The sequence below is a fragment of the Eurosta solidaginis genome, chromosome 1 (assembly GCF_040869045.1).
Source record: "Eurosta solidaginis isolate ZX-2024a chromosome 1, ASM4086904v1, whole genome shotgun sequence".
Taxonomy (NCBI): domain Eukaryota; kingdom Metazoa; phylum Arthropoda; class Insecta; order Diptera; family Tephritidae; genus Eurosta; species Eurosta solidaginis.
In genome coordinates, this window is record NC_090319.1 from 298,328,945 (window position 1) to 298,401,033 (window position 72,089).

Here is a 72,089-nt window from a genome sequence, read left to right on the forward strand (position 1 = left end):
CTTATATATAATTTCAGGGCCGCCAAAAATTTTGCTCAAGCAATTTACCAACCTTCCTCCTTTTTTTTTCTTGCCGGAAACTCATGGCAATTTTCCGCTAGTGATGGCCGGTCTGTTTTTTTTCTTGTTTTTCGATACTTTTTATCGCAACTTTCGCCCCATCACCAGTCACTAGGTGTGTTCGCGCGAACACGCTCCCTAGTCAACCGTAACCGTAGACAATAACAGCAGACCGCAACAAACCTGCTTCGCTTCGAAGACCTGACGATGAAGCGAACAGGAAACCGGATCCGCTGTGGGAAGCCACTGCCAGGGGCCTCCGATGCCAATCAACATGGGGCACGACTCACACCTGAGATAAGAGTCTCAAAGTCCTACTACGAAGCTAGCCGGGCAACATAGGTCTATCAAAAAAAAAGGTTAAGTCAAGTTGGGAATTATTTCTGTTTCCTAGTTAAAAAGGGCTTTGCGGCAATTAGGCATTTGTTATGGAGAACTCGTCAAAACTCCGAAAGATCATTTCTAGTTGTTATCGCCCCCACAGAAAGGCAAAACAAAAAAAAGAAGGTGTAGACATTTTGATATGGAGAACTCGTCCAAACTCCGAAAGGCTAGTGGTTATCGCCCCCACAGAAGGCAAAAAAAAAAAAATTTGGGTAGACACTTTGATAAAGGAGAAATCGTCCAAACTCCGAAAGGCTAGTGGTCATCGCCCCCACAGAAGGCAAAAAAAAAAATTTGGATACTCGATGGGAACGCTGACATCTCCTGTTCCCCGAAGGCACTCGGGCTCCAAAAAAAAAATAAAAAAAGACAAACTCATTCATTCTTGTCCCTAGTGCTCCCAACCGCAACGCATAAGGGGGTCTTAAGGACCGGCCTCTGGGACTGGTTGGGGCCACTAGGGTCAATTTCCTACACACAGGTTGGTCCCAACCCACCCAGCCGCAACGCAGAGGCGGTCTCCTAGGAGGCGCTAGTGGGACTGGCTGGGGGTGTTGAGGCCTCTCGTCATTCACCCTGGACACCCCTCCTGCCTCCACCGCTATGGGTGGAGCGGCTTCAATGCCCGCTCCTCAGACTGGTGGGACAGGTAAGGGTGCCGCTTGGGATCCCAGCTCAACCCGTCACAATCCAGGAGGTATTCTGTGGTACCACCTGAGACGTGGGCTGAGCTGGGGTCCTACCATTCGCTCACACGCTCACACTAACATCACAAATTCGGCTAAACTAAATTTAAAAAAAAACTATTAACTTTAAAAAAAATTCAAAACCCAGTTAGCGGACATATATATACCAAACCGACTAACGGACAACTTCCGGTAACAAAAATCCCAATTACTAAAAATAATAAAGTGCGTTCAGCACTGCCTCATCGGGTGAAATAAAAAAATTCCGAATAACTTGACGTGAAGTCACATGGCTCCATCAGCTACTGCCCCCGATTACCAGCCCGGACAACCTGATGCATCCAACCATCCCACCGCAACGTAGGTGGCAGCTCCTGTGGCTGCTCACTCGGACTGGTGGGATGGTCAACTTCACAGGTTGACCCGACTGACCTTCGCAGCCAGCGCCTCAGGTGCCACGTTGGGCGCCATCTGTTATGGCGCCCTCAGCAACTGTCATCGATGATCATTCTGGACAACTTGATCCGCCCAACCATCCCACCGCAACGCAGGTGGCTGCTCCTGCGGCTGCACACCTCGGACTGATGGGATGGTCAACTTCACAAGTTGACCAAAATGACCAGCGCGACAGCGCCTCGTGCCCCACGTTGGGCGCCATCTGTTATGGATACGCATCTTTGGTGGAAGCAGTAAGGAAGGTGGTCGGCATGATGTGGTGGTGCACAGTGGCTAGTCATTGTCGGCTGGGGCGGGCCCTTGCCAACCTTACTGTTCCTGCGCCATAAACAGAAAAAAAAGTCATATCATGCCTTTAAAAAAACTGACAAAAGCGCAGAACTAATTCAAAACGCTCAAATGGACTAAAACAACATCCGGTCTAACCGGATGTCACGGACAGACCGTTAAAACATTCAAAATTTAAATTCAAAAAAAAAACCGCAAAAAAAATTACCGAACCGGACATGGCCGGTTACCAACGCTGAAAATCAAAATAAAAAAAAATTGCTGAAAAGTAATGAAAAAGAAGAAAGGCCGAATATAGCTTGGGGGCGCCGCGGGTGTTGTTGCGACGCCCGGTGCTTAACCCACCCTCAAAATCCATGGCCACCGACGCACCTAAATTTTCGGTGGCCCCTTACCGGATTTACCTAAGTGCCTTCTAAAAGAATGTAGACGCCAGCATTCCCATTCTAATTACAAGTTTATTCAAATATCATTATTACTAAAGTATGTATGCTATGAGAGAAATATTTAAAGCTATACCTATATTTATGTCACCTCCTTTTTTTTTTTTGACAAGGGTTATAAGCGCTTGGTGCAAAAAAAATTGTAAATAAATGTGCTTATGAATAGTAGATAGATTACATACAAAGTAGAAATTTGGTTAAATGCCCTTTCTCTTTTCATTCACAAACCTATCTTAGGGCTGTACAGTTTGGATACAAATTCCGATAATTGGGGCCCCCTTACAAAATTATTATGTTGTTGTAGTAGAACTTATTTTGAGTTTAACAAAATATCAAATTGGTATAACGCATAGTATAATGATACTTATATGTAATATGTACTAAGAAAATTTGTTATAAAAGCAATTAAGATTAAATTTGGGGTAAATCATACTCCTCGAAGAAATCGTTTCACATATTCAAGTAAAACGTAAACCTTTAAATTCATAGTAAATCATACTCGTCAACGAAATCGTTTTACATATTCGAGTAAAACGTAAACTTTTAAATTTATAGTAAAATTAACGGAATCGTTTTACATGCTCAGGTAAAACGTGAACTTTTAAATTTATAGTAAAATTAACGAAATCGTTTTACATGTTCAAGTAAAACGTGAACTTTTAAATTTATAGTAAAATTAACGAAATCGTTTTACATGTTCAAGTAAAACGTAAACTGTTTTGCATTTAGCAGTCAGTGCTGGTATTGTTTTGTGTTTTTTTTTTTCTTGCTTCTAATTAAAAATGCTTAATTAAACCTCTTTAACTTAACATTACGTTACGTCTACTTTTTTTAACTTTACTACAAGTGGATGCTGCTTGCTCTCTTTAACTTAGGTATATGCATGTATGTATGTATTACATGTTAAGATTCTATACTAGGGTTATAGCCTTAAATTTGAATATGTTTGTATATTAATACTATATGTTGTTGCAGAGTCAAAAGAAAATGAAAGAACAAGGTTGAGGCTACAAATACCTATATTTAGTCAGTATCGGAACGAACTCACCGCTTTAACCGCTGATATTCGTTGTCGTAATCGGGATGGCCGCAGGCCTAGGTTCGCTGCCCTGCGGTTGTTGTTGTAGCTGGTATTGTTACGCTGGTATCGTTGTAGCCTGAATGGTCGTGGCTGATAAGGTTGCGGCTAGTATTGTTGTAGCCGGTATGGTCGTAGCTGATAATGTTACGGCTAGTATTGTTGTAGCCGGTATGGTCGTAGCTGATAAGGTTGCGGCTAGTATTGTTATAGCCGGTATGGTCGTAGCTGATAAGGTTGCGGCTAGTATTGTTGTAGCCGGTATGGTCGTAGCTGATAGTGTTGCGGCTAGTATTGTTGTAGCCGGTATGGTCGTAGCTGATAAGGTTGCGGCTAGTATTGTTGTAACCGGTATGGTCGTAGCTGAAAAGGTTGCGGCTAGTATTGTTGTCGGTGGTACCGCCTGCTGTTGGTGTTAACATTAGTGGCCGCAGGCCTATGGTCGCGGCCCCGCTACGTGCGTTGCAACTGGTGGTGGCGGTACGTCTGGTTGTTGTTGCGCCCGTGGCTGGCGCTAATGAAGGGGTTGGGGGAGGTACTACCGATGGTGATGCCCGTGGTAATAGTAGGCGCCGTTGGTGGTGGTTGGCGCTTTGGTCCGAGGTCGAAAGACCCGGGCGGCGATAAAGCTTCGTGCTGGCCTTTACGAGCCGGATGACTTGGCCATTTTGACGTTAGTTGTATTACGCGGCAGCGTACTGCTGGCCCTGGAGCCGGAGGTGGTATCGGACGCTTTTCCGCAGGTGGTAGTGTTCTTCGTAAACGTAGAGGAAGGGGTTTATCTCACTAGGTGTGACTGTGAACGCCGACCAACTCCAACTGGATCTTGGGTCAACACAACACAACCGGTGTAAGGTTTGTTACCACCCAAAATTAGACGCGTAGAAGCGAGGTTTGTCGGAATGAACGGTTTCGGTACTTTGCGCTATCGACTCCTTCCTAGTTTCTGGGCATTTACCTGTTTACGCGCACAGCCGGCGAGGGTGTTTTGTGATTAGTTGAGTATCGTTGGGGAGGCGCAGTTGAAGTGAGCGATAAAGTTACTGAAGCAGTATATTAACTGAGCTTGACGCCTTTGCTGTTGAAGTTGTGTCCCTAGGTGTTATATGATCCCTTATATATAATTGCAGGGCCGCCAAAAATTTTACACAAGCAATTTACCAACCTTCCTCCTTTTTTTTCTTGCCGGAAACTCATGGCAATTTTCCGCTAGTGATGGCCGGTCTGTTTTTTTCCTTGTTTTTCGATACTTTTTATCGCAACTTTCGCCCCATCACCAGTCACTAGGTGTGTTCGCGCGAACACGCTCCCAAGTCAACCGTAACCGTAGACAATAACAGCAGACCGCAACAACATGAAAATTGCCAACTTCAACAACAAACATCTCAGGACAGAGTTATCTCCGCCTTCGGGTTATTGTTGTTGAGGTTCGCTTTCTGCTACTAAATGTCCTCATCTTCGCATAAAAATACTCCCTTCTTGCATTAAAATGAAGCTATTACAGCTTCGACCTCGATGTCGCCCATTTTGTAAAAAAAAATAATGGTAACATCTTACAAGACGGTGCACCACCTACTTTTATTAAAAATTATCGAAGCTGGTATCAAAACACGCGTCCCGACCTCCGTTTTAAGAATCCGAAAGCGGAAATCAAAAGTTTTATTTCTGTTGAAAGTTTTTTACAAAAAACTGTAAAATGACCTCGAGAGTGTCCGAAATATGAAGCCCGATCCACAGTTTTTGTTTTTTTTTTTTTTGCATAGATCGCCTTTGTGCGTTAGCGGCCTTCGGCCGCGCTTTTAAAAAGTTACCCTGGGTGGGTCCGAAACTTGTTTGGGGATCAAAACTAAATGCGCGCAGAACATCTTTCTGCATTAGTGTGTGTGTGTACAACACATCTGGGAAAAACCAACAACCGCATGAAAATTTGAACCGATTTTTTGCTTATATCTTATGACGGAAATAAAAATTTAAATTTTCGCTTTCGGACTCTAAAAACGAAAGTCGAGGCGCTTCTTTTGATAATACCTTTGAAAATTTTTATAAAAATTAGGTGGTGTACCATCTTGTGAAACGTTACCAAAATAAACACAAACATTTGCCGCAATGTAACGCTCGATTGTCGCTTAATGTGCTTTACCAAAATATGTCGTACTGTAAAGAGCCTGCGCAGCGTAATGTGCGCGCACCTTTAATTTAGGAAAACAAATTGCTTCGAGTATGGCAAGGCCATATGTTGACTTTTCTTATTGGAGTTTCACGTTTTCTTCCACCGATCTGTCAGATGTTTTTTTCGACAGCAGGTTGGAATTACGTTAGCGGGCGGTACGCGCTAAAAATATTTTATTTTACAGTCATAATTATACAACTAATAAAAAATTAATTGGGTTTTATTTCAGTTTAACGACTAATCGAACAAAAAATTTCAGTGCGAAAAAATTACGATAATGCAGCCAGTGAAAGTGATGCTCTCAAGCGTGGCACGACGTGCCTTCTCAACATCACAAAAAAGCCTTGCGGCGAAGCAACTCACAGTACGTGAAGCCCTAAACACCGCTATGGATGAGGAAATGGCACGAGATGATCGTGTATTTTTAATGGGTGAAGAGGTTGCTCAATACGATGGCGCCTACAAAGTAAGTTAGATCTAACATACCATTTTCCGATGGTAATCTTAATCACAGCCTTGCATGATTACGTAAAAGGTTAAAAACGCTGACCGAATTAATTGGTGTATGTAGCATGTGTGTGCTTTCGTTGACAATTGTGGAATAGCTAATGGCATGATAAAAACAGGCGCAGTGAAAAACATGCGTCAGGGTAAAATATAGCTTTGAATAGCCAGTTTTTAAATTTCTAATGTAAGGTCGAATAACGAATAGCGTGCCTAAAGCAAAATCATGCAAACTTATCAGATAACCGCGTGCGGGCTGCACCTCTGCTTGCGACATCAATTGATAACCACTAATCGTCGGTTGTCTTAATACTTTTTTGTTTGACTAATCTTTAGTATGCTAAAGCTATTTGTATATGTATGCTGGGTCTAGCCATTTTCATTTGTATGACTATTTTGATTTCCTATTTTCCAACTGTAGGTCTCGAGAGGACTTTGGAAGAAATACGGCGATCATCGTGTAGTTGACACTCCAATTACTGAAATGGGTTTCACTGGCATTGCTGTTGGGGCTGCAATGGCGGGTCTAAGACCAATTTGCGAGTTCATGACCTTTAACTTTTCAATGCAGGCCATTGATCACGTAAGTAAATAGATCGTTTACCTACATATTCATATTTGTTATAATGATGTCGTTGTTCTTCAAATTGAGATTAATAAGCTTTATATCTGGTGTGTTAAGAACCGTCTTTTCCTTAATATAAGAAAGTGCCACACTGTGACGTATGGTAAACTGCTGAGGCCACTTCATACCTCCCTATCATATTACAGAAACCTTTCTTCGAACGACTCTTGAAGTTAAAGACTTGGGGGTATACTTCGACTCAAAGTTTAATTTTAACACTCACGTCAGCTTCACAATTTCTAAGGCGCTTTCAATGCTTGCTTTTGTCAGACGCCATTCCGCAAACTTCTCGACCCCTACACACAAAGTTTTATATACGTCCTTTGTGCGGTCCAAACTTGAGTATGCGGCTTTCATTTGGCGGCCCTACCACGCAGTTCACATCAACGGCCTGGAGCGGGTTCAAAAAATCTTTATGCGCTTCGTGCTTATTTCATTACGTTTCTCTGAACCGATCCCGTCTTATGAGTCTCGATGCCAACTAATATCCTTACTATCCCTAAACAATCGTAGAATTCTTTTGGCCTCGTTGTTCATTTTCGATCTTTTCACGGGCAAAATTGACTGCGCGCTGCTTCTTGAAAGACTATGCTTAAATACTCCCTGTAGAAACCTCCGCCACTTTGAAATCTTTTTCATAGGGCTGAGTAGAACTGTTTATAACTCAAAAGCGCCTATTAACAGAGCCCGATCAGAAATTAATTGCTTCTCAAATGTTTTGGATATTGATTTCTGCGACTCAAAATACGCTTTTCGACTTGAAACTAAAAAATTACTTAATATGAAATAATATAAATTCTTTTTGCTAGTGTTCTCCATAGCTTAATATAAGCTGGTCTCTGTAATTTAGTCATAAGTGTCTGTACTAAACATTTGTTACTAGACTAAATAAATAAATAAATAAATTTTTCCTATTCTTCACATAGTCGAATATTTATTTAAGAAAAGCTAGAATGTGAAAAACACTATATACAATTTTGCCTTAATAGTTCATGTATCGTTCAAGAAAATATTAGGAAACCTGAAAGTGTGATTAATAAGTTATAAATGTTTTATAACTACGTTTGCCATCTTGCTATCCTAATTTTTGCTACCTAGAACCCATGTTGGCGGCAACTCAGGAAGGACAATCATTAGTCCTGCGTTAGTCACGCATAACTCAACGAATTATACTCCATTGAATGCTTACATGTGTTATCGATGTTGATTGTTCTTTATGGATCTATATAGATCCGGTACGTTCTGGTAAGATGCACAATTAGGGTAATAGCCTGACAATCTCAGGAACGATTTCACATTACCACAATGAACGTTATAGGCCAAAGGTTACTAACATAACAGCAATACATCGCATGTTTCATTGTAAACAGAGGTAATCCAAAATTTTATATGTTTTGAGAAAACGCAGTTCTATTTTTTTTTTTATAGAGATCCATTATAAAGTGAGATTCAAAGGCAACTATGTCCGAGATTTTGGTCTTTTTGAGTATTCTATAAAAGTCAGCATAATCTTGTCAGTGGATTATCTTGGTATGTCGTAATATTTAAAACAAAACAAAAATTTTGAGTTGAATCAGTTTACTATGAAACGTGCGATAATGCAAGTTATCTGTCTGGACGACAGGCATCGGTGCAATTCAGGAACGCTACATCTAAACCCAGATAAATTAAAGAAGAGGTGCCGCAGGCGTCTGACATTATCACCGACCAAATTTACATTAAACAAATGTCGACCATATTGGACATCCTTGTTGACGCTACCGACTGTCTTACACCCAAAAGTACTAGGAGTGAAGTTCGATCAGGATCTACATTTTGGCGAGCATGCATCCCCAATTGTACCTAAAATCCAGATCCGTAATAAAGTCCTCAAATATCCTGCCGGCAGCACTTAGGGTTAAGAAAAATGTACGCTGTTGTTGATGTTGTATCGATAAGGACACTCCCCGAAGGCCTGCCTAAACACCGCTCTCAGAACCGCTACGGGCAGTCTTCTCCTGTCCCCAGAACACCATCTACAGAGTGGGGCGACAGTACTCCCCATTAGGGAGGGGGAGATATGAATACCCAGAAACCTGGTTATCCCAACAAACATCTGATGGAAGATGTCCCGCTTCCCGGGACATAAGTCATCTCTGCAAGCATTATGAGGAAATACTGCACCTAAGCACTAAGTATTTAGAAGAAAAGCACAAAGAGAAGAAGTCCTCAGGGATATCCAAAAAAGGCGTCGGACATCTGCCGTTCTTAAAGATATTTGTATTTGTATTTGTGTTTATTAGGCAATTCATCCCAGCACAACAATTTGCAAAAATTATTTTACAGTGCTAGTCGGTAAAAGGGAACAATTAGGTAAATAGGAACAATTTAGAATTGAAACTTAAAGCTAATGACTATGGCTAAGAAAAGGTTACAATAAATAATATATTTAATAAATAGTAAATAAATAAAATAAACGAATGATAGAGTACATTTGTTAGAAGAAATCAGTATTTTAATTGTCTAGGTTATTATAGAAACTTGTTAATTCTTTATTGAAGAGCAGAGCATTGCTTATAAGCCTAAGTCTAGAAGGGAGCGAGTTCCAAAGACGTATGGAAGTAATGAAGAACTGGCGATCAGATATTAGCATACGATGTCTGAAGTGGGTAAGGAGAACAGATCTAGATGACTGGAGAAAATTTAGCCTCCGATACAAATAGTCAGGTTCCTTCATATATATTAATTTATGTAGCGCAGTGAGCGTTTTAAGTTTAATAAGGTTATCGAAAGAAATGTTTAGCAACCTGTAAGCATGATGAGAGACGTGGTCAAGTCTTTTCAACCCATAGACGTATCTAGCAATGTTGTTATAAACAACATTAAGTTTCCTATTACATACATAGTCACAATTAGAGTAAACCTCACAACCATAAAGCAGCGTAGGTATTAAGTACGCTTTTGCTATTAGTAGACGAATATGTAACGGAGTAAAATATTGTGTAAGCCAGAGTGTACGAAGCATCCCATACACTTTTCCCACTATGCGGAAGATGTGATCTTTCCATGTCAAGGTTTTGTTAAAAACTACACCTAGATTTTTTGCCGTGTCAACTTATTCTATAATAGTGTTGTCTAAAATTAAATTTTCCATTCCACTTTTATCTAGTGACCTTCTATGAATGACTATACATTTCGACTTCTTAGGGTTAAGACATAAGCCGTTCATAGAAGCCCACATACCAATTTGACATAAATCGTAATTTAAGCTATTAATACATGAACTGGTACGATCACTAGGACAGCACATATACAATTGTACGTCGTCAGCATAAAAGTGAATATTACAATACTTGAGAACACCAGGCAAATCGTTTATATACAAAGCAAATAACAGGGGTCCAAGGATTGAGCCTTGTGGGACTCCTCTTAAAACAGGACGTCAGCACAGAGTTAACCAAGTAGGTTAAGTGAGGAAGGATTTTAGGAAGAATTATTTTTAAAAATTTCGGACATATACCATCGAACCCCATATCATTAGACTTTACTGAAAGAATGGCTTGAACGACATCACAATCATCGACACTAGCAAACTCAAGAGGACCACAATCAATATTAGCGCGAATACAATAATTGTCAGCACATATATTGTCAGTTGAGATTGGCAGATTTACAAAATTTATATTTATCTCGTTAATGTCTACATCAGGGAGGACAGAAATATCGCATTTGGATTTTCCGATACCAATATGATTAATCGACTTCCAGGTTTCCTTCGAACTCAAAGCAGCACTAAACTTGTTATTATAAAATTTCTGCTTTGCTGACCTAATGTTTAATTGTTTGCAGCGATCCTAGCTGCTTTGAAGCAGTTGTGAGCCTCCAGGGTTTTGTATCTTTTCCATCGTGAGTAAGCAAGGTTACGCTGGTGAATTAAGTGTTTTAGATTGGCACTGTACTCAGTGTTTGGAGATAGTAGAAATGCGAATGGCATTGCGAATAATAGCCTAGCTTTGCTTAATGTCCTATGCAGGCACCATAAAGGTTTCAACGTGGTGCACTTTAATGCTCGTAGTTTAAATGGTGAAAAGATGGATGTAGTCAGAGCGATATTTGAACAATCTAGTGTTGATATCATTTGTGTTTCCGAGACTTGGTTTAAACCTGAAATACTTGATGACCATTTTGGCATAAAGGGATACGTACTCTATAGGATGGATAGAAAGGTAAAGCAAGGTGGTGGTGTTGCTATGTATTGTAAAAAACATCTCAAGTCGAGAATCATATCAAGTATAGCTGTTGGCGTCACTGAGAACTTGCTAGTTGAAGTGTCTAGTTCAATGTCCAAAGTCCTTTTTTCGTGCGTCTATAACCCTAAAAATTGTGCAACGTGAAGGAATATTTTACAATGTTGTCCTCGGTCGCAGTTGATTACACTGATATAATTATCTGCGGAGATTTTAATGTTAATCTCTTATGTAGTGACCCGTATACCTGCCGTTTGTTAGACGATGTTTCAAGTGTTGGTCTTGAAGTGGTTAATGTGTGCGTACCAACAAGGTATGGACAGAACTGCTGCCCCAGCCTTCTTGACTATTTCATTGTGTCCGATACGTCTAAAGTCTTAAAGTTTGATCAATTATCCTTTATCTCAGACCATGATCTAATTTTCTGTTCATTTGATGTAGTGCTCGATAACCACAGTGCAGTAGCTAGACCATCCATTTCACCAGATTATCGACGACTGGACGTAAATAACCTTCTTGGAGACATATCCAGCATAAATTGGTCTACTTGTTGGAGCTTGAGTTCGGTGCATGAAAAGCTGAGATTTTTAAATGAAATTATTTTATACCTCTATACAACTCACGTTCCATCTCGGGTATATAGCAACAAATCTTCCTCTTGCCCTTGGTTTAATAGATCCGTCCGTGCTATGATTATCAAGCGCAATAAGCTTTATTCCCTTTGGAAGAAAAACCGAAGCGACGCAAATTGGCGTGCATACAAACTTACACGAAATGAGACCACAGCCTATATTAGGAGTAAAAAATGCAGATACTACAGTAAAATGTTGAACATATCGTTGCCTAATCATGTTTTGTGGCGTAATCTGAAAAAACTTCGTGTACATGTGAGTGAGAGTTCTGACTGTTCCCTTAATCCTGAAGATCTTAATGCAGCTTTTGTGAGCCAAGCTAACCCGTCTTGTCTTAATACCAGTTTCTCAACCCCTCCCTTATATGTGGTTCCTGTTTGTCAAGTATTTTAGTTTACAGCTGTTTCGGAACTTGATGTGGCGAGATGCATAAATAAAATAAGGTCCAACGCAATCGGTCAGGACAATATACCGCTCAAATTTGTTAAAATAATTGCCCCGTACATTCTTCCTACATTGACGCATATTATCAACCACAGTATTACTACCTCCTGCTTCCCTGATATGTGGAAGATTGCCACGGTTATACCTATTGCAAAAACTAAGTTTGCAGATTGTCCTAGTGACTTTCGGCCTATCAGCATTTTGCCAGCACTCTCGAAAGTCTTTGAGATATTGTTGTCGGAACAAATTCAAGACCATGTTTGCAAACATAGTCTGCTATCACCATTCCAATCAGGCTTCCGTTCAAAGCACAGTTGCTCCACGGCTATCATAAAAATTTTAGACGACGTTAGGGCATCCTTTGACAAAACCAGTTGACTTTATTATGCCTGCTTGACTTCTCAAAAGCCTTCGACTCTGTGAACCATGACCTGCTGTGCTCAAAATTAAAAAATTATTTTGGTTTTGATGACTCCGCAGTGCGGCTCATGCGAAGTTATCTGACGGGTAGATCCCAGCTTGTCAAAGTCGGCTCCGAAACTTCAGGTCTAAAACCACTATTGGCAGGGGTACCCCAAGGCTCTATCTTGGGTACACTACTTTTTAGTATTTTTATTAATGACATATTTAATGCATGCCAGCATGCTCATATGCATGCATATGCTGATGATGTCCAACTATATTTGTCGGGAAATCATGAGGGGACAAACGATTTATGCTCAAGATTGAATAATGACTTAACATCCATATTTGAATGGGCTAAGAAAAATGACTTATGCATGAACAGTGAGAAATCATACGTGTTGCCCATATCTAAAAAACAAATAAGTTTCTCAAGTATTCCGCCCTTGCGCGTTGCCAGTAATGTCTCAAACTCGTTTCAAAAGTGACTAATCTTGGTTTTGTTATTAACACGACGTTGTCCTGTGATGATCATGTAAATTCAGTGGTTAAGAAAGTATACTATATCTTAAGAAACTTACGAATGTCTGCTATTTATACTCCGGTCAATGTTAGAAGAAAACTTGCAATTCAATTGATTATGCCGATCATTTGCTACTCTGAGCTAGTGTACAGTAAACTGAGCTCCCAGTCTGCTCATAAAATTAATGTAGCATTTAATCATGTTACACGTTATGTATTCGGCTTAGCCAGATTTGATCATATATCCAGCTGGAGAGCGCGTCTACTGGGCTGCGAAATCTTCGAATATATGAAAGCTAGGAACAGCATTTTCCTTTGTCAACTTATCATGTATAAGGAGCCTAGTTACCTATATGATAAGCTAATATTCCCCAGGTCTGCTCGAATCAACGACCTAATAGTACCAACTTATAACTATCTAACATCTGGACGGCTATTCTTTGTCAATGCCATTCGCCTATGGAACTCTATTCCAGTATCCGTACGTAGTAGTTTAAATAAAAGCAACTTTAAAAATGTTCTTTATGCTCATTTTAGTTGAAACCATTATACTTCTTGTGTTTTCGCCATCAATATGTATGAGTGTATACAATGTTTTGTTATTGAATTTAATTATTTGTTTATTTTAGATACTAGTAAATTACGATAATTCTCTATGTTTGATGTGATTATTTAACCTACATAATCCTCTGTTATGACTTTTGTTCTTTTTTACATTGCGATTTATTTTTTTGTTGTACTATAAAAGATCCTAGATCTTATTGTACTAATACTATTTTTGCAATAAATGATGATGAAATGATGATGATTAAACCAAGGGGTATTATTGTGTGCAGCAGCCTTGAGTTTCACTGGCACATGGTTGTCGAAAAGCCTAATAATATGGTTCTGTAGGAATAATGCCTGATCATCGACCGATGTCAGCGTACGAATCAAGCTCCATTCGACCGACTCCACTGCTGCATTAAGGGAACTGTAATCTATGCTTCTAAAATCACGATACGTAAAGGAACATTGGATGTGTGACGTTTGAAAGTTGTAACTAAGAAATATCAGATCGTGTTTTGAAAAGCAAGATGCCGACAATTGATCGTAGTGGAGCAATTTCAGGAGATCATTCACAAAAAATAAATCCAGCAAAGAAGAATTTGAGTCAGTAAAGTGTGTAGGTGAAGTTACATTGGTGGGAAAAAGTCCAAGAGACTCCATACTTAGCTTTAGGGTGTCATTCTGTATTGCGAACGATTGCTCAGACGAACGATTCGCCTCTAAACGATTTCGTCTAGCAATGGTATTCTCGATTATTTTCGTTCGAACTTTACGTTTCTAACTTTATGTCAAACAGGAAGGCGAAAACAATTGTCAAATTATACGCTACCATAGTTTAACATAGTGCATATACACTAGCGATTCTTCTCTGAGGCGAAGCGAACGTTCGTTTCGTAATAGAGAATGAGGCCCTTAGAGTTGAGTCGACAATAAGGTTGGAGTTGAAATCCCCAGCAATGATTATATTATCATAGCTTATAAGTAGAGGCTCGATAAATTCAATAAAGCCAGAGAAGTCAACTCCACGATTAGGTCTGTATGCACAGCCGATAAGAAGCCTTTCATTATTTACAGAGAACACGTCTACGAACACATATTCGACAGAATCACTTGGACTAGCACTGCAGCAAAGTTTACAGGATAAACTACTTTTGACATATATAGCAACACCACCACCATGACCACGTCTATCAGCCCTGAAAAGTTGATATCCATTTAGTTGCACCAAATCATTTTTGTGACATGAAGAAAACCAGGTTTCGGAAATACATATAACATCTATATCAGAACCCTCAGATATGAATCTCAATTCATCCAGCTTTTTATATAGGCTTTGCGCATTGAGATGGATGACTTTGAGCCCTTTAGTACGTTTGCTGAATACGCGCAACAGTGTATGTAAGCAGTCTTTGGAACTAGACAACCTATAGTCTAGGACCATCACTATCTATGGGATATAAAGAATGCTCTGCGATGCGTAACAATAAAGACAACATAAATGATTGTTTACAAGTATGATAGGGAGAGATAAAGACGGAAACGAAGAGACTCAAGAACTTAAGTAATATACCATACATAGAAATTTATTTATTGATCATTATTCGTTGGCGCATCTTCAACTCGAAAGGAACTCGCGCTTTCTTCACCGGTATTCTCAAGACGCTCTACAAAATTCAAGCTATGTATTGCTTCAGGGCTGGCGTTGGCAGTTCGTCTGATATGTACCAGACCCTTCTTAGAAAAAACCGCTACTACCTTCCTTTTCTTCTTTAGACGGATCGCTGCCTTGAAGATCGCATAGTTTTGCTTGGGCAGCGAAGCATTTACATAAATCGGAGCATTTGAATTTATGCCCACATGAACTAATGTTTGGATTGTTTTGGCGCCTAAAGGTGCCTATACTTTTTAGCAATTTGTTTCTGTCTGTCGGCGACTGAAATTTGATTATTACGGCCGGATCTGTCACGCTGTTGTCTAGTTTCCGTAGCCGAAAAATGCTCATTATAGGAATTGGTTGCAATCTTAGAGTGGAACAGAGGTGATGAAAGACACTTGTTAAGTTTTCTCCTTCCCTAAAGGGCAATATGGCTCTCTTGCTTTGACGCATTGTTTTTGAGTGTTTTTACTTCCTCTTCGAGATAACCAACGCGCTCGAACACGCTCTCCAGCTGAGTAACTCTTGCATTAAGCTACTGACCTCTTTCTTCAGCACCACAAATTTGTCTTCTAGTTTTTTGAATACGAATTCAATGAGCCTTTTTTCCGAGTCCAAAATTTGCTTAGCAATCAGATCGTTGAACTTAGCAAATCGCTGATCCATGCTTTGCATTAAACTAGGAGAGAAGCCGCTGATCCGTTGCACCTTTTTGGCGCTATCAACCTCGTTATTAAGGTCGTCACCACGACGCTTACCATTGACTTGATCCATGGTGTTCGGAAAAAACGGCCCAAAAATAATGCTCGAAGAAACTGGGTGGCAGCTCTAACGCAGCTTAGATTATTATGACGCAACCAAGTATGCAATGAGAAATCAAAAAGTATAAAAGGCGAGACAGAGGAATTTAACAGCATTCTTTTTTTGGCATTGGCTTAGACGCAAACCACAAAATAAAGCTTGAAACACAAACAAACTTCAGTGACTATAAAACTTTTGGCGGGAAGATACACAGTTGATGAAGGTGTCAAGAAAAACAAGTTGACTGACAACAACAAAGCAGGATAATACCCTGAAATTGCAGAAGAAGAAAGCAATCTACTTAGGGAGACTCGCGTCACTCTAGCTCAACTTCAATCTGGATACTGTAACAGGTCAAACCTATCCAGAATCAACCACGACATGCATAATGTATGTCCTGCTTGCAACGTGTCCCCAGATGATACCAACCACCAAGCACTACTACAACAACAAAAACAACATAACATCAACCATATTTTCAACTGCAATGTGGAACCAACGCCTCTAACAACCCTTTCTCTCTGGTCCACCCCTTTTGATGGTGGAAGCTTTCTTTGACTCTCGTTAGAGGGTGTTGTGAAGTGTTATCGATGATGATGGTCCTTTTACTGGATATTGATCAAGGTAACCGACGATATAGGGAACGATTTGATATGATCACGTCGAACATTCTAGGTCCGTGGTATTTAATTACTTACTACTTACGATAGGCATGCCTCCCGCCGGCATATACTAAGTCCCTTAACCCTTCAAAGCTGTTGTTTCCGTTCGAAGGCAGTCCAATCACATATATATTTTTTCCTTTGGATTGGATTAAAATAATAATGCCTCTGACCCCAAATCCATGATGGGAGATGGGCCCCAAGCTGAATTTAATATTTCTACAACATGTCGGACACCAAATTTGAAACTGCGTGCCATGCTTGACTTACTAAGAGAAGAGCAGTTAGGTGCGCTTAAGCGAAGATATGAGGGCACAATTGATCTACATAATAATTTAATGGAAGTTTTGAGATCATTATTCTGTTATAAATCATTAACTCATATTATCTGTCAGCAAATACATATGTCTTTACGTTTGCATATCATAACGTATTAAAAATGTGAAAACATTTTAAACTCAAAATACTATGTACCAGCTATCAATCTTGTACAAGCTTCGATAAAGGGCCTATCATACAAACTTTCCATATTATATTGAAATAAGTTAAATATGAAATACCAACATATTATTTTTACGCTTCTTCAAAGTCTTCTATAAACAAATTGTAATCGGATAATATGGGTTAAATTAGAACTGCAGTAGTCTTAAATTCCTTGTAAGTTAACATCTTAAGATTATAACTTAAAAAAAATACTTAAAAAGGTTTCAAAGTAATTATTTAATTAACCCATGTTATCCAATTACCACAGGTCAATTTATTGTCACGCCATCCATACGCTGACTCTGTTACACGCGTATACAATAAAAAGAGCGTCGGTACCCATTTCAAAACTAGACGCCTAGCATTGCTTCAAACAACAATGACGAGGACACCAACAAGTAGTATCGGTGATTTACCAATTAAGCGGGAAATTATCGAAAGTCCACGTAATAAGTGGTTGAGTGAAATTAATGATATACTCGACGATATCGCAACACCGCAAGAAATTCACGCACCTACTTCAAGTACCATAAGCCATGGCAAAATAGAAGCTCACCGTCTTATTGTTATCCGTCGACGCAAAATGAAAAAACACAAGCTGAAAAAATTGCGTAAGAAGATGAAGTTCGAATGGGCAAGATTGCGTCAACGACGTGAAATGCGTAAAGAGAAGGCTTTCCAGGCCAAATTGATAGCTCAAATAAAAGCGGGTGAAGCCTTCAATGCAGAAAAATATGTGGCGGAGCAATTAAGGCAAGCAAATGAAGTTCCATTGCCGAAATTATGGAAAGGACGACGGTTGCCTGCATTCATCATCAAAGAGAAGTTGGGCATAAAGTGAATAGTTTTTAGTAACATAATTAATAAGCTTTGATTAAATGTTAATTTATTTTTAAAACGAACGTTTTGGTATTTCAGGTATTTCATCAGTATGTATGCATTATAACAGTAAATACAATTTAATTGCATTTGTTTGTGCGTAATGTTTTTGGATAATTTTTATGACCTGGGGTTGTGCTAGTATTTTCATTTTCATGTTGTTGTTGTTGTTGTATTAACGACAAATACACTCCCAAAAGGTTTTGGTACATTGCGGTATCAAAGCACTATTAAGGTACTAGCCCGACCATTACGGGAACGTTTACATAGTACGTCTTATAAACGTAAAAAATCAAATCTAATTCGTATCAGTTTAAATTTTAGTTTAAGTTTTACTTCAGGCTTACTAATTGGAGAAGCGGAATTGGTGGCAATACACAGGGCTGTGAATCATCTCGGGTGTTTATTTTCTCATACAGTCAGGCCGCATTAAAGGCCCTGGACTCATTCGTCGACAACGCAAAGTCTGTCACTGAATGCCGCAGATCTCTTAACGAGATGGCTCAGCACTTCAGTATCAGCCTTATATGGGTACCTGGGCACAGGGATATTGAAGGCAACTGCAGAGCAGACGAGCTGGCCAGAAGAAGCACCACCGACCGTATCCTTCCGGGAAATGATTCGGTAGATATACCCATAGCCACTTTCAGGCTTCGTGTGAACACAAGCACTATAAGAATTGCAAATGGACTATGGCCAGCCATATCATCGTGTAATACATCCAGGCTAACCTGACCCTCATATGACAAGGGGCGCACAGGAGCGCTGATAAGTCCCTGATAAGGGTTCTAACAGGGCATTGTTTAATATGCACGCATGGTGCTAGAATGGGGGCAACGACCTTCGACTATTGTCGCAGCTGCAAATGTACAGAAGAGGAGGAGAGTGTCCAGCACCTTCTCTGTCATGTCCAGCGCTCAGTAGGCGTAGGTTGGCCATCCTTGGTAAACCTTTTCTACATGACCTTGCTGAGGTCTCTAGCTATGAAGTCAAGGCTCAAGCAAAATATATAAATTCCACAAAGTGGTTTGACCCGCTTTAGGCAGGGTAGGGGTCCTCTGTTACCATAGTGTCCAGCTCAGCCCTTGCAACCTAACCTACTAATGGGAAGTTATCGCCTCCCCCTTGCCAAAAACATATAAGGTTTATAAATAAAAATGTTGGGAAATCAAGTTTGTTATTTTCGAAAAATACATAGATTTTACTCATTTACATTAATTATATTTAAAAAAGTATTTTTGTCCCCAAAACAACAAAGGTCATCAACTCAGCAGCTAAAACATTTTATATGTCTGCCGGTATGGTCAATGTGCCAATCGTTTTTCGTGGTCCCAATGGCGCTGCGGCGGGTGTGGGCGCTCAACATTCACAATGCTTTGCTGCTTGGTATGCACATTGTCCTGGCTTAAAAGTTATTTCACCTTATGACAGCGAGGATGCTCGTGGTTTGATGAAGTCTGCCATACGCGACCCCGATCCCGTGGTATGCCTCGAAAATGAGATGTTATATGGCAATGCATATCCAGTGGATGATAAAGTATTAGACAAAGATTTTGTATTACCCATTGGTAAGGCAAAAGTTATGAAACCTGGCAATCACATTACATTGGTAGCACATTCGAGAGCAGTAGAAACTTCCCTAGCAGCTGCAGCCGAACTAGCAAAGAAGGGTAAGTGGAGTAATTTGGAATAACAAAAAAAATTGTCCCTCCATAACATTAGTATCATGCCCTCAGAAAATAACTGTGTTTTTATTGAAATATAATATGCGAGCTCCTTAGCCGTTGCTTTGCACCTCGATTTCCAAAAAAAAACTGCGCTATTCTAAGGCTTTAGTTCAGCAATGGCTTAGATACTGCTCTGATTTTATTGTTATTATAATTTTTTGTTTTTAATATTTTTGCAGGTATTGAAGCTGAGGTTATAAACTTGCGTTCCATACGCCCACTTGACATGGATACCATTTACAAATCAGTAAAAAAGACGCATCATCTTGTCACTGTGGAACAGGGGTGGCCACAACATGGTAAGAGGGAAACAAAAATCAGTTAATGAAATAAATAAAAACATTTAATTTTATTGACAGGTGTTGGCGCTGAAATTTGTGCGCGTATTATGGAGGACGAAACTTTCTTCCATTTGGATGCACCCGTATGGCGTGTATGTGGCGTTGATGTACCCATGCCATATGCCAAAACACTCGAAGCTAATGCATTGCCACAGGCACATAATGTTGTCGAAGCTGTAACCAAAATTATTGGACCTAAAAAGTAGAAAAATTAATTTATCATCATCTAAATACACCTTAGTAACATTTAAGTTGCTAGATAACACTCTAATTCTCAAACAAAAAACATAAAACACGACTTAATTGCTTTCAATGGATAGTGACATTTAAGTAAACTTGTCAGGCATAACCAAAAAAAAAAAGGAAATTTTATATAGAAAAATAGTTAAACTTTTGCATATCGTTAGCTTAATGTGAAAATGTGCTAAGTCACTTTTTTTGAAAAATTGTATTTTAATGCAGTTTTAAAACTGAATTCAAAATACATCGATCACAAGAAAAAAATATTTTAATTTTTACGTGCTGTTTGCAATGATGTGTAAATGTACTAAGTCGTCAGCTGTTAAAAAAATGTGCTAAGTCAACCAGTCAATAATATCAATCTGAATTACTAGTCATTTCTTTGTGCGCGCATTTTATTTACTTATTTAATTCATTCAGTCTAAAAGTACATGCTTTGTTGTTGTTGTTGTATTAACGATAAAGACACTACCCGAAAGCTTTGGGTTGATGGTCTTTTGTCGCATATATATCCGGTACGTTCCGGTAACAAAGCACTATTAAGGTACTAGTCCGACCATCTCGGGAACGATTTAAATGACCACATTAAACCTTCTGAGCAAACCCGCCCTCCCCACGATAAGAAACTTGGGGTCGTCAGAGCCTCGGCTGTCAATGAAACAGGATTCGCCACGGTTAGGTGTGGTTGACAATTGGGTTTGAGAATCTATATATTGCGCTGCGAACCCCTTGAGAGGGTTGCCTACACAACCCCTTGAAATTGGATTCACCCAATTGAGACACACCTTTGGTGTTTGAAAAATGTTTTGCGCTGATCTAGTTCAATTCTTACATGTCGATAACTACATGCTTTACTAGTCTGTAGTTAAAAATAGAAAACAATTCAAGCTTAAACTTATATAAGCTGTTATTAAAATTAAGAACAATACTGAATCGATTTGCTAGGTGTATAGTCCTAGTTATAGGTTCATTCATAGCATAATTCATTTTATTAGTTATTTATAAATAATCTATTATGCCGAACATCACGCATTGGAATATATGGAATGAACAAATTAGATAAATCAGAGCAATTCGTGCTAACGTTTATTACATTATAGGCAAGCATGAGTGAGATTCAAGTTGTTCTGTCATGCAGAGCCTGAAGACCAAGCAATTTGCACCTGTTGGTATATGATGGGAGCCCTTCTGGCCAGTGAAGCATACGTAAAGCAATTTTTGTAAAAAAATTTTGAACTCTCTCAATTCTATAGGTGTTATATTCATAGAAAGGATTCCATATTATTGAGCAATATTCAAGACGACTTCTGACCAAGGATATACATATAAAGTGCCTTCAACGTCATAGGGTCCTTAAAGTCACTGGTGCTACGTCTACTGAACCCAACCATTGCAACAAATTTTGAAAGAACGAAGTCAATGTGACTAGAAAAAGAGAGTTTGGAGTAAAAAATTACACCCAAGTCTTTACTCTCTTGACAACACTATTAAGAGATTCAGCATTTAGTTTGTAGATAAAGTATGTAGCAGTTGTCGTTTTGCAATAAGACAAAACACAGCATTTTTTTTGAATCTAAAAATAAATTATTGTCTGCGCACCATCCGGCAAAAGAGTCCACATCAGAACCGTAAGAAATAGTTTGACAAATAAATAGGATTTTTGGTGAAATATATAGTTTTAGTGTTTTATTTCAATCATTAAAGGTGAGGAGAGATGGGGAAACATATTGAGTAAAAAGTGCTAAGTCGGGTGAAAAAATTTGTTATGAGTGCGGAAATTGTGCTAATAAGATAGCTGCTGGGTTGGCATACATGATTTTTATTTATCTTTTTTAAAGCTTCTACACTCAAAAGCATTGCAAGTAAGGTATCTTCATTCACAGTTTTGAAAAAAGGTTATTTCAAAAGTTATTCATTTTTTTCGTCTCCTGTAAAATTCGTAAGAGTTGACTTAGCACATTTTCGCATTAAGCTAACAAGATATGTATATGCACATGAAACAGTTATGATTTAAAGTATTTAAAAACCCGTTTATTCAAAATTTTAAAATTCATATTTACTGCTAATACTGTTGATACCCTACATTTGGATCAGGTATCAGTTTGGCTCTATTTGATAGTTTAGCAAAATATAAATAATACTATTTTTTAAATTGATACGGCTAAATTAAAACAGGTTTCTTTTTGTTCTGAGTAATCAAAAGTGAAATTACAAGACAGCACTAAAAAGGCTTAAAGCATATTCATATATTTGATACCTTTCGCGATGCAAAAGAAAATACGATACGAAAGCTGTCAAATCACATAAATTTTTTATTGGCGAATTTAGTTTATTATGGCCTGGCTTAAAAAGCTATACATGTACATATGTATATACTTTCTCATAAATTTTACATACGTTAAACGTATGCGAATTGTTGCTATATACCTGTCATTGTATATATTAGACTGGGTCGATTTATTAACCGATATCGCGCCATCGATTTTTCGATACGATTTAGGTTCAGGAAAAAAACGCATACCCAAAAAAATATTTTTCGAGCCTGCGAAATTTCAATTTTTATATGAATTATTTCAGGCTTGGCTGATCCATTTATTTTGGTGCAAATGAAAGAATTCAATTCACCATTCTGCCCAACGTTTCGCTGACAAATTTCAGCATCATCAGGGGCAACTCTGTTTATTTTTAAAAAACAAAAGACATATATCAATTATACATTCGCACAAACAGAAGAAATAAATGCACTTGCATTTTCGCAATACTCACTACAATATTAAACAATTATATTAGAGCTTAAAACTAGTACCATCAGTACCACTTCTTGTGGTAGTCTTGTCTAAACTAAATTGCTGTTCATTTTCTTATGCATAACAAATAAGCTGAAGCTATATTATCGGTGTCCTCTTTTTTGTTTATCGTCTCCTTCCTTCTTTGTAATATTCTTAGACTCTCTAATGTGTATCGCGTTATTTCTCTCTTTTCTTTGTCGATGATTCTGGTGTTGGTAAAGTCAGCTGCGTGGCCACTACTTAAAATGTGTTGAGCTAAGGCTGTGCTTTGTTTTTGCTTCTTTATATCCGATTCATGTTCGGCTAAGCGGACGCCTAATGCTCTTTTTGTTGTTCCGATATACACTTTATCACAGCGTTCGTCGTCGTTGCCTTTGCATTTTATTTCATAAACAACGTTGCTTTGTTGTTGTTTTTCTATTGGGCTTTTCATTTTCGTATAAATGCTGGATATTGTTGCATTCGATTTGTATGCAAGCGTAATATTTTGTTGCTTTAATATTTTCTGATCAAAGTTCTCGCTGAGTTTTGGTATGTATGTGACGCTATAATATTTTTTTGACACATTAGATGTTTCTGGGTTTTGTTGCTTCGTTTTCTGTTCTCCTGTTATTATTTTCTCTTGTGTGATCAGTTCGCGTATCAATTGCACTGGGTAGTTGTTGCTTTTTAATATGTTGTATATTTTTTCTATGTTAGTTTCGTGGAATTTTCTATGGCTTATTGTCAATATTTTACTAATTAAATTTTTCGCTGTGTTGATTTTATATTTCCTAGGTTGGGAAGAGAAATAGTTGATCAGACGTCCAGAGGAGGTGGGTTTAGAGTACCAGTTCAGAATTATATTGTTTTTGTCTCTATGTATACGGACATCAATAAAGGGGATGCTTTCGTTTTCCTCCATTTCTATTGTAAACTTGAGTTTTGGATGATATTTGTTAAGTGTCTCTAGAATCTTGTTCGTGTCGCTTCGTTTTGTTATTGCAAAAATGTCGTCTACATATTTGTTGATAAATTTGATGTCAATATTGTAGTGTTGTTTCAGCTCCGAGATGGTGTTGTCAAGTAGTTCGTCCATAACAATGGCTAAAGCGTACTTAATACCTACGCTACTCCATGGTTGTGTGATTTACTCAAACTGTGACTATCTGTGCAAGAACAAACTAAATGTTGTTTACAACAACATTGCTAGATATGTTTATGGGTTGAAAAGATTTGACCACGTATCTCAACATGCTGAAAGGTTGCTAAACATTTCTTTCGAAAATCTTTTAAAAGTCAAAACACTGTCCTTCCTCCATAAATTGATACACACGAAGGAACCTGACTATCTATATCGTAAGCTTATTTTTCTGCAATCATCAAGATCGGTGCTTCTTCTTAAGCACATCAGATACCGCTCGCTAACCTCTGAGCGCCAATTCTTTGTTACTGCAATACGTCTTTGGAACTCGCTACCTACTAGTCTTCGACTCTTAAGTAATGCTCTGCACTTCAGAAAAGAGCTAACATCATTTTTTAACGACTCTTAAACTGGATCTCAAATTGTTGTTGTTAAAATGTTCATTTCTAAGTCCTTTTCCTTTCTCTGTGTCTTCTTTCTTTGTTTGTTAAATACTATTCAATCTATAACCAGCCAAAGGTTATCATCACTACTGCTGTCTTTTAATATTTATTAACTACTTTTCTTTAGTTTTAAGATTTACATTTACATACATAAATATTTCACTATTGTCCGCTATATTTAATTTAATTTGATTAATCTAATATTATTATAAATGTTCAATTTTTATAGCTCATGCTATTCATGACTAGCACTGTTAAATAATTTGTCAAAATTGTTGTGCTAGGAACAAATTTTCAAATAAATACATACATACATACAATGTCCGCAATGGTTGGGGAGAGGGGATTGCCCATTGGCATTCCAAATGTTTGGAAGTATAATTTGTTATTGCACTTAAAATAATTGTTGTCTTTGAGACAAAAGTCCAGGATTTCTTGAAATCTTTTCTTTGGAATTTTTGTTGTTTCTTGTATTCTGTCCCATTTGTTCATTATAATCTTGGTTGCAAGCATTGTCGGTATATTTGTGAACAGGGAAATGACATCGAATGAGACAAACACTTCATCATCGGACAAACATATATTAGTTAGTCTATCTTTCAATTCATATGCATTTTTCACATTAAATCTTTCTGAAATAAGTTGGCTTGAGAATTTCTCCAACATATTTTGACAAATTGTAACAGGGGACCAGGACAGACGAGGCAATGGGACGTAAAGGAACTTGAGGTTTATGAACTTTTGGTAGTCCATAAAGCCTTGGCGCGATGGCTGCTGTGCATGTGAGAAGTTGTTTTTCTCTTCTCGTTATGTGTTGTGCTTTGTAAAGCTCATCTACTATTTTATTGTTTTTTCTCTGTAGAGTGTTCGTTGGGTCTACCCGTATGGTTTTGTATGTGTTTTTGTCTTCTAGTAATTCGTTCATCTTGTTTGTGTATTCCGATTCGTACATTGCTACCGTTTTGTTGCCTTTATCAGCATCTGTTATGACAATGTTTTTGTGGGATTTCAAAAACTCCTTTGTGTGGGCGAATGATGCTAAAATGAATTTTTCCGCAGCGTTGTGTTTTATGTTTCTTTTAAAGAGTGTTATTCTGTTACTTAGCATATTTCTTGCCGATTCTTTCTCTTTTTCGTCTTTTATACCTGTGATAACTTGCTCCATTTCAGCTATAGTATGTATTGGTGAGAAACTTGTTTTTGTTGTTGGTAGTGTGAATTTTCTACCAAGAGAGAGTACCCACCTGACTTCATCGGGAAAGTCGACGGTTGTTTTGTTAACAAACCAATTGTTGTTCTTGTGTATCCCTAACTTCTGCATCTGTTCGTATTTAAGTCTCTCTATTTTTGTCATAAGTGTTGATCGTTTTTCGTTGGCTTTGTTTTGACTTTGGAGGTTCTGTTGATTGGTGAACGCGTCTACCTCGGAGTTTGTTAAAGATGCTTTCAGTTGTTGTAGTGCGTGGTGCAAGTAGTGTTTGGTTGTTTTGATGTTAATGTTTGTCTGACTTATTTCGATGTTTAGAATTTTTGTGAGAAAAACCCGTTTTGAATTTTCCAGTTGCTGTTTGATTTTTCCAGATGTTGTTGCTGCCTTTACATTCTTTATGGAATTTGATAAGTAATTTGGGATTAACCCGTATTGCTTGCATTGCAGTAAAAACTTTAACTGTTCGATCTGTTTTGCTAGTTTGTGTTTTTGTTTGCTATAGTGTTTCAGTGTAATGCATGTATTTTGTCCATATTTGTATTTCATGTGTTTGTAGTATTGCTTCATCTTGTTTTCCCTTGTGTTTTTGTTTTTCCTTTTAATTTTGAATTTTAAAAATAAACCGTGTGTAGTGTCGGCAGGCCTTCCGAGAGTAAATTCTTGTAATTTTTTCGATCAGTTCGAATTAAGATTTATATGAATTATTTCAGGCTTGGCTGATCCATTTATTTTGGTGCAAATGAAAGAATTCAATTCACCATTCTGCCCAACGTTTCGCTGACAAATTTCAGCATCATCAGGGGCAACTCTGTTTATTTTTAAAAAACAAAAGACATATATCAATTATACATTCGCACAAACAGAAGAAATAAATGCACTTGCATTTTCGCAATACTCACTACAATATTAAACAATTATATTAGAGCTTAAAACTAGTACCATCAGTACCACTTCTTGTGGTAGTCTTGTCTAAACTAAATTGCTGTTCATTTTCTTATGCATAACAAATAAGCTGAAGCTATATTATCGGTGTCCTCTTTTTTGTTTATCGTCTCCTTCCTTCTTTGTAATATTCTTAGACTCTCTAATGTGTATCGCGTTATTTCTCTCTTTTCTTTGTCGATGATTCTGGTGTTGGTAATTTCATTTTTTTACTTTTTTCGACTTTGATTTTTAAGGGTTTTTTCATGACCTACTAAAAAAAATTTCATTTGATTGTAAAATTTTCATGTATACCCTGTCCGACCCAAAAATGTCTGCTAAAAACGTTGTCGATAACAGTTTTTTGAAAAAAAAAAATGATATATAAAAAATAATAAAAATTTTTTTTTTTTCAAGAAACTGTTATTACCAACGTTTTTAGCGGACATTTTTGGGTCGGACAGGGTATAATAAAGGGTATATTAAAATGTTTTTAGTAGATCATGAAAAAAAAAGTAAAAAAAAAATAAAATTTCGCAGGCTCGAAAATTATTTTTTTGGGTAAGCGTAGTGGAACTTTTTTCCTGAGCCCAAATCCTACCGAAAAATCGATGGCTCGATATCGGTTAACTTTCGTCCATACAAATCGACCCACCCTAGTGTATATATTTCTTAAAATACCACATATATGTACGAGTATATATGATCATTTTGCGTGGATTTATGCGCATGTCACTTGTGATTATTATTTAGAATATCTACTATTTAGTATCAAATTTAAAACTAAACATCGATTCTCATGAATAAGAAAACATGCAGTTCAAATAAAATGCTGTAATAGAAATTTTAAAAATTTTTCTTCAATTACTCTTAAGTTACTCAAAACTGCCAATCCCAGAGATCTGAATTTCGGTTGTTGTTGTTGTTGTTGTAGCGAGAAGCTTATTCCCCGAAGGCTTTGGGGGTGTTATCCTTTGCCGGATACACATCTGGTACGCTCCGGTAACACAGCACCATTAAGGTGCTAGCCAGACCATCTCGGGAACGATTTGCATGGCCACATTAACTTTTACGCCATCCCTCCCTCACCACCCCAAGTTCCATGAGGAGATCCTCTGAATTTCGGTAATAGCCAAGTGTGAAAATCGAGATAAGGGGTTTTAACTTAAGTTGAAAGGTGTTTCAGACTTAATTTTTTTATTTCCCAAATTAAAAGCAGAAACTAATTTACCGACAGATTCGAAAAAAATATTAGTCTCAATTTGATTTGAATATAAGACCTAACGTTTTCTCAAACCACACGCATGAGTATATTTCCCCATCCTAGAATTACCGAAAATTTCACATTAAAAATGTACACCCATTTAAACATAATCCCGATTTGCAAAATCCCGACCATTCATAATCTTTGCCCAACAACACCTTCCCGAGCCAATACCGGTAACGCGGGTTTCAGTATTTCTGCACAGAGCGCCCTTCTGGGTAGGCGGTATTCGGCTGTGTGCCTCAAAAACATTTAGTCGATCCAATACCGGCTACGCGATCCACAATTATTCTGAGCAGAACACCTTTCTGCGGAAGCGTTGTTGTATTAACTATAAAGACACTCCCCCAGGTTTTGGGGAGTGTTATCGATGTTCATAGTCCTTTTCCGGATATAGATCCGGAACGTTCCTATAACAAGCACCATTGAGGTACTAGCCTGTCCATCTCGGGAAGCCATACCGCCTCTCCACCCCTGGTTCCATGAAGAACTTGGGGTAGCCAGAGCGTCGCCTGCTAAATATGTGTACGATACATTCAATGTCATCCATAGTTGTAACAGGATTCCCCTCGCGTAGGTGAGGTTGACAATTGGGTTGCGGAAGCTCTAAAGCTAATAATGCTTTGTATTGCGCTATTCAACTCTTTGAATGTAAGTAGGCGTAATGTGTAATGAGGAAATTTAATAAATTTGTCTGGATTGTTTGTGGTCGTGATTTTTCAGTTGTCTGGATTTTGCCTAATCGGGACATTATGTTGCCGGGATATTGTCTTGCCGTTTTTTTTTTTTTGAGGTTATAGCCAAACAACTATGAGTTAGGTAAATTAAAAATGCATGCATGGTGTTGCCAGAGCCAACACCAACCCAATTTTAATCTAACAAAGTACAAGTTATAGATGTCTCAAAATTCGCATTGACTTTTGACAGTTTTTTCCGAAGGTATTTCAAATTTCCTCCATACAAAGTGTGAAAAAATTATTTTATAAGGAAGAAATTATGATAAATCAGTGAGAACTTCAAATAAAATGTTCGACATTTTTCGAAAACGTTTTCAACATTGGTTTGCATAGTTTCAGGTAGAAGATTCATAGAACTTTTTTTCTTAAAATATTAATAATAAAAAAGAGCTTATTTGACAAAATTAGAAAAAAAAACCTGCAAAATTTTGGTATGCCAAGGATCGTGAACATCGATAACACTCCCCAAAACTTTTCGGGCATATGTTTTTCGCTAATCAATCACTCAAATACAAATACAATCCAGAAAATCTAAGAATATGCGGATACTAAGCAGGTTAGTTGAGCGCTCTCGATTATTTTTATTTGAAAGCGTGATGTCATGTCTCTTCTGTAGTTTTACTCATAAATTCATAATTTTTTTCGACATTTAACATTCAGGAGAAATAAAATGTACTCGGCTACCGGATCGTCATTATTTTAATATAGGAATTTTCGGTGTTGAAGCCATTTGGTAACTGAATTTACGTAAGGCTTGACGGCATATCATTATTTTTTTTTAGTAAGCGTTTCTTGTCACTCGACCTCAGGCAAAATGGTCCTGTATACAGTGTTGTTGTTGTAGCAATGCTCGCCCCACCTAATAGCCGCGACCGATCACAAATTGTCATCAATATCCTCTAACGGGAGTCCAAGGAAACTTGCCGTTTCAACAGGGGTGGACCATAAGGAAAGGGGTGTTAGAGGCGTTGGTTCCACATTACAATTAAAGAGATGGTTGGTGTCATGTGGGGACACATTGCAAGCGGGGCATACATTTTGTATGTCGGGGTTGATTCTGGATAGGTAAGAGTTTAACCTGTTACAGTATCCAGAACGAAGTTGAGCAAGAGTGACACGCGTTTCCCTGGGGAGTATGCGTTCCTCTTCCGCGAGTTCTGGATATTTTTCTTCAAGTACTGGATTCACCGGGCAATTCCCGACATAAAGGTCCGACGCCTGTCTATGGAGTTCACCAAGGACCTGCTTGTGTTTTTTCGCTTCATACGGCTGGGTTCTCAGGTGCCGTATTTCCTCAAAATGCTTACGGAGATGACTCCTTAGGCCCCTAGGCGGTGCTGGTTCGTCAATCAGATCTCTGTTGGCATGCCCAGGTTTCTGGGTGTTCAACAGAAACTGTTTGGTCAGCATCTCATTTCTCTCCCTGATGGGGAGTATTCTCGCCTCATTATGCAGATGGTGTTCTGGGGACATAAGAAGACAGCCCGTGGCGATTCTGAGAGCAGTATTTTGGCAGGCCTGTAGTTTCTTCCAGTGGGTAGTTTTTAGGCTTGGCGACCATATGGGTGACGCGTAGCACGTAATCGGCTGGCTAATTGCTTTGTATGTGGTCATGAGCGTTTTTTTTATCTTTTCCCCAGGTACTGCCAGCAAGGGATTTGAGGATTTTATTACGGCTCTGAATTCTCGGAAAAATTGCGGTTGCGTGCGCACCAAAATGTAGATCCTGATCAAACGTCACACCCAAGATTTTGGGGTGTAGGATAGTCGGTAGCGTAGTGCCATCGACGTGGATGTTCAATATGGTCGACATTTGGGGCGTCCATGTTGTAAATAAGGTCGCGGGAGATTTAGTCGGTGATAATGCCAGGTTTCGCGAGGCGAAAAAACTGGAGAGATCAGGGAGATAGCCGTTTATTTTATTGCATAGCTCATCGATCTCTGGGCCTGGGCCTGTGGCCATTATTGTGCAGTCATCGGCGTAGGAAACGATTGTGACTCCTTCCGGTGGTGAAGGTAGCTTAGATATGTAGAAATTAAACAAAAGTGGGGATAGGACACCACCCTGTGGCACCCCTTGTTTAATTCTCCTTGGTTTTGATGTTTCGTTTCTGAATTGCACCGATGCCTGCCGACCACACAGATAATTTGCGGTCCACCTTTTAAGACATGGGGGAAGGGTAGACCCTTCCAGGTCTTGCAGTAATGAGCCATGGTTGACCGTATCAAAGGCTTTTGATAGGTCTAGCGCTACGAGTACTGTTCTATGGTGGGGGTATTGATTCAAACCGCAATTTATCTGGGTGCTAATGACATTTAGCGCGGAGGTAGTGCTATAGAGTTTTCTGAAGCCATGCTGATGAGGGGCTAGCTGCAAATGTGCTTGGAAATAAGGGAGCAAAATGGCTTCAAGCGTCTTTGCCACTGGCGATAGGAGAGATATCGGACGATATGACTCACCTACGTTAGCTGGTTTCCCAGGCTTTAGTAGCGGGACCACCTTGGCCATTTTCCATTTCTCGGGTATGGCAAAGGTGGAGAGAGACAGGTTGAAGACATGCGCTAAATATTTGAAACCCTCTTTCCCTAGGTTTTTAAGCATCGGAATGGCTATGCCGTCTGGGCCCACTGCTTTGGATGGTTTAGCGCGACCAATGGCGTCCTCAACCTCTCTAGCGGTGATGGTGATTGGTGACGCGCTGAATTTGTGTTTATGTGCGTGTCTATTGGCTCTCCGTCTATCTTTGTCGACCGTAGGATGCATTATATATTGTCGGCAGAAAGCGCTCGCGCATTTTTCCGCATCCGACAGCACCTTATCGCCAAAGGCGATGGAAACTTTGTCTTTGTGCTTAGTCGGATTCGATAGGGACTTTACGGTGGACCAAAGTTTACCTACACCGGTAGAGAGGTTACAACCTGTTAGGTGCTCTTCCCATTTCGCCCGCTTGTGTTCGTCCACAAGCAATCTGATGCGTTGGTTTATATCCCTTATTTGGGGGTCGCCTGGATCAAGCTGTCTTATAAGGTCGCGTTCCCTCGCTAAGCTAGCGGCCTCCGCCGGGAAGTGGGGCCGGATTTCGGGAATTCTCCCGGCGGGAATGAAATGTGCAGAGGCGGATTCAATGACCTTACGGAAGGCACGCTCCCCTTGGCGGGCATCAGTCGGGATAGGGAGGGCAGCAAAGCTGCTGTCTGTTGCAGATTTATATTCTTCCCACTTTCCTTTTTTGAAGTTTATGAAAGTGCGTTTTTCGGTGACGATGAAGTCGGCGGTACGCTCGAACGAAATAAGTATGGGCAGGTGGTCGGATGCCAATGTTACCATCGGCTGCCAGTTGACGCAGTTTACGAGTTCTGCGCTCACGATTGAGATATCTGGCGAGCTATGACAGCTTCCTACCATACGTGTGGGGCGTCTCCGTTTATTGTGCAGAACGTCGTTTCTTCTATTTGATCCGCCAACATCTCACCCCTACTGTCCGCCCGCAAGTTTGAATGCCATAGGTCGTGATGGGCATTGAAATCGCCTAAGATAATGCGATTGTTGCCAGTGAGTAAGGCCTCGATTTTAGGGCGGTATCCACTGGGGCAACAGGTGACAGGAGGGATGTAGATGTTGATGATTTCTAGATTTGCATCGCCTGACCGGACAGATAGGCCTTGACGTTCTAAGACATTGTCCCTGCGGTCGATGCCAGGATCAAATATATGATATTGCACAGAGTGGTGTATAATAAACGCGAGGCCGCCTCCATTTCCGCTCTCGCGGTCCTTCCTGTGGACATTATACCCAGAGCAGGTCTGCAATGCAGATCTTGCTGTGAGTTTAGTCTCTTGAATCGCAGCAATGCGGATGTTGTGCCGCTTCATGAAATCGACTGTCTCCGTAATCTTCCCAGTTAGTCCATTACAGTTTAACTGCAGAATTCTGAAGTGCATGAGGGGTGACGCCGCCACTCTAGGGGTAAGTGACGGGTGAATACGCCTAGGTTGTGGAAGGCCAGGACGCAATTGCTGTTGTGGCCTTGGGACTGGGCGCCCTTGGGCAAGCATTGGGGTACCCGGATGATTTGGGTTTGCGACCTGGCAACATGGCGCGATGAAACCCGTCGAGGGGTTGCCGTCGCGGAGACCAGAACATCTAGGAAAGTGGCACCACCCAAGGCAGGAGCTGCATTGAGCGGATGTCGCAAACCTATATATTCTGTGCTGGCAGACGGTGCAAACGGAGGTAGGGACTAAGAGTCTGTTTCCCTGACCTGAACGATTGCTGCCAGAAAAGAGGGGGGGGGGGGGGAGAAGAAGACGGAGGCAGGGGCTGATACTCAGCATTGCTACCAGCTCTACTACGCAGGTAGTAGTTATGAGAGGTATCAGCTGTTTGAGTTGTTGGCGCCGTGCGGCGCGAGCAGCAGCGGGTACTTGTTGTGGCTTGCTGAGCAGCTAGGCTGCCGGAAGGTAGTGGAGGGGCGCTTAGGCGTAGACTACGGGACGCCCTTGGGCGTGAGCAGCAAGGAGCCACAAAAGATTTATAAAAGTTACGTGGACGTCGGGTTTTGGGATCAAGCCCAGAACAACCTGTCCGATGCAACCATCCCTTGCACGAGACACACTGAACATAGTATGACCGTCCTAAAAAGATTCTTTTCTGGCAAATGCAGCAAAACCATTTCTTAGGACCGGGGTCAGGAGACGGACCCGGATTGGGTTCGATACCTTCCCGGAGTAAGAGAATATGTAGCAGTCCTGCTGCAAGGAGCTGCTGGGAGGATGACAATTTGTGGGAGGGACGAAACAAATTAAATGGGGTCACACTGAAATGACAGTCCTTGGTCGGGAAAAATCCCGAGTCGCTCCGGTACATAGAACCGACTGCCTTGGGAACCAACAGTGTCCTTGGTGACAGTACCACTTATCTTTCTCAGCTCCTTGAAGATCATCGCACCTATTGCGAGTGTCGATCGGAATAGAATCGACTATTTGTCGATTCCATGTATTCCATTTAATTTTGATACTATGCAAAGTTAATCACCAAATCTTCGTATCATTGCAAACAGTTATCTTACACGAAACAGATTTTGATATTTTTGAATATTTCGAAGAATGGAATATAATGTTAAACCATTATAAAGATAATCAATCGATTGTCGCTCAGCGGTCGAATATCTGCTGCGATCGACACTAGGCAATAGAGGGGAATATTTCAACTCATTTGGTAACTTTTCCAAAGGGGCCGGCCTTAACGTAGCATATAAAACAACTATTGCGTTATCATCAATAAGTACAAAATTGGTTTGCTACATAAAATTTCTTCAATTATATTTAATTTTAGTGGTACTTATATGAATGCTAGTATGTTTGTATGAATGCATCATAAGGAGTGTAGGTACTTATACGAAACAAAGAAAAAATATATATATACATATTTGTGTATATGGATATACATATCAATATCCATGGGATTATTTAGTATTTTATTATTTAAAAAAATATATTTTGTTCAAATCAATTAAAAAAATAATTAAAACATAGCATACTTCACTAATCATACAAATTTTAACCCCTATCTTCGCCATCCTAATATTGCGCTTATACGATTTGCTGCAGTTGTCATAAGACCACCCGCTATGCTCGACTGTTGTACAGAAGAATTTGCTATTAAATCTGTTTCATTAACTTCTGGCTCAACTGGAAAATTTGGCACCGATTCCCAGTCCAAGCGTAGAGAATTCTCATCTGTAATTTATTAAATTCAAATTTAGTAATTTTCATGTTATCACAAGTGGGTAATTAATAATCGTGGGCAACACGATTTTGGCAATGTAAAATGTTTCATTGAATCTGCAATGTATATCATATCAGTATATATTGAAGAAAGTCCTATTTCAGCTCAAAATATAGTGAATATTTACTAAGGGGGTTTGTGAAATAAGATATACCATTCTTCAACCGAATTTTGAAAATCACCAAAATTCCACGACATGATTAATGATTAATTTTTTTTAAGACCATTTTAATATCGCTTATATTAGTTTGAAAAGAAAATTTTGACTTATGTGCATATATATAAGCAGTCAGCGAAAAATTTTACATTTGCATCAGTGTTAAAACCTCGACCCCCTCACCTTCCGATTCTGATTCAGTTGCCGTTTCAATGCCTTTGAGTAGAGAATCAACCGATTTCATTAGAGGTGCATTTGATATCTCATAGAATCCATGACGTCCCAAATTACTCCTTTCTACATCTAAAATGGCCAACACATTTTCCAGTGTATGCTTTTCATTGAGGTTACGCAGCTGTACCTGTTGAGTATAAGCTAGGTACATAATATTTGAATTGAGACGCGTTACCTTGCGCATAAATTGCTCTTCGTTGAGTTTGCGACAAAAATCGCTGAAAAGTGAACAAAAAACCATTTCGTAAAAATAATATTTACTACTATAATGCAATTGCATGTGTGAGTATATGGATAGAAATTTCAGAATTACTTCTATCTTTAATAAACAATTAAAGTGCCATATACACCTGTTGTCGTTGTTGTTGTTGTAGCGATAAGGTTGCTCCCCGAAGGCTTTGGGGAGTGTTATCGATGTAATGGTCCTTTGCCGGATACAGATCCGGTACGCTCCGGTACCACAGCACCATTATGGTGCTAGCCCGACCATCTCGGGAACGATTTTTGTGGCCACATTAAGCCTTCAGGCCATTTCCTCCTTCCCCACCCCCAAGTTCCATGAGGAGCTTGGGGTCGCCAGAGCCTCTTCAGTTAGTGAAACAGGATTTGCCGCGGATAGGTGAGGTTGACAATTGGGTTTGGAGAAGCTATATATTGCGCTGGCAACCTGAAGGGTTGCGCTACACAGCCCAATATACTCCTCTCAACTACGTGCATGCGAGCAGCGAATTTCCGTGTTTGCCAAGGCAAAACTTATGTAGTTGCATACTAAATTGCCAGATGTGAGTGAAGAGCAGAAGAGTTCAAATGGAATGCATTGCCTTTGGATTTTTCATCAGCTCACTCACTCACCCGCGATAAAATTTCGGCACTGGGTTTCTTATTTATATTTTTCAATTGATTTATAATGGTGTTGTGTTGGTTTTAGCTGATAAAATACAGCATAATAGCCACGTCTATTCAACGAGTTACCATCAATACCTTCTAACGGAGGTTCTAGGAAACAATCAGTTTCAATAGGTAAAAACCATAGGTATATTAGAAATAAACCAACTGATTTTTAAATACGTACTTAATTCATACTAAAATCATATTTTTCACTTACCCATAAGATACCTTATGTGGTAAACGCACATTTAGATAATAACTTAAAATCTCTGCCAATTGTGTTGTATATGTAAGTGCACCAATTATGCGAAAAGCACTTATGCGACTCGGTGCAATAAGATTGCCATCATTTTTAGGTACATCGTCTTTGTTATCGGATAGCCAATCTAAATATGCTGTATAATCACCATTACCTGGCAATGATGGTGCTATGATGCGATATTGCATTTCACTTATACCACTCCCATGGAATACCCATTTACCACGTATATAGGATGTATTTTTAGCATCTGCTAATTGTTCCATCCTATCCGATTCATTACTTTCACAGCCCTCACTTTCTCCGCCGCGCACATCTCCGATAATGGTTTTCAAACGCTTCTCATCTCTTAGAACGACTTCCGATATTGGAAAAATATATCTAACCAACTGATCTATATCATGGCGTGTTGCCTGCTGTACTTTATCCATCATTTCATCATGGCGATCACGTAATTTATGTATTTTTTCAACTCGATCGTATACATAATCTTCTAGTGCCTTTACTTTGATGGGATAATTCGGCAGTTGTTTGCGTTTATCGTTATTTCCTTTGCAAAGCTGATCACCTTGTTCCTTTCGTTTGATCAACAAAGCTCGCTTTTCTGCTATTAATCTATTAAGCAATTTAATCCTTTGCTTTTTATGTTTAATTTCCCATTTGACGTTCTCGCTTGAACGCTGTGCGCGCATAAATTGTTCATAACGATTTCCCAAGTCCTTGAGAGTGCCTTTCACTTTCATATATTTTTGTTGCTTGTCGAAGAGGCTATTCGAAATAAACCAAAGGTGTACAACAAAATTAGTGCGCAATTAATTATATTTATTTATTTATTTATTAGTCTACAAATTTTACAATTAATCAGACTAAATATAATTACGGATTACAGAATAAATTACAGAATCATACATAGTGAGCAAAATTATATTATAAAATATGTATATACATTATTAAATCAGTTGTCGGGGTGGACTGTGATGTGGAGCACCGGAATTGATTATTAGTGCTGTCGGAATGGACGTGATTTTGAACAGCTGATGTATATTTAACAAACAATGAGTAGGGCTGTGATGTGTGGGAGGTTGGAAAGGACGTGATTCCAAGCCACCCGCCCAACGTAACTATTGTTTATTAGTGCTGTCGGAGTGGACGTGATTTCGAGCAGCTGATGTACACACACACTGAGTAGGGCTGCGATGTGTGGGAGGTTGGAAAGGACGTCATTTGATATGTAATGGTATCAAATCTTATCACATTGGAAAAGGGTGTTGGACTAAAGTTGAAGCGCGTTGCGGTGCCTATCACTGTATCCGGATCAATTTCTGCGTCGATGAAAATATCAAGACAATTTTTGGTGCTTCAACAACACTTGACAACATTTGGAAGAATCGTTGGCATCATCTGGGGACACACGGCGTGTAGGACATATGTATGTACATTACATACATACATGCTAGCTTTAGACAAGTAAAAATTAAACCTGATACAACTCCAATACTAAATTGAGCCAGAGGGAGAATAGCCAATTTTGGATTTTGTTAGGGTTCTAGACTAAGTTGCAATTACTATGTATGCGCATTAAAGCTGACACAGCGGTCTAACGTGGCACACAAGATCTTTGGATGTCAAACAGTTGGTAGCGGAAAGCCATGGACGTGAACGGCCAATTATTACGTAATCTGCTCTTGATGTTGTGGTTGTAGCGATAAAGACAATTCCCGAAGGTTTTGGGGATTTTCTATACCTTTGCCGGACCCAGCACCATTAAGGTACAAGCCCAAGCATTTCGGAAACTATTCAATATGACCACATCATACCAATACCCGCCGTAGGTATGCCTGTCGTAAGAGGCGACTTAAATACCAGATTCAAGCGGTTTGTGTAGCGCAGGTCTTGCAGGTTGCCAGCGCAATACATAGCTTCTCCAAACCCAATTGTCAACCTCACCTATACGTGGCGAATCCTGTTTATTAACAGCCGAGGCTCTGGCGACCCCAAACTCCTCATGGATCTAGGGGGTGGGAGGGAGGGATGACCTAGAAGGTCGCTTGTGGTCAAAACAATTCGTTCCCTAGATGGTCGTCCTTTACACCGGAACGTACCGGGTCTGCATCCGGCAAAGGACCATCAACTTGGTAACACTTCCCAAGGCCTTCGGGGGATGTCTTTATCGGTACAACAACCACATCAAACCTTTTAGGTCATTCCGCCCACACCCCCTAGTTCCATGAGGAAACTGTGGTCGCTAAAGAAACTGGGGGGTGATAAAGAAACAGGATTCGCCACGGGTAGGTGAGGTTGACAATTGGGTTGGAGAAGCTCTGAATCATTTCGTAATTTTAGTCCTTTCTTATTATTATTATTATTTATTTATTATTACGGCGTTTTAAGCCTAAAACTTAGATTATTACAAATTTTTAAATACATTTTAATAATAATAATTAAATTAAATTAAATATCATTGGGAGGTTGGAAGGACGTGTTCTCAATCCTGCCCTACTCCAAGACGTATGATTACCCAGTTTTACTATTTATGCTGTCGGAATGCATTTGATTACGGTCAACCCAAAAGCTAGCAGCCCAGCAGAATAAGCCACTCTTATCGGACGGTTGGAAAGGACGTGTTTCCAATCCTCTCTGTACCAACTTTTATGTAAACATAATTAATTATAATATATCATTGTTGTAGGAATATACGTGATTCACATGAACACTCCAAATGTTTGTCTGGGACGATATTTTCAGGAATTCTTTCCTAATTTGAATGCGAGCAATATATATATTTGACCTGATGTATAAGGTTCCTCTGTGTCTATTTGGATTGCCGTGTACGCTCAAGGATCATTAACATGAAATACAGATACAAAATATTTTATCTTATTGGAAGGGTTTTGCAATATTCTAATAAACTTTTTTTGAAGGTGTTTAAGTTTTCACAAATTTTAACATGATTAGGTAGTTCATTAAAACATTTCAGGCCTTTGTAAAATATATTTTGCTTTTTCATTTCTGTTTTGAGAAGAGGTAATCTAAAATTATTATTTTCCATGATTATGTAAGAATGGGTTTCATTCACATAAACAAGTTTTTCACTTAGGTAGGCTGGTAATTTACCATGCTTGATATAAAATACAAATTTCATACTATGGTAAAAAATCAACTGTTTCACGCTCAGCCAGTTTAGTGCATCAAGCATACCTTTTATGGAAGTGTCGTACCTCACTTTCAATATAAATCTCATAGCTTTGTTTTGCATAATTTCTAACCTGTCTACTTGTGTTTCATTGGCAATAAAGAATATTGTAGGGCAATATAAGAAGTGCGGTTCTATGATGGATCTATAAACTTTCAACTTATATTTCTTACTAATAAGTTTACACGATCTCTTCCAAAATCCAATTTTTTTTGCCCATTTTGGCAACAATATAATCAATATGATCTGTAAACCCCAGTTTATTGACAGGCATACCTGCCGCGTGTATATTGTAAGCCACGTTATGAACAGAGTGGCCATGGATTTGGTCGGTGACAATATCAAATAATGCAGGTTGAATACAGTGGGCAGATAATCCTTTATTTTGAGGAATAGTTTGCTATTTAGGGGCCAATTGCCATTCTTGTGCAATTATTAACCCTGAGATTCAAGGAGTTGTGTAGGAGTTGTCAACCACAGCACCCGCGGCAAATCCTATTTATTTAGCCAATGTGGTCATATCGTTCCCGCGATGGTCGGTTTAGTATTTTTCTGAACGTACCGGATCGATCAACAAATGGTCATTGACATCGGATCATAACAAATCGTTCCCGAGTTGGTCGGGCTTGGCACGGGAACGTACCGGGTCTGCATCCGGCAAAGGACCATCAACTCGATAGCACTCCCCAGGGCCTTCGGGGAGTGTCCTTATCCCTACAACAACAATATAGTTCAGTAAACCCCTTGAAGTACTGCTACCACAACAACATGGCACCCTTAATCGCTGAAGAAGAAAATAATTTCTGGTGGGGAAGTCTTTGATATTTAGAAATTTAAACAGCATGCAGACCACTCAGATACCTGCTTCCTATGCAGCATTGCAGCTTAACGAGAATGAGTTCTTGTTGTATCAGTTAAAATTTTACTTATCATCCACGCGATACCAAACACATATTTACAACCTCATCTAACCTTTGCCAAATTTTCCCTTATCATATCCTACTTACTTTTCTTTTTGTGTACATCCCGCTACATTGCTGTGCACAATATTTCCATTTCGTACGCATGAGCAACAGTGGAAGTTATGCTGTTGTTTTGATTTTCCACATAATGGACACGGATATCTCACACTAAGTAAATCCTCTGAATTTCTATGGCCGGTCGTATCTCTGGCAACATCTTCACTAGAACTAGACACATTAAATTTTAAATTTGGTGCATTGAAGCTTTCATCTGATGATGTTCTGGACATCGATGCCATAACATAGTCGCCTCCGCCACCTTAATCGACAAACGAACGCTGCGTCATAAATCACAATGTTTTTTTTTTATTCTAACACTATAATTGTGGTTATTTTGGCTTCTTCATAAAACTACTTTATAAAACGCACTGTACACTCGCATTATTTATTGTCTTTACGTTATAATATCTTATGTTAATAAGTTCTAAAAGTGATTATTTTGCAAAATATTTCCAGCTTATTTGTTGCAATGCTAGACAAATTTTCTTGTTTTGTTTGCCCTTCCACAAAAATTACACATCTGATTGGCAGGGTTGCTTTTTCGCATTGCGAAATAATAGGCGAAATGTGCCAGAAAATTACCTAAGCACATGCCAGATGAAAATTCCCTGGCTGTCTCTTTAGCGGGAGTCGTTGGTGCCGTATGTCGTATCGCTGTAGTCGTATCCCTAACGTAATCAGCTGTTTATCGTTACGACGGTAAACCAAAAACCAACGCTGCAAAAACTGTTGGATTACGTGTTTCATTTTCTTCATGTTGGAGTACTCTAACCATTGTAAATTTTACCAAGTAGCGCAACTAACAGCTGATCGGTGAAAATTCGCACATTCACACGCACAGTTCTCGACTCAGTAAAAAAAAAAAACTTTAGATTATTTAATTCAAATTTTAAAGTGAGATAATCCTTACAAATTTATGTATACAGAATATATATGGCGTTTTTGTTGTTATTAAAACAATAGTTTTTTATATATTAAAGCTTTTATCATTTTTTTTTTAACTTTGAAAAAACTCCAAACACCATTCCTTCATTATATGACATTCGACTGCCTAGTCCACTGCCTTCCACTCTATTCGCAACATAACCTCTACTTAAGCTGCCAAACTATATAGTAAACAATGACTCTAACAATACTCCTTTGCAATGCGTTTGCGGACCACCATCAGTCGATCATTGCTCGTATTTTAACGACCGTGATCATGACACGATGACGATCGAACAGAGTTGCCAAAAGTAAAATATTGCATACAAATAACTGATAATAAAATTTTACTATGGCAACTCTGATAAAAAGCAACAGCGCACTGGTTTTATGTATACACTAGCAGACCCGGCAGACATTGTTCTGCCCTAAATTTGGCCTATCTGCATACATTTTAATAAGCTTTTTCCGTCTAACTCTGCACTACCCCTCTACACTTTTTCCGAATCTCTTTATTCATCCTCCCTCCGTCTTTTTCGCTTCATCTCCACCTTCGTCTCATTCTATCTCTTTCTCAGTATCCTTCTCTCTTTTCTCTTCTCCCAAGTTTTTCTCCTTCTTCTTCATCTCTTATTGCCAGTCCCAGAGGGTGGCATGTATTTTGTTCCAGTCCCACTCCGAGTATCAGTCCCAGTCCCACTCCGAATCTCAAACTCAGTTCCAGTCCTAGTCCTTATCCCAGTCCCAGTCCGTCTCTATTATACTTCCCGGAAAAATATAGACAAATTTCAGGCAAATCGAATAGGACGTATGCAAATAAGTATGTGGGGATTATTAATTCATGTCTTTATTTCGGCTTCGCATGCATATTTATCAGTTTTGCCAGGTTGAAGCGACTAAATCGATTATCACAATGAACTTCAGAGCTCTCAGCAACTGCTTTCATTTGATATCCATAATACGCACACAATCTAGCGGTATCCGGTAGAGATGCCACGAATAGTGAATTGGCCGAATACCGAATATTCGGCAACGCTGTCGGCCTAAGCGCCGAATATTCGGCACGAAATACATGCTTGTCTAGGTGCGTTAGCTGTATTAAGACAAGTGGACACCTGTTTTCCTGCTTGTACATAACAGATCATGAAACTTTAATAAATCTGACAATGGCAACTATTGGAACAATGTATCAAACTCCTCAAACCATTCGAAGAGATTTAAAAAATAACGAGCTCAGGTATCTGTTGCATCTCTGAAGTGATTCCACATGCAGTAAATTTATTAAAATATCTGGGAAAAGCAGATACAGCTGAGAAAGTACCAAATTTAGTAACAATGAGATCTTCACTGCAAGGCGAGTTTGGAAAGCGATTCAGCTTCGATGAAAAAAACAAATATCTGGTTGCTGCTTTTCTGGATCCTCGCTTCAAACCTTGTTTCCTAAGATTGGTTCAAGCAGAAAGAGCAAGACAAAAAATTCTTCTAGAAGCCCTGAAAATAGTACCGATGACGATTCTTCTCCAATTCGTAAGAAAAGAAGCCTGAATGAAAATGATAGGAGTACTGAAATACACGACAGTTTCTGGAACTGCTTTGAGGAAGTCGCTACAGATAATATGCGAAATGCTAATTATGAGGAGCACGTGGAGAAGAATGCTGTGGCAAAGTTTAAAAGTTTGCTAAAGTTTATCTTTCTTCTCCTGGAAGTAGCGTGTATAGTGAGACCTTATTTTCTGATGCTGATAACATTTACGATGAAAAGCATAATTGTTTACTACCTAAAAATAATGAAAAGCTTATTTTTGTCTAACATAACTTACCACTGATCAATTTTAAATACTAAAGTGTTGTAATTTGCAAATAAGTACATAATTTTGAGTAATATAGCGTGTCTTTTTTACATGATATGGTATTCGGTATTCGGCCGAATAATACTTACTATTCGGCCGAATACCGAATAGCAAAAAAAGTGGCCGAATAGGCCGAATACCGAATAGTTGCCGAATATTCGTGACAACTCTAGTATCCGGGTCCATGTTTTGGCCTATATTTCGAGACCCTAGTCACTCAGCAGTGTAAAACTTACTCTGTATTATAGCACACATCATCAGCATCAATTTGATACCCATAATTTAAAAACACATTCTAGGTGTATCCGGGTCCATGTTTTGGCCTATATCTCGAGACCGTAGTCACTCAGCGGTGTAAAACTTCCTTTGTACTAAAGCATACATCAACACCTTCAATTTGATACCCATAATGTAAAAACGCATTCTAGGTGTATCCGGGTCCGCGTTTTGGGCTATATCTGCAGACCCTAGCCTCCCAGTTGTATGAAAATTATCCTATACTGTTGCACTCATTAACAGCTTTCATTTGATATCCATATTGTATAAAAACATTCTAGGGGTACCCGGGTCGACGTTTTGGGCTATATCTCGAGACCCTAGCCTCCCATTTGTATGAAAATTATCCTGTATTATAGCACTCATCAACAGTTTTCATTTGATATCCGTATTGTATAAACACATTCTAGGGGTACCGGCGTCCACGTTTAGGGCTATATCTTGAGACCTTAGCCTCCCAGTTGTACAAAAATTATCCTGTACTATAGCACTCATCAACAGCTTTCACTTGATATCCATATTGTATAACCACATTCTAGGGGTACCCGGGTCCACGTTTTGGGCTATACCTCGAGACCCTAGCCTCCCAGTTGTATGAAAATTATCCTCTACTATAGCACTCATCAACAGCTTTCATTTGATATCCATATTGTATAAGCACATTCTAAGAGTACCCGGGTCCATGTTTTGGGCTATATCTCGAGACCCTAGCCTCCCAGTTGTATGAAAATTATCCTGTACTATAGCACTCATCAACAGCTTTCATTTGACACCCATATTGTATAAACACATTCTAGGGGTATCCGGATCCACGTTTTGGCCTATATCTCGAGACCCTAGTCACCCAGGAGTATGAAAATTATCCTGTACTATAGCACTCGTCAACAGCTTTCATTTGATATCCATATTGTATAAACACATTCTAGGGGTACCCGGGTCCACGTTTTGATCTCAAGACTCTAGACACGTAGCGAAAAAAAGGTAGACGTTGGCCGATTCTCAGACCTACCCAATATGCTCACAAAATTTCACGAGAATCGGTTCAGCCGTTTCGGAGGATTTCAGCCTCTAAAACCGTGCCAGAAGAATTTTATATATTAGATATATTAGTTTCCTTATTCACGTATGCGTATTATATTAGTTTCTTTATTCACGCAAATGCTAAATAACTTAAGAATATTCGTAGTAAAAAATATAAAAGTTGTATTGCCCCTCTTCATTTACTTTCATTTTAAATTAAATTCACTCCGATAATTCTTTCCGACACAATTCCTCTTTAGTACTTTGGCATATGATCCTCTGTGAGTGCTCCATGCAGTATTACAGTGAAAGTACTTTTGAAAGTACTCTCACGTATGTACTCTATGGAATACTCACAAACAAAGCGAGAGTGGGATCACCTACTCCTCTCCTAGGACATCGCAATGTTAATTGGAGCACATTTTTTGTATGAATACAGATTAGCTTTGGAACACTCCTATACTCCCAAAGGTGTATTCCTTACATTATTTATGGAGTACTCGCGTTTTTTGATGGGAATTGGTTGGCTACGATACGGTTACGACCTTAAGGCCGAATTAATGGTGACTTAAAACCATAAAGCCATAACCAGATAAAACAGCTGATCGAACCTACCTAATGGAAATCAATGTAATCGATTAATGGTGCCATACCATAACGCTAACTCGATTACATTGATTGCCTTAAGCCGGAGTCATTGGTGCCGTATGTCGTATTGCTGTATCCGTATCCCTAACGTAATCAGCTGTTTATCGTTACGACGGTAAACCAAAACCCAATTGGTTGGATACGATACGGTTACGACCTTAGCGGCACCAATAATCGATTGCATTGATTCTCATAAGGTTGGTCGAATCAGCTGTTATAAGGGTACCGATACGGTTACCGATAAAGCACCAATGTCTCCAGCTTTAAGGTAGGTTCGATCAGCTGTTTTATCTGGTTATGGCTTTATGGTTATAAGTCACCATTAATTCGGCCTTTAGGGGCACCAATAATCGATTGCATTGATTCCCATAAAGTTGGTCGAATCAGCTGTTATAAGGTTACCGATAAAGCACCAATGTCTGCAGCTTTTACATTCGTTTAAGGCGATGGTCAAAGGCCACAACCATAAAAAACAGTTGATCCAACCAACGTTGTTTTAATCAATGGGCGCTTTCGGCCAACACAAGTGTTGATAAATCGTTGTGTGATAATTTTCTGAGCGCACATTAAGTGGTTTGGATCCTCTCAACGGTTGGGTTTTTACGTCATGTTCCTGAGCATACATTTTTTTCGCTACATTCGCTCACCATTTTAAGGGCCTGCAAAGTTGACATAGTCATGACGCCTTAAGGCTAAATTGAACTTCCTTAACTGTAAGGCCATAGTCGTTACCATACCCATATCCATAACCATCTCCACTGTGATCGATTAATGGTGTCTTACCCTAAAAATCATGAAAATTTCATAAAAATTAAGAAAACGCAAAAAATTACACACATATTCTACAAAATATAAGTCTCGTGGTAAAAATGAATCCAAAACAATAAATAAAATATACAAAATTAATAAATTCACCAATTCGAACATTTTTGGGTTATGGATATGGCGAAAAAACAATTGGTTGGCTATGGTATGGTTATGGCTAGGGCGTTATGGTATGGCACCATTGACCAATGACATTGATTTCCATAAGGTTGGTTGGATCAGCTGATTTATATGGATATGGATACGTCAATTTTGCCAGGACTTTTAAGTCGGCTATCTCACAGTTCTGTAAACCAAAGGCGCCGGTCGTGAAATTGAAAAAAACTTAAGTGTGGTTAAAGAAAATTGTTAAGTACTAATGTACTGATATACAAATAAAAGTTTATAAAATAAAACTCTTTTTTTTCTTTTTTGTAAATGCAACCAAAAACAATAATCGTTTTATTAATTTCAACGAAAAAATAGAACAAAGTAAGTACGCGTGTTCGTACAGTTTTTCGCGGGTGTGGTACATTTCATAGTGTCCAAAATGGACACCTTTTTAAGTAAACCGGCCATTAATTGGTGTACATTTGTGGACACTATGAAATGTACAGCACGCACACACACCGCACTTAGGTTAAACTTTTATTGTCTTTTTGTTTCTTCTCTTTTTGTTAAATAAATAAAATCGTTTTAATTTTTAACATACAGGTTTTCTTTTATTTACAACTTAGTTTACTGATAGAAACACTTTAATTATAAAGTTAGTTTCTTTTGTGTAAAACTTTATTTAAACAACTTTAGTTATTCTTATGTTCTCTGTCGAATGTCCTTTTAATTATATTTTTACTATAACTTTTCTTTTTCAATTTTTGTGTTCGCGTCTGATACGCTGGCCGGTTTGCTTACTTTAAGTGTTGATTATGAATACAATTTTTCCTCTCAATATTATAGTGAAGTGTGAAAGATAATTTAACAAGGCCTTGGTCTTAAAATTTAAGGATAATAATTATTTCATTTGGCAGTTGGCTCAACTTTTTCAACAAAATTTTCTACCACTCAATTGACGGAAACATGTTTGCAACATATCAACGAAAATTCGCAAAACATAAGTGGTCAATGGTGCCACACCATAACGACGCAGCCACAGCCATTACTTTTCAATATTTGAATTGGTGAATTTACTTACATTTTTAGACATTTAATTCTTAATTTTGGACATGCTTTGACTAATAAGGCCCGGTTTTTCAGTAGTTGGTTAAGAGACAATTAAACTTGCTTAACCCTAACGCCATAGGCGTAACCATACCCATATCCATAACCATCTCCAATGTGATCGATTAATGGGGCCTTAACCTAAATTCGTCGGCGGCCACCGTGGTGTGATGGTAGCGTGCTCCGCCTATCACACCGTATGCCCTGAGTTCAACTCCCGGGCAAAGCAACATCAAAATTTTAGAAATAAGATTTTTCAATTAGAAGAAAAATTTTTCTAAGCGAGGTCGCCCCTCGGCAGTGTCTGGCAAGCGCTCCGATTGTATTTCTGCCATGAAAAGCTCTCAGTGAAAACTCATCTGCCTTGCAGATGCCGTTCGGAGTCGGCATAAAACATGTAGGTCCCGTCCGGCCAATTTGTAGGGAAAAATCAAGAGGAGCACGACGCAAATTGGAAGAGAAGCTCGGCCTTAGATCTCTTCGGAGGTTATCGCGCCTTACATTTATTTTTTTTTTTTTTAACCTAAATTCGTGAAAATTTCATAAAAATGAAGAAAACGCAAAAAATTACAAAACATATTCCACAAAAAATAAGTCTCTTAAGTCATAACGTATCCAAAACAATGAATAAAATCTACAAAAAGTTATTAAATTCACCCAGTCAAATATTTTTAGGTTATGGATATGGCGAGAAACCAAAAAACAATTAGTTGGCTATGGTATGGTTATGGCTTTAGCGTTATGGTATGGCACCATTAATCGATTACATTGATTTCCATAAGGTTGGTTCGACCAGTCAGCTGTTTTATCTGGTTATGGTTTTATGGTTATAAGTCGCCGTTAATTGGCCCTTTAAGCTAAGCTTAAACTAAGTTTGCTCAAACTCTAGTCAAAATTAAACTCCAGTTAAACTACTGAGCAGTTTTTCAGTCACAGTTTAAGGACGCCTTTGTGCCATAGTGTACCTATACCAAGTGTGTTCACTAAGCGATAAACGTCAAAACTACAAACAGCCTCGCTCACCTGATGGAAATCTCAGGTCTAGAGTCGCATTTTTGGTCTCAACGACAACATTTTTGACTACCAATCGTATCGACTTTTTCAATTTTTCAATCATTCGGCGCACTCGGTAATGGTATCCATTTTGAATTCGCTGTCATTCCGAATCCAGCGAGTGCCTGTCAGAATGCTTGACAGATAAGTCAACACACTTGTACTTGTACACTATGCTTTGTGCAAGGCGAATTCATTACAGGTGGTGTTATCCCATCAGCTGATTGCTTCTTCTTGATAATTTTCCATATAAAGTCTTGTACAACAAAATGTCAGTTAATGAAATCTATGAAAATTTTCTTTTGACTTGACATTCATCTGCAATGCGAATTAATTGAATTCGCTTTGCCACCACCTGGTATAGATTCGCCTTGCCTTTGTGGTATGCTTTTCTGTGCGGCAACATTGGATTTTTTATTATCTAGATAATTTGTAGATACGGCAACCGCTGGATTTTGTTTACCCAACAAACATGGAAAACAATTCTCCAGCGAAATTTATATTTATAGTATCCAACATCATTATTTAATTACTCTTAAACAACATAGTTCTTGAGTTGATATCGAACTTCATTCTCCAATCACCTTTAAGAAATTTTGTAAAATTAAAAGTTTCGGGTTGATCTCCAATGTCATTAATATTTTCCTATTAATATCATAATTTCGAGAGATCTTGAGAAATGTACAGTTCTCAAATGAATATTCAACAAGTTTCTCCAGTTGATATCCTAATTTGGATATCGAGTTGAGGTGAAGATGACAAAAAATCTCGAAGGTGGTACAGCAAATAGCTATTTATGGTGAGAAATAAACACCTAATTGATAGCAGTAATGAGGCGTAAGTAATGAAATATAAATTATATAGGTGGCCGTGGGACTGCCTCTCTGATTCGCAAGCACTCCGTTTGTATTTCTGCCATGAAAAGCTCTCAGTGAAAACTCGTCTGCCTTGCAGATGCCGTTCGGAGTCGGCATAAAATAAGTAGGCCCTGTCCGGCCAATTTGTGGAGCACGACGCAAATTGGAAGAGAAGCTCTGCCTAAAATCTCTTTGGAGGTTAGCGTGTCACATTTATTTATTTTTTAAATTATATATATTTCTTTTTATTTTCGGGAAAAAACTGTAGTATGGAATCCTACATTTGACTCCAGTTAAAGAACCACAAGTTGTTAATTAAATTTGTTCAACTTAATATCATTTTCTGCTTTATAAAAAATTCTCTCTTTAGCTGAGTACGCTATGACCCTCGAGTTGAGCCACTATTTCGAAACAATTCTGAGATTTTAGAAGTATGCCTAGTTATCAACATGATCTCTACTGGTATTCAAGCCCAAATGCTTGTTGGGTATATTCGACGCCATTTCGAATGAACGGAAATCACCGATAAGTTAACTAGAGTTTAACCCTCCAGATCGGCCACTTAAGGTCAGCTTAAACTTCAGTTAAAGTATACTGAGAAACTGCAGAATAAGTTTAAGCGTAGTTTAACTCACAAACTGAGTTGAACTTGTACTGAATAACCGATGTCTTATTTATTGTGAAAATTGTCTTTAACTTTTTGCATTTTCTTCTCGCTTGTTGCTTTACATACTTAAAGGTTTATGCGGCAAGACATATAGACCGGCCGGAAGCAGATAGAAAGCTTTCTCGAGCAACGGCGAGGAAAGCGGCAAGCCTTATCAGAGCGGAGAGACGCTGCAAAACGGTCTTTTCTATTTCCGACATAATAGTTGTAGGCTCCAAATAATTTCAAGCACCTACTTAATTTCGACTATGGATACGCCCCTGTGAGTTTCTAGCACATGTAAATAAGCCATCATCCAGTGAGTTTTCCTCTCAATTCTCACGGAAATATTCTGGAACATTGGGAGACTTGATAAGCAGAGGTCGAGATATTTTTGTACACATGAGTTGTGATAGGCAGATGTCGCAGCTGTTTCGTTTAATTAACACCAAGCAGCGACGTTTATTTTTGAAAAAGTACGTTTATCAAAAGCAGCGCTGCCAAACCAAAGACAAGAAATTAACAAGTTATCTGGTTCACAAATTTAACCAGATTTCTATGTGGACTTATCTGACTTTAATCGTTGTTGTTGCATTTACATGCAAAATAATTTAACTGGCTCAGGATCTTTGCGACCGTGTGATGCCTATTGAGAACGTAAAACATATTTTATAAACGATTTCGCGAATTTGTTGAATATTAAGAAGCCTTATGTAAATACTGTCTCGGCAAACAGTTCAGGGTTTGCTTCAAGAAAGCCTTATCTCAGATACTTCAAAAACAACCTAGAAATTCAGTTGAAGGACGTCATATTTCAGAATGTTATTTTTAAATGCCGTGTCACAGATCAATGTATCTGAGTATTTTTCAAGCTAAAGCACACTCCAATAGCTGGTGTGTGAGCTTAACTTACAACGTTACAACGACAGTCACTCAAGGCGACCTTGTTATATAAATTAAAGTTACCGCTACTCGCGTGGTGCGAAGAGAGACAGGACGCTCTGGAGACCCGCAATGCTATACTGATGGCATTGATTCAGGGCCAAAGTGGCGGTGGAAAGTAATCGAGCCGTTTTTATCGGTTGGTTACCAGTAAGGCATCGAGTTCCAATGCATGAAATGGAGTCACTTTGTGCGAAGCCTTGTTTGGTTGTCCTTCTCACGTAATTTGGCCAAGCCTTATGAGTTATTTTCTCTCAGTGAGTTTCATTATAAAAAGGAGATTAGGACACATATGCGTATTTTTGGTCTCATTTAATATTCTATAAATGTCAGCAAAATTAAAAAAAGCTAAATTTTAATTTGAATCAGTTAACAATGCAATAATTTAAAAATAAATAATTTACATTGTGTTACATATGAAAGATTAGCCACTTCAAAACACTTTATATTAAAAAAATATCCTAATAATATTAGAGCATATTCGTATGAGGTGTCATTTGAAAGGCTAGATTTAAACTTGCCACACGTTCGGAAACATTTTTCAAACTTCACTCTAGTAGGGGAAGTTGTTAAAGGCATATTATACACCATTTCTAAATGTACACCATGAGATTTGCAGATTTGCAGCATATTTCCTTTGTTTAAAACTAGAACTTGAAAAATAAAAAAAGGGACACCATTCATCAACTAAAGTTTTTACAAAGTGAGATCTCCAGAAAATCTCGAGCTTTTAATAAATATAGGTCCGGTATTTCGGGATGGCAAAATAGAATAGGGAATTCTAGGATAATTCAAGCAGCGATAGTACAATATATCCGACAAGCGTACAATCGCAGGCGTATACTGCTGATTTTGATATTATTGACCCTAAAAACGCTCCATAAGAAAAATCATCAAAGGGCAAGCGGTCTCGGAGATCATTTGAATAGAGTTTGAACATTGAGAAGTTTCTGAAAAATTTGATGTTTGGTATAAAAGATCTTGGATCCTAATATCTTCCCAATAAATGCATTAAGGGGCACACTTATTATACTCGTACATATATGTAAATGCCGCTATGCCCTCTCGAATCTACGTTGCAGTACGATTAATTTTTGAAATTTATATTATTTTTATTTCAGGTCACAAGCCGTTAAACAGAAGAACTGATTATATATACAATTGAGAACCATGATATCTGTGAAAACTGTATCGAAATCAAACTTAGAAAAATTCGTTAGATCCTTATTTTTGTTACTTTCTTTGGTTATGAATCAGAAATATATGGGGATATACTGAAATTGTTATTTACTTACTAATTTATTAGTTGTTAGGAACTATATTCAATATAAACAAATAGCTTACCATTTTAACTATAATTTATGAGTAAAATTTAATAAGTTTTATCCAATTATTATATATTTATAATAAATTTGAAGTTGGCATTGCTCATATACCCAGCCGTCAGCCAATTCGTCCGAAGGCTCATCCCCTCACATGTATTTTACTTCCTTTATATTAGGTCGGTTGAATGTTTGTCCGCTTTTCATACAAATCTTGCAATCGATTTTTAAGTAACTTCTCATTGAGCTACAAACATGAAACTTTACACATAGGTTAGAACACCGTGACAATGCAACAAAAGGAAAAAAATCCGTTAGGTGGCGCACGGATCGAAATAATTAGATAAGAATTTGGACATTTTCAAACTAGCTTTTAAGTAACTTCTCGATGAGCTGGATACTTGAAATTTCAAACTTAATTCAGAGGTCGATGACAGCCGATTACGCAATACAAAAATATTCCCTAGGGGCGCACGGGATGAGATATTTAGAAAAATCATACGAAATGGAGGGAATTTTGGGATTGATTTTAATGTAAGTTCTCATTGAGCTACAACTGTAAAACTTCACAGATAGGATAAGACGCTGAGAAAATTTCAGAAAAGCAGAAAAAATTCCGTTAGGTGGCGCACGGATTGAAATATTTCGATAAGAATTTGGAAATTTGGTGTTCTGAGTTCGATTTTAAAGTAACTTCTCATTGAGCTACAAACATGAAACCTCAGAGACAGGTTAAAGCGTAAATTAAACTTCCTTAACCCCAACGCCATAGTCCTAACCATACCCATATACATAACCATCTGCAATGTGATCGATTAATGGTGCCTTAACCTAAAAATCGTGAAAATTTAATAAAAATGAAGAAAACGGAAAAAATTACAAACATATTCCACAAAAAATAAGTCTCTTAGTCTTAACGTATCCAAAACGATGAATAAAATCTACAAAAAGTTATTAAATTTGTTATGGATTCGCATTTTTGATGGAAGCAGTAAGGAAGGCGGTCGGCATGATGTGGTGGTGCACAGTGGCTAGTCATTGTCGGCTGGGGCGGGTCCTTGCCAACCTTACTATTCCTGCGCCATAATCAGAAAAAAATGTCATATCATGCCTTTCAAACTCAGCTGTCAAATTTAAAATAAACTGACAGAAGCGCAGAGACCGACTCAAAACGCTTATCAATACAAATTAAAACGACATCCGGTCGAACCGGATGCCACGGACAGACCGTTAAAACATTCAAAATTTAAAATTCAAAAAAAAATAAATCTAACGCAAAAAAATTACCGAACCGGACATGACCGGTTACTAACTCTAAAATCGAAATTCAAAAAAAAAACTGCTGAAAAATAAAATTGCAAAAAAAAAAAGCTGAAAATTAAAATGAAAAAGAAAAGGGCTGAATATATATAGGGGGCGCCGCGGGAGTTGTTGCGACGCCCGGTGCTTAGCTCACCCTCAAAATCCATGGCCACCGACGAACCTATTTTTCCGTGGCCCCTTACCTGGTAACACTACGTGCCTTCTAAATGAGCCAGAACACCAGCATTCCCATTTTAATTACAAAGTTTATTCAAATTTTATTATTATTAACGTATGTATGCTACAAAAAAAATTTTACGGTAGTACAGGTTTCTTAACCAGGGCTACCGCCTAGGCTCCAAAGCCAAAACAAGGCTGCTTATAGCATCGTCCCAAGACAACTTCAGAACGAGAAAAAAATGTTGAACTACGAGCAGCTATTTACGCTATGAAAATGTAAGTGCGTGTAGCATATAAAGGGAGAGAAAAAAAAAATGATCCAACAGTTTCCCACTTTATTGGGCCGAAGTTGAAAACGAAATCTAATATGAATATTTAAGTCAGGCTAAGTTTGTCCTGTTGGGGTTCCTTTCTTTTCTCTTACTTTTGCTCGTAATATTTCAAGCTATACATATATTTATATCACCCCCTTTTTTCGATAAGGGTTATAAACGCTTGGTGTGAGAAAAAAAAGTGTCATTAAATGTGCTTATGGATAGTAAATATACTACATACAAAGTAAAAACTTGGTTTAATGCCTTTTTTTTTGTTATTCACAAAACATATTTTAGGGCTATAAAGTTTGGATACAAATTCCGATAATTGGGGCCCCCTTACAAAATTATTATGTTACTGTAGTAGAACTTATTTTGAGTTTAACAAAATAGCAAATTGGTATAACGCATAGTATAATGACACTAATATGTAATATGTACTAAGAAAATTTGTTATAAAAGCAATTAAGATTAAATTTGGGGTAAATCATACTCCTCGAAGAAATCGTTTCACATATTCAAGTAAAACGTAAACTGTTTTGCATTTACCAGTCAGTGCTGGTATTGTTTTTTTTTTTTTTTTGTGTTTCTTGCTTCTAAGTTAATTAAACCTCTTTAACTCAACTTTACGTTACGTCTACTTTTTTAACTTTACTACAAGTGGATGCTGCTTGCTCTCTTTAACTTAGGTATATGCATGTATGTATGTATTACATGTTAAGATTCTATACTAGGGTTGTAGCCTTAAATTTGAATATGTTTGTATATTAATACTATATGTTGTTGCAGTCATAAAAAAAATGAAAGAACAAGGTTGAGGCTACAAATACGTATATTTAGTCAGTATCGGAACGAACTCACCGCTTTAACCGCCGATATTCGTTGTCGTAATCGGGATGGCCGCAGGCCTAGGTTCGCTGCCCTGCGGTTGTTGTTGTAGCTGGTATTGTTACGCTGGTATCGTTGTAGCCTGAATGGTCGTGGCTGATAAGATTGCGGCTAGTATTGTTGTAGCCGGTATGGTCGTAGCTGATAAGGTTGCGGCTAGTATTGTTGTAGCCGGTATGGTCGTAGCTGATAAGGTTGCGGCTAGTATTTTTGTCGGTGGTACCGCCTGCTGTTGGTGTTAACATTAGTGGCCGCAGGCCTATGGTCGCGGCCCCGCTACGTGCGTTGCTACTGGTGGTGGCGGCACGTCTGGTGGTTGTTGCGCCCGTGGCTGGCGCTAATGAAGGGGTTGGGGGAGGTACTACCGATGGTGATGCCCGTGGTAATAGTAGGCGCCGTTGGCGCTTTGGTCCGAGGTAACCGAATGACCCGGGTGGCGATAAAGCTTCGTGCTGGCCTTTACGAGCCGGATGACTTGGCCATTTCGACGTTAGTTGTATTACGCGGCAGCGTACTGCTGGCCCTGGAGGCGGAGGTGGTGTCGGACGCTTTTCCGCAGGTGGTAGTGTTCTTCGTAAACGTAGAGGAAGGGGTTTATCTCACTAGGTGTGACTGTGAACGCCGACCTACTTCAACTGGATCTTTGGTCAACACAACACAACCGGTGTAAGGTTTATTACCACCCAAAATTAGACGCGTAGAAGCGAGGTTTGTCGGAATGAACGGTTTCGGTACTTTGCGCTATCGACTCCTTCCTAGTTTCTGGGCATTTACTTGTTTACGCGCACAGCCGGCGAGGGTGTTTTGTGATTAGTTGAGTATCGTTGGGGAGGCGCAGTTGAAGTGAGCAATAAAGTTACTGAAGCAGTATATTAACTGAGCTTGACGCCTTTGCTGTTGAAGTTGTGTCCCTAGGTGTTATATGATCCCTTATATATAATTGCAGGGCCGCCAAAAATTTTGCTCAAGCAATTTACCAACCTTCCTCCTTTTTTTTCTTGCCGGAAACTCATGGCAACTTTCGCTAGTGAACCCCGGTCTGTTTTTTCCTTGTTTTTCGATACTATTTATCGCAACTTTCGCCCCATCACTAAGTGTGTTCGCACGAAAAAGCTCCCAAGTGTACCGTAACCGTAGAACATAACAGCAGACCGTAACAAATTCACCAACTCAAATATATTTAGATTATGGCTATGGCGAGAAGCAAAAAACCAATTGGTTGGCTATGGTATGGGTTAGCGTTATGGTATGGCACCATTAATCGATTACATTGATTTCCATAAGGAAAAGCTGTTTTATCTGGTTATGGTTTTATGGTTATAAGTCAACATTAATTGACCCTTAAGGCACCGTCACAAAGGAACAAAATGAGAAAAAAATTCCGTTAGGTGGCGCACGGATCGAAAAAATTAGATACCCTTGCTTGTGTTTTTCAGCTTCATACGGCTGTGTTCTCAGGTGCCGTATTTTCTCATAATGTAATGAGGGCGTGAAGAACAAGAAGCCACAAAAGATTTGTAAAAGTTATGAGGACGTCGGGTTTTGGGATCAAGCCCAGAGCAACCTGTCCGGTGCAACCATCCCTTGCACGTGACACACTGACAAGAGTATGACCGTCCTAAAAAGATTCTTTTCCGGCAAACGCAGCAAAACCATTTCTCATGACCGGTGTCAGGAGGACACGGATTGGGTTCGATACCTTCCCGGAGGAGGAGAGTATGGCGCAGACCCGCTGCATGGATCTGCTGGGAGGATGATAATTTGTGGGAGGGACGCAACAAACTAAACACTAGAGTCCGCCTGCTCATTACCCTGTACTCCCCTGTGGCCTGGGACCCAGTGCAACAGTACTACGTTGTGCACCCAAGGACCAGTGCTGACTTTATTTCGAACGCCACAATTGCCTTTAGTGGGGCCTGACTGTCTGACTGAGTATGGCAATTGTTTCATTGCAGTATCAGCGCTGAAGGTTCAGCTTAGCGCACCAACATATGGCGAATACTTCCGCTTGAAAGCTGCTCGTATGTGCTTTTAGAGGTACTGATATTTTGGCTCTGGGTCCGGAGACTCTGGCTTCAATCCCCTCTGGCGTCTTCGAACCAGGGCCGTAGAGAGAAAATCCGGGCCCGGTACTAAAAAAATTAACGCCCCCCTATAAAAAATCCACTAATACATTTGATTAACGTGAATTAATAACGTTTCATTCATAAATCATTATTGATGGATTACATCAAAAAAAATGTTTGCCACATCAACTAAATGATTTTTGGCTAAGAGCTGACAATAAATTAACACAGAATATTTACTATTTGTTTTATTTTATTGTAACGTAGAAATAAAATTCTCTTTTAACAGCCACATATTATTTCAAATAATCTTGTATAGTTATTTGGTAACATTTTCATACATTTCTGATAAATTTAATGATGATTATAAATTTTAATTATTCAATATAGAATGTTCTGATATCAAAGAGTGGCTTTACTTGCTTTTTTCGCTGCAAAATTTTTTATAATAGTATCAGAATTTAACTGTCTTGCCAAAACGGATGCAAGACAAAGCGTGGCAAGTCCTAAAACTCGATCTTTAGATGAACACGATCTATGAAAGTCTTTCATTCTTGAAAGGACGCTGAAGGAACGTTCTGCACTAGATACAGTACAGGTAAAGTACAAAAGGTACGTAAACCAATACAAAAGTTGGGGGAAAATTGTATACATATTTTGAAAATAGACGGCATTTAGCAATTCCAATGGTGACAGACCTTTATCAAAATTTGCTTCGTAAATGTGTTTCAAGTGAACTATTTCACATTCTAAGCTTTGAGAAATATCCGACTTGTATTTTTCGACAAATTTTGCTGCGCTCGCCCGAACCGTAGTTTCATCCATGTCTTAAATTACCACAAAAAGGAAAACTTTTCGTTCAAATTTCTCATAGCTGCAAATCGTTCAGTAATGCCAGTGATTACCGAATCAACGATCACCAAGAATGTATTGTTTTTGAAATCAGACTCTGAATCATCCGTAATCATCTCATTTAAATTATCTTCAGAGCGCCTTTTGGGTTTTCTCTTTCGAATGTCCGGAAACTTTGGCGAGATGTTCAATTGAATAGCAACTGTTTTGCATTCGTTTAAAATTGTTTCCCATTGGTTCCTGATCAACTTCAAATCAGCTAATAAGGCATCTAGATGTCGGACCTCAACATCTGTAGTGGCGTCTCTCGCTTGGAGGACCACGCTTCTTTCTTTAATGGTAGGGTTTTAAACCAAATTGAGGACAGCAAGATACATTCGAACTTGTTGATGTACTTGAGAATGCCGGTAACATCGGCAAATTTGGATTTTGGCTGAAAGACTATGAAGAGAGCTAGGTACATTTTTTTTGAGGATATCACATCGTTGTGGAGTGCTGCCGAAGAAAATAATTGCAGCCGTACAACATTCTGCAGCATCAACACCACATAAATTGATAGCGTTTTCTTTTCTGAAATAAATTGTTGCCTAAGTAAATGTAATACTCTACCCCATCGGGTTAGGGGGTCAGAATATACCCGCGGTAGGAATGCGTAAGAGGGGACTAAAATATCAGATTCCAGGGGCTGTGTAGCGCAACCCTGCAGGTTGCCAGCGCAATATATAGCTTCCCCAAACCTAATTGACAACGTCACCTATCCGCGGCGAATCCTGTTTCACTAACAGACCAGGCTCAGGCGACCCCAAGCTCCTCATGGAACTTGGGATGGGGAGGGAGGGGATGATTAATGTGGTCACATAAATCGTTCCCGAGATGGTCGGGCTAGCACCTTAATGGTGCTGTGGTACCGGAGCGTATGGGATCTGTATCCGGCAAAGGACCATCACATCGATAATACTCCTCAAAGCCTTCGGGGAGCAACCTTATCGCTACAACAACAACAACAACAATAGAGTTACTCCTACCCCAGAAAATGGTCAACATTTATAGTGCATACAAAGAACATTTCAACTCACCAAATTCACTCATATTAACAGAGTATATGTGGAACTTAAGGGCGAATTGAGAGTTTCACAAAGTTGCACTGCCACACCGCCATCTTATACAGGGTAAAAGTGTAACGCTTTTGCGTTGCGAGCAGGCAAGAATTTTCACAAAAGAACGAAATACCCCGTAAAGGCGTTGCCTGTTTTTTAGAATAGAACAACAATGCTTGCGTAACACTTTATCCAGAAAAGAAAACGTATCATAGCTGCGGGTTGCACAAGGCGAGTAATCAGCATTCGAGTTTTTGTCAAGAATGTGACGTAGTGCTCCGTTGTAAGCTCCTTTCATATTGGCGCCGTTATCGTACCCTTGTGCACGACAATCTTCAATAATGTATGGCGAATTAGATCAGCGATTTTCTGAGCAGTTTTTTGGTTACAATTCACGAAAGCCAAAATCTGTTCTGCAATTGTAAATTTGTTGCTTTCGAATTGAAATGGAGTGAGCGCAAAATGAACGTAGTCAACGTGACTAGCATCAAGCATAGCATCAACGATAATAGCAAAATACTTAGCTTTCTTGCCTTGATCTGATATAGTTTCCCTCACATGCTTTGCACAAATTTCTATAAACTCGTTCTGAATGTCTGGGGAAAGATAGTGAACTTGTAAACGTTTGTGCTGCTATTGTGAAATCCTAACTTTCTCCAAATGATCTCTAAGTATCGGATCATAATGGCTTATGAGATCTTAGATGCCCAAAAAATGTCCATCCTTTCGCTTTTTGAAAAAAAATAGTGTCCAAAATTCTATATAAAATTTCTTTCCACTTTTGAGTTTCAGTGATTAGCTGTTCATTGATAAGTGTATCAATTGTAGCCTCCTTTCGAATTAGGTTTTGTAAATATCGCCATTGAATATAACATTTAATGTGATCTTCAGTATTTTCGTGTGATGGCAGTTTAGCGTATAGCTTCTTCCATACCTGGAATTTCGAATATTCGCCAGGACAAATTTTAGGTCGATTTAAAGTATTGGTGCTTAACAGACGACATGGTAGGCAATAAAAAGCATTGCTATAGGCACTCCACACCAACCAGTGGGTCTCCACTTTCTCTCCATTTGGCAAGATTCTGTTTAACAACGAGGTAGGAAATGCCTCGTCATGACAATCACGTGGAAAAATAACAGGGCACTTTTGATGACTCGACGAATTATTTCGCTAACTTCTTCAGATCGCAAAAACTCATTATTCACGGTACCGATATCGAAGTCGTTTAAATAATCTAGACTTCGATACAGAGTTGGTGGTATTGTTGGAAGGCTTTTTGAAGACGAACCTTCATCAGTGTTACCACGAAAACTTTACGATTTCGGATTCATGTAAACATATATTTTTGTTTGATGTTTTTATTGGCTCCTCACTGTTCGAGGGACCAGGTAAAAAATCATTATCAATATTCGTTGCTTTTGAAATTCGGCTTAAAATGGAACTACTAAAGACTCTCCTGAATTAAAAAAAATGTCTTAGTACCTCTAGATCGTGGGCCTCCCGAGAAATACCGGGCCCCTGAGAAATATCGTGCCCTGCGCTTGCCAGGTGTGGTAAAGCTGTCAGATCTAGAAGCAGCAAGTGGCTTAAGTCCTAGGAAGCTTCTAGTATTTGTCAAGAGGACGGAGTTTTTTTATAACATAGGTCCTGGTTCTTGATAGGGTTTTCAGCTTGGTCGTTAAAACAAACTTGTGGTAACACTACGGACTCATTCAGTCTATGTGAGATCCTCATGAACCGGCCACTTCAACCTAACCTATATTTTGTGTTTTGGTTTTTACTTTAGAATCCACCGGTTAAGTAAGCGATGTCAGCTAACTAAGCGCCTTCAAATGTAGATCCATAAGGAACATGAGGTCGCCAGAGCCTCGGCTGTTAAAGAAACAGGATTCGCCACGGGTAGGTGACGTTGACAATTGGGTTGGAGATGCTATATATTGCGCTGGCAACCCATTGAAAGGATTGCGCTACAAAAACCCTTGAATCAATTTGGTATTTTAGTCGCCTCTTACGACAGGCATAGCTACCACGGGTATACTCTAAGCCCAATAACCCGCTGTAGCCATGAGAAGCGTGAGTGCACTTTGGGTGTCGCAAGGCAAGTTTCGTCATGCCTGGTGTTGTTGGGTGAGCGGCCAGGCAAGGCAGCAGGGTACACATGCACCATTCAGGAGGATACCCTCGCTGAGCCCAGAAAATCTGGGAAAATTAGATGTACTGCTCAGATCCAGCAAACGAGTATGTTCTGTACTGGCATATGATAAACTTGCAGACAACCAAACGTTTACTTTCCTGTCCAAAGGGGAATTGGTGCTCGGCACTGCTGCTAAAGAAGAATAGACGTAGTCATATCAATTCGTTCCCGGGTTACTCGGGGAAAGCAGTTTTAGCAGTACTTTGCCCGTTTCAATTTGCACATACATTCAAAGAACTTCGCATAATGGATTAAACAGTCATCTGCATTTATTCGTTTTTGTTTTTGTAGCACGCCTAATTTACTATCTATTACCCCAACATCTATCAATTATCCCTTGTTATAATCTTCGGGTACCCCCGCTACCGGAAGATGCCTTGGCATGGTGGAGTTTCACTTGAATTTACTTTACAGGTCCTGATTCTGGTTATCTGAAATCCCCTTGAGTATCTCGTATTTATTAAGCACTTCCGGTTATATTAAAAACTTATTATCTATCCTTACTGATATTCGTTTCTTTTTCATTCTAGGTAATTCGATTTGACGATGTGGGCATAGCAATATTCCAGCTGTGGCTGTAAGAAGAACGTACATTTGCTCAAACTACAAGAAAACTGCGACAACTGTCCCTCGGCCTTTTTAGTATCACGTATAAGGCCCTACCACGCATATTATGGGAAAGGGTCAAGTTCAAAGGCTCAACATCACCTGCAAATCGACTTCGATAGCACGAAATGGGGCTGCATATATTCCGGTATTATATCTACAACAATCATATCTATGCAAACTGATACTAACAACACCACCCGCGCAGGAAAAATTGAGCACCATCAGTGTGAGCTTCGAAACTCAAAATGGTTTCAGAAAGGGCACGACTACGAATGAGTTTATGTCTTTACATATGTAGTTTGTACATATAAATATGTACATATGTAAGGTTTACTAGAAAATTAAGGAAATTATTTGTAAAAACCATTGTATACATAATTTATTCATAATTAAATATTATTTAAACAAAAGGGACGCGTTTCATTCATATAAAAAGCGAATTGACAGAAGGTAACCGGTACGGGTAACCGATAGGCCGGTTACCGTGTTGTTGTTGTTGTTGCATATGTTTTGCTTAGCGATAACGAAAACATACCTAATGAAGTAACTTAAAAATGTAAATAACATCGGGCGAGAAGGAATGTCGAAAACACAATAGGTAAGAGCGAGAAAGCGAGTCACACGTACACTATTTTGAGAGAGCGCATGCGTTACCTTTTTCACGACAGCAATGTAAAAGTCATTAAGACGATAATTGGTGACCAAGTTATTGGTAACGATTAAGTAATCGATTAGGTAACGGGTACCTGTCTTGTAGGGTAATTTGAAAATTTGAAATCGAATTTTAAGTAACTTCTCGATGAGCTAGAGGCTAAAAATTTTAGAGCTTAATTCAGAGGTCGATGACAGCCGATGACACAATACAAAATGTTACACCTTGTTACGGTCTGCTGTTATGGTCTACGGTTACGGTCCACTTGGGAGCGTTTTCGTGCGAACACACCTAGTGACTGGTGATGGGGCGAAAGTTGCGATACAAAAGTATCGAAAAACAAGAAAGAAAGACCGGCGATCACTAGCGAAAAAAGCCATGAGTTTCCAGCATGAAAAGTAAAAAGAAGGCGAAACATTTTTAAAAAAACGAAGAAGACAAGAAACAAGGAAACATTAAATTGCAAAGAGAAAAGCTGCATTCACCGAAAAAAAAGGAAGAGAAGCGACATATAAAGCCGGTAGCAGTGAAAACCACCCAGGAATTGTAAGGTGCTCTTATTAATTGCACACTGCTTGCTGTTTAACTGAGTCTCACGTACTTATCAACCAACTGCCCGGTTAGCACACTGGAAAAATAATTTTCGTGAATAGTTTTACGCCTTCTAATTGTGGCGAAACTTTTAGCTAGTATTGAACCGGTTGGATCTTCGTTTTTGCAGTTTCCTGCGGACCCAAAAAGAACTTTTAAGAACCATTTAACTAATCTTGCTGATACGACAGCATCGACAAGTCCGAATTCACATACCAATCTCATAGTAGTACAGGCACAAGCAAATTGCTAGAAGACCCTTAAACCAACACCTCCGCCTGCAGGGCCAGCAGTATGCTGCAGCGTAATACAACGAACGCCAAAATTAGCCCCAAGTCATACAAATCGTAAAAGTCAACACCATGTTTTATTGCCACCAGGTTCACTCGATCACCTCGGACCAGAGCGCAACAACCACCAACAGTACCAACACAGCGCGCCCAAGACCGCGCACCTCAACCAACAACAGCGTCAATTTCACCAGCAAAATCAACATCACCAGTAACCACGCCGGCAGAGGCCCACGGTACATACTCTGGCGGCCATGTAAGTACCAGCCATGTATGAACTTCAAAATAATTACCCTACAAAAAATTTTGGTCATAAAACTTACCCACGCCCATGCAAATGTGACTATGAATATAACCTATGACTGTAAATTAGCTAGTCAAATGACGTGGAATGACGAGAGCGTTTTTGCATGGCAGTTAAAGAAACTTCTAAGTGGTAGTTAGAGGGTTTTATACAGTCCGGTTGAACTATTTAACAAGGGTCGATTTTTTTTGTCAAATTGTATTATTGAATACTCGAAATTGTTAGCTATACAACAAAGAGCATACATTTCCTTTTTTTTTCATTTTAATGGTATTTTTTCTTGGTTCAAAATGATTGAAGTTAGCTCGATAAGTTGTTAGTCATAAGAAAAGCGGTCTGTATCATTTGAAAAGTTTTAGCGTTCCATTTTTGGAGCTCAACCATAAATTTAAAGAAACATTTTTTTGCGACAGCAGCCATTCGTCGATTATGTACAAATTGGCAAAAGGATTTCATTTTTTTTCTTATATCATACAAATGCAATATATATATATATATATATATACATGAATCCCTATTGCGGGCAATCTCTTTCGAGCAACAAGACGAAAGTAATATACGTGCACGTAATACATATTGCTATCGCAATTTCATCTTTATTGCTTTTGTAACCACTTTTCTTAGTACATATTACATATTAGTATCATTATACTATGCGCATTATACCGAATTGATATTTTGTTACACTCAAAATTAAGTTCTACTACGACCACATAATAATTTTGTAAGAGAGCCCCAAATATCGAAATTTGTATCCAAACTTTATAGTCTTAAAATATGTTTTGTGAATGTCAATGAAAAAGAAAAAAATTCAACCAAATTCTTACTTTGTAGGTAGTATATTTACAATACATAAGTACATTTAATTACATATTTTTCTCACACATAGCGTTTATAACGATTATCAAAAAAAAAAAGAGGAGATATAAATAATTGTATAATTTAAAATATTACGAGCAAAAGTAAGAGAAAAGAAAAGAACCCCCAACAGAACAAGCTTAGTCAGACTTAAGTATTCATATTAGATTTCGTTTCGATTTCGGCCCAATAAAGTGTGATCTATTGGATCACACACTTACCTAAATTTTCATAGTGTAATTAGCTATTCGTAGTTCAACAATGCTGTAGCCCTGGTTAAGAGACCTGCATTATCTTATTTTTTTTGTTGCTTACATACGTTAATAGAAATGAATTATAAATAAATTAATATTTAAAATGGGAATGCTGGCGTCGCTATTTATTTAGAAGGCACGTAGGGTCTACAGGTAAGGGGCCACCGAAAATTTAGGTGCGTCGGTGGCCATGGATTTTGAGGGTGGGTTAAGCACCGCAACAACACCCGCGGCGCCCCCAAGTTATATTCGGCCTTTCTTCTTTTTCATTACTTTTCAGCAATTTTTTTTTTATTTCGATTTTCAGCGTTGCTAACCAGCCATGTCCGGTTCGGTAATTTTTTGTTTCGGTTTTTTTTGAATTTAAATTTTAAATGTTTAACGGTCTGTCCGTGACATCCGGTTCGGCCGGATGTTGTTTTAGTTTGAATTTATAAGCGTTTTGAGTCAGTCTCTGCGCTTCTGTCGGTTTTTTTTGAATTTGACAGCTCTTTTTTTTAAAGGCATGATAGCTTTTTTCTGTTTATGGCGCAGGAACAGTAAGGTTGGCAAGGACCCGCCCTAGCCGACAATGACTAGCCACTGTGCACCACAACATCATGTCGACCGCCTTCCTTACTGCTTCCAACGAAAATTCGATTCCATAACAGATGGCGCCCAACGGGATTTGGTGTCCGAGGAGCTGTCGCACTGGTCATTTTGGTCAACTTGTGAAGTTGACCATCCCATCAGTCCGAAGTGTGCAGCCGCAGGAGCAGCCACCTGCGTTGCGGTGGGATGGTTGGACGGATCAAGTTGTCCGGAATGATCATCGTTGACAGTTGCTGAGGGCGCCATAACAGATGGCGCCCAAAGTGGCGCCTGAGGCGCTGGTCGCGAGGGTCAGTCGGCTCAACCTGTGAAGTTGACCATCCCACCAGTCCGAGTGAGCAGCCACAAGAGCTGCCACATACGTTGCGGTGAGATTGTTGGACGGATCAGGTTGTCCGGGCTGGTCATCGGGGGCAGTGGCCGAAAGAGCCACGGGACTTCACGTCAATTTATCGGCATTTTGCATTCACCCGATGAGGCAGTGCTGCACGCACTTTATTTTTTGGGTGTAAGTGGGATTTTACGTTGCCGGAATGTTTTCCGTAGTCGGCGTTGGTAATATTTTGTCCGCTAAATTGGGTTTTTTTGTACAATTTTTTTTTAGTTTTCTTATGCCGAATTGGTGTTGTCTGGCGTGAGTGTGTGAGCGAATGGTAGGACCCCAGCTCAGCCCACGTCTCAGGTGGTACCGCAGAATACCACCTGGATTGTGACGGGTTGAGCTGGGATTCAAAGTGACACCCTTCCCTGTCCCACCAGTCTCGGGAGCGGCCCTTGAAGCCGCTCCACCCATCGCGGAGGAGGCAGGGGGGGTGTCCCGGGTGAATGAACGGGAGGCCTCAACACCCCCAGCCAGTCCCACTAGCGAGTCCCAGAGACCGCCTCTGCGTTGCGGCTGGGTGTGTTGGGATCAACCTGTGTGTGTAGGACATTGACCCTAGTGGCCCCAACCAGTCCCAGAGGCAGGTCCTTGAGACCCCCTCATGCGTTGCGGTTGGGAGCACTAGGGACAAGAATGAATGAGTTTGTGTTTTTTTTTCTTCTTTTTTTTCTATAGCCCGAGTGCCTTCGGGGAATGGGATGTCAGCGTTCCCATTGACTGCCCAAATATTTTGTTTGGCCTTCTGTGGGGGCGATAACCACTAGCCTTTCGGAGTTTGGACGAGTTCTCCTTTATCAAAATGTCTACCCAAATATTTTTTTTTTGGCCTTCTGTGGGGGCGATAACCACTAGCCTTTCGGAGTTTGGACGAGTTCTCCATATCAAAATGTCTACACCTTTTTTTTTGTTTTGCCTTTCTGTGGGGGCGATAACCACTAGAAATCATCTTTCGGAGTTTTGACGAGTTCTCCATAACAAATGTCTAATTGCCACAAAGCCCTTTTAAACTAGGAAACAGAAATAATTCCCAGCTTGACTTAACCTTTTTTTTTTTTGATGGACCTATGTTGCCCGGCTAGCTTCGTAGTAGGACTTTGAGACTCTTATCTCAGGGGTGAGTCGTGCCCCACGTTGATTGGCATCGGAGGCCCCTGGCAGTGGCTCCCACAGCGGATCCGGTTTCCTGTTCGTTTCATCGTCAGGTCTTCAAAGCGAAGCAGGTTTGTTACGGTCTGCTGTTATGGTCTACGGTTACAGTCCACTTGGGAGCGTTTTCGTGCGAACACACCTAGTGACTGGTGATGGGGCGAAAGTTGCGATACAAAAGTATCGAAAAACAAGAAAGAAAGACCGGCGATCACTAGCGAAAAAAGCCATGAGTTTCCGGCATGAAAAGTAAAAAGAAGGCGAAACATTTTTAAAGAACGAAAAAAGAAAAGTTAGCCATGCGTTGCCGGGCTTAAAAAAACGAAGAAGACAAGGAAACATTAAATTGCAAAGAGAAAAGCTGCATTCACCGAAAAAAAAGGAAGAGAAGCGACATATAAAGCCGGCAGCAGGGAAAACCACCCATGCGGAATTGTAAGGTGCTCTTATTAATTGCACACTGCTTGCTGTTTAACTGAGTCTCACGTACTTATCAACCAACTGCCCGGTTAGCACACTGGAAAAATAATTTTCGTGAATAGTTTTACGCCTTCTAATTGTGGCGAAACTTTTAACTAGTATTGAACCGGTTGGAATCTTCGTTTTTGCAATTTCCTGCGGACCCAAAAAGAACTTTTAAGAACCATTTAACTAATCTTGCTGATACGACAGCATCGACAAGTCCGAATTCACATACCAAACTCATAGTAGTACAAGCGAATTGCTAGAAGACCCTTAAACCAACACCTCCGCCTGCAGGGCCAGCAGAACGCTGCAGCGTAATACAACGAACGACAAAATTATCCCCAAGTCATACAGGTCGTAAAAGTCAACACGAAGTTTTATTGCCACCAGGTTCACTCGATCACCTCGGACCAGAGCGCAACAACCACCAACAGTACCAACACAGCGCGCCCAAGATCGCGCACCACAACCAACAACAGCGTCAATTTCACCAGCAAAATCAACATCACCCGTAACCACGCCGGCAGAGGCCCATGGCCATGTAAGTACCAGCCATGTATGAACTTCAAAATAATTACCCTACAAAAAATTTTGGTCATAAAACTTACCCACGCCCATGCAAATGTGACAATGAATATAACCTATGGCTGTAAATTAGCTAGTCAAATGACGTGGAATGACGAGAGCGTTTTTGCATGGTAGTTAAAGAAACTTCTAAGTGGTACTTAGAGGGTTTTATACAGTCCGGTTGAACTATTTAACAAGGGTCGATTTTTTTTGTCAAATTGTATTGTTGAATACTCGAAATTGTTAGCTATACAACAAGGAGCATACATTTCCTTTTTTAATGATATTTTTTCTTGCTTCAAAATGATTGAAGTTAGCTCGATAAGTTGTTAGTCATAAGAAAAGCGGTCTGTATCATTTGAAAAGTTTTAGCGTTCCATTTTTGGAGCTCAACCATAAATTTAAAGAAAAAATTTTTTGCGACAGCAGCCATTCGTCGATTATGCAAATTAAATATTTTCGCACTTGTTGATTAAATATATTCACAACTTATTTATTTAACATATGTATTTTACAACTTCACTTGTTATAGGACGATACGACTCGCCATTGTGATATCCACTTTTTAATTGATTGCTAATGTCCAGTCGACCTCTATTTATATGCCCGCTTTGGCCCGCATAACTAAACTGTTGTTGCTGCTTATCCCTTTGAAAGCGTCGTTGGCATTGATCATGACCTAGCAACTCAATTTGTTGACATCTCTGTTAAGTATGTTGGTACATACATATATTGGGTCGGACACCCACAACTGTTTCAGCGTCGGCATCGAAACAATTTATTGTTGAGAACGTATTGTTACTAAGTCATCGACTTCATCACCACGCTTTCACGTGTGCTGTTGTTTTGCGAAGCCATGCTAATAGTTGCTGCAGCAGGTATTAGTGCAACTGCTTAATGCTGTGATAAGGTATATTACAACTGCTGCTGCTGGGGCGCCGCCGATGCTTAGGAGCACAACCCAGCATGTAAATATTTTGGGTCATCAAGCCGCAATGTAACCCAGCCGACAAAGCATGATCACCTATGGTACCTTAACTATCCCCTTCGAAAGTTCGAGACGTCCTCGGATCGCTGTATGAAAATTGTCTTTGTACCTTTCTATTGTGGATATGCGAAATGTTTTTGTTGGTTCCAGCACGAGTTTTGGCGTAGTCGTATAGAAACTTAAATTCTATTTTAATTCCATTTATATGTTACGTAATACAGATAATTAATATTAGTTAGGTACTCTTAAAGGGTATATCTAAAAAAAATGTGAAATTTCAAATTTTGCAAAAGTGGATTTTTGGTTATGACCTCTCGTATGTATAATATTTTAGATTTTTATTTCTTTTCTTTTAATTAATTAATATTTTTTAAAATTTTTTTTTTTTCAAGCCAAGAAATTGTTTATCGCAGATTGCTTTTGTGTATCTTCTTTCCGTCAATCAAGACTGTGGTACCCAAATCCTTCTCGATAACTTTTTCCATAAAAACCTTATCAAATTTGTTCCCAAGTCTTTTATTACGCCTTAGAAAAACCTTTTCGCCCGGATAATACGTTTTTAGGGATTTCTTCAAATTATTTCTGTGTAGAGTTTTGTTTTGGGCTTCAGTTAACAATTTCTTTGCCATTTCCAACCTTTCCCCCGAGGAATTATGAAAAAGATCAATTGGCCTACAATTTGTCACTGAATGAACACTGCAATTATACTTGTGGGTTGCCAATAATACCAGGTCAATAGTTTCATCAATTTTTTGTTGGTTTTTGGTGCATCGAATTATTTCAAGCAATGTGGAATGAAATCGTTCAACCTGTCCATTACTTTCACTGTGGAGAGTCGGTATGAAATATTGTGTTATTGAAAAATTATCTCTTAACAAGTTCGCGATGGTATTTGACTTAAAAGCTTTTTCGTTATCCGAGACGATAGTTTAAGTATTTTTAAATACTAGCAAAATTTCCAGCATCGCATATTTTATATCGATCATGGATCTAGATGCAATCGGTTTAACGATAGCAAATTTCGTTAACTTGTCTATGCATGTTAGAAAAGATTGTTTAGACGTAATAAAAATGTCCACATGCAGAATTTCTCCAGGTTTGCTTGGAATGGGGGTTTGACCTATAACAGGGTTAGGGGGTTTCCGTTGATATTTATTTTCCAAATATATCTTACAGTTTGCAATAACAGTTTTCAGTAACTTTTTTATGTTTGGAAAAAAGTATTCGCGAGAAATCTGTTGGTAGTTTTCCTGCAAACCCCTATGAGCTCGGTTATGTTCTGTTACTATTGTCTCTAGCTGGTCGTCCCTATTAGTTAAATCTATAACGAGATTTTCAGTATGAACAAATTTGATACCAGGGAAGGCTAACAATATTGTACTTTGAATTTCTCCTAAGGTATGAAGGTCGCATCGAATTCCATTAGTAACGTTGGGGTTGATAATGCATTTCAAACACTGAATGAGATCTTCCATAGAATTATACGTATGTAATAGTGTGTCGGATCAGTTGTTGAAAAAAAATTTTAGTATTCTTACTAAATGAATTTGACTTGGATATTATTAATTGATTTTTGAACTGATTGACAGGGCAGCTTACTGTCTTAATAGTATTAGTGGAAGATTCTTCGCTGTGAACAGTTTCAATTGATTCAACTCCGGTTAGACTATAAGAAAATTGTCTCGAAAGCGCGTCCACTACTTTATTTTCATTTCCGGGCTTATAATGGAATTTGGGGGAAAACTCCTCGATAAATGCTCGCCATCTTTTCATCTTGGCATTCGGATTTTTTTCTGACATCGCAAATATTAAGGGTTGATGATCAGTATAAATATTTATATTCTGGATTCCGTATAGGTAGTGCCTGAGTTTTTTCAATGCCCAAACAATCGCAAGTAACTCGCGCTCATTGGTTGCATAATTTTCCTCACTTGCCGAAAGTGTTCGTGAAATCATGGTTATTGGGCGGCCTCTTTGAGACAAGACCGCACCTAACGCTTTGGAAGAGGCATCTGTCGTAAGTTCAAAGGGTTGATTGTAGTCTGGGTATTGGAGCAACACGTCATCTGATGCTAATATCCGCTTAATTTTTTCGAAAGCGTTTAGAGCATCGGCGTCAAGACAAATGCTTACACTTTTTGAAGTTCGCGTTCCAACATGTCCGTTTTCGCCGCGAAGGTAAGTGGTTAGAGGTTTAACAATAGAGGCATAATCTTTAACGAACCTTCGGTAATAGCCAGATAGGCCAAGAAATGAGCGGAGCGCGCGCAGATTCTTTGGAGGCTCATAATTAATGATATCCTTAACCTTATCGGGACAAGTTTTAATGCCTTTCGCTGATACCAGAAATCCTAAAGACTCTACCTGAGTTTTGAAAAACTTTGACTTTTCAGGGGAGGCTCTCATTCCAGCTTTTTCGAGTTTTTGCAAAACATAGTCAATATGTTCCAAATGAGATTTCTCAGAATGTGAGTATATAATTATGTCGTCAACATAAACATGGCAGAACTTCCCAATAACCTCGCGTAGCACGTCGTCGATGGTTCTTTGGAATATACTGGGTGCATTCCTTAGACCAAAAGGTAATCGACAGAATTCGTATTTACCATTATTGATGCCAAAGGCAGTTTTTTGTCTGTCTTGTTCGCACATAATTATCTGATGGAATCCCGATTTTAAGTCCAAAGTTGTGAAGAACTTTGAGCTCCCTAAATTGGCTAAAATTACCGACGTATCTGGTATTGGATAACGGTCAGGGATCGTTTTTTCGTTAATTTTTCTAAAGTCGATAACCATTCGTAACTTGGGTTTTCCGCTTTCATCGATACCTTTTTTCGATACAACATGGACTGGTGAGTTGTATGGTGAACAGGATTCCCTAATAATACCATCCTTAAGAAGGGATTTTATTTCGCCATTAATAAAGGGGGTTACTGAAATTGGGTAAGGGTAGCTTTTAGTGTAGATTGGTTCATTGGTAGTTGTGCGGATACGAGCTTCCATCTTTGTGTTATATTGCAATGCACGGTTTGGATCCGCAAACGCATTCTTATTCTTTTCAATAACCTGACGAAGCTGAGATTGAAAGTTATAAGGAACTGAGTTCTCATCTATTTTAATTAAATTAACCTGATCACATGAAAGATATTGCAGTTTAACTTTACCGTTACGGTAAAGTAAATATCCTTTGACGGTGTCAATATTTGCATCGATCTGCTTTAAAAAATCGTAGCCGATTATACCATCGAACGTACTTAGATTTTTAAGTAAATAAAACGTTGAGGTATTTTCTAGGATGTTAACCAAGCACTCCTTATCAATAATGTTTACTCCATTTATCGATTTTAAACTGAAAGACTTTTGTAAAGGCTTAATGCCTTGGAGAAATTCTAGAGGTTTTATATAGTTTTTCGACGTTCCAGTGTCAATCAGAAAACGAAGCTCCTGACCGTTTTTGCCTTTCTTGGTAATAAACGGCAGGAGCGATTTTAGTTTAAATAATTTACTTCATCGCCATACTCGGTGCAGACGTCAAAATTGTCACAATTATAGTCCCCTTCATTATGTTGCTCATAATCCCCATTGTGGCTTTGATATTCGTTATCGCTTCCAACAGTTTCTATTTGCGGCATAAAATTTACTTTCTGTGCCTTG

General features: G+C 39.0%; 2 protein-coding genes across 3 annotated transcripts; one reads left to right on the forward strand and one right to left on the reverse strand.

Moving 5' to 3' along the window:
- Positions 1–5,657: 5,657 nt before the first annotated feature.
- Pdhb (Pyruvate dehydrogenase E1 beta subunit) lies at positions 5,658–27,595 on the forward strand. 2 transcript variants are annotated; one of them, XM_067761169.1, is made up of 6 exons: positions 5,658–5,720; positions 5,795–6,031; positions 6,491–6,652; positions 19,207–19,618; positions 19,855–19,974; positions 20,035–27,595. In XM_067761169.1, exons 2-6 carry the CDS (start codon positions 5,843–5,845, stop codon positions 20,220–20,222), a joined length of 1,071 nt encoding a protein of 356 aa, XP_067617270.1. In that variant the 5' UTR covers positions 5,658–5,720; positions 5,795–5,842; the 3' UTR covers positions 20,223–27,595. The 2 variants fall into 2 exon arrangements, with proteins under 2 accessions (XP_067617270.1, XP_067617271.1); XM_067761170.1 differs by lacking the exons at positions 19,207–19,618; positions 19,855–19,974; positions 20,035–27,595 and adding an exon at positions 17,338–18,037.
- Positions 27,596–34,171: 6,576 nt separating this feature from the next.
- Positions 34,172–40,867, reverse strand: Atg14 (autophagy related protein 14). The gene is made up of 4 exons (XM_067761171.1): positions 40,270–40,867; positions 36,028–36,837; positions 34,872–35,140; positions 34,172–34,482 (listed from the first exon to the last, which is right to left on the reverse strand). Exons 1-4 carry the CDS (start codon positions 40,521–40,523, stop codon positions 34,310–34,312), a joined length of 1,506 nt encoding a protein of 501 aa, XP_067617272.1. The 5' UTR covers positions 40,524–40,867; the 3' UTR covers positions 34,172–34,309.
- Between the last annotated feature and the right edge of the window lie 31,222 nt (positions 40,868–72,089).

What these genes read in the sequence shown, in the direction of transcription:
- Pdhb (XM_067761169.1), top strand. Translation starts at nt 5,843, where the DNA reads ATGCAGCCAGTGAAAGTGATGCTCTCAAGCGTGGCACGACGTGCCTTC. An exon ending in AATACGATGGCGCCTACAAA is followed by an intron (nt 6,032 to 6,490) that starts GTAAGTTAGATC and finishes TTCCAACTGTAG; the next exon opens with GTCTCGAGAGGACTTTGGAA. An exon ending in AGCCGAACTAGCAAAGAAGG is followed by an intron (nt 19,619 to 19,854) that starts GTAAGTGGAGTA and finishes ATATTTTTGCAG; the next exon opens with GTATTGAAGCTGAGGTTATA.
- Atg14 (XM_067761171.1), bottom strand. Translation starts at nt 40,523, where the DNA reads ATGGCATCGATGTCCAGAACATCATCAGATGAAAGCTTCAATGCACCA. An exon ending in CCACATAAGGTATCTTATGG is followed by an intron (nt 35,141 to 36,027) that starts GTAAGTGAAAAA and finishes TTCACTTTTCAG; the next exon opens with CGATTTTTGTCGCAAACTCA. An exon ending in AACTGAATCAGAATCGGAAG is followed by an intron (nt 34,483 to 34,871) that starts GTGAGGGGGTCG and finishes AATAAATTACAG; the next exon opens with ATGAGAATTCTCTACGCTTG.